Below are 72,089 nucleotides of genomic sequence, written 5' to 3' on the forward strand. Positions count from 1 at the left end.
ACGAGAGTGAGATCTGATAGATATGATAAGATAATATTTTTGATATTTTTATGATAAAGATGCAAAGTAAAGAAAGTAAAATAAAAACGGCGCCAGAAATAGCTTGTTGTCGGGAGATTAATATGATGGAAAATAGACCTGGGGGCCATAGGTTTCACTAGTGGCTTCTCTCAAGAGCATAAGTATTTACGGTGGGTGAACAAATTACTGTTGAGCAATTGACAGAATTGAGCATAGTTATGAGAATATCTAGGTATGATCATGTATATAGGCATCACGTCCGAGGCAAGTAGACCGACTTCTGCCTGCATCTACTACTATTACACCACACATCGAACGCTATCCAGCATGCATCTAGAGTATTAAGTTCATAAGAACAGAGTAACGCTTTAAGCAAGATGACATGATGTAGAGGGATAAACTCATGCAATATGATATAAACCCCATCTTGTTATTCTCGATGGTAACAATACAATACGTGCCTTGCTGCCCTACTGTCACTGGGAAAGGACACCGCAAGATTGAACCCAAAGCTAAGCACTTCTCCCATTGCAAGAAAGATCAATCTAGTAGGCCAAACCAAACTGATAATTCGAAGAGACTTGCAAAGATAATCAATCATACATAAAAGAATTCAGAAGATTCAAATATTGTTCATAGATAAACTTGATCATAAACCCACAATTCATCGGTCTCAACAAACACACCGCAAAAGAAGATTACATCGAATAGATCTCCACGAGAGAGGGGGAGAACATTGTATTGAGATCCAAAAAGAGAGAAGAAGCCATCTAACTAATAACTATGGACCCGAAGGTGTGAGATAAACTACTCACACATCATCGGAGAGGCTATGGTGTTGATGTAGAAGCCCTCCTTGATCGATGCCCCCTCCAGCGGAGCTCCGGAACAGGCCCCAAGATGGGATCTCACGGGTACAGAAGGTTGCGGCGGTGGAATTAGGTTTTTGGCTCCGTATCTGGTAGTTTGGGGGTACGTAGGTATATATAGGAGGAAGAAGTACGTCGGTGGAGCAACAGGGGGCCCACGAGGGTGGAGGGCGCGCCCAGGGGGTAGGCGCGCCCCCCTACCTCGTGGCTTCCAGGTTGAAGTCTTGACGTAGGGTCCAAGTCCTCTGGATCACGTTCGTTCCGAAAATCACGTTCCCGAAGGTTTCATTCCGTTTGGACTCCGTTTGATATTCTTTTTCTACGAAACTCTGAAATAGGCAAAAAACAGAAATTCTGGGCTGGGCCTCCGGTTAATAGGTTAGTCCAAAAATAATATAAAAGTGTATAATAAAGCCCAATAATGTCCAAAATAGAATATAATATAGCATGGAGCAATCAAAAATTATAGATACGTTGGAGACGTATCAAGCATCCCCAAGCTTAATTCCTGCTCGTCCTCGAGTAGGTAAATGATAAAAACAGAATTTTTGATGCGGAATGCTACTTGGCATAATTTCAATGTAATTCTTCTTAATTGTGATATGAATATTCAGATCCAAAAGATTCAAGATAAAAGTTCAATATTGACATAAAAATAATAATATTTCAAGCATACTAACTAAGCAATTATGTCTTCTCAAAATAACATGGCCAAAGAAAGTTCATCCCTACAAAATCATATAGTTTAGTCATGCTCCATTTTTGTCACACAAGAATGCTCTCATCATGCACAACCCCGATGACAAGCCAAGCAATTGTTTCATACTTTAGTAATCTCAAACTTTTTCAACTTTCACGCAATACATGAGCGTGAGCCATGGATATAGCACTATGGGTGGAATAGAATATAATGATGGGGGTTATGTGGAGAAGACAAAAAAGGAGAAAGTCTCACATCAACGAGGCTAATCAATGAGCTATGGAGATGCCCATCGATTGATGTTAATGCAAGGAGTAGGGATTGCCATGCAACGGATGCACTAGAGCTATAAATATATGAAAGCTCAACAAAATAAACTAAGTGGATGTGCATCCAACTTGCTTGCTCACGAAGACCTAGGGCACTTGAGGAGGCCCATTGTTGGAATATACAAGCCAAGTTCTATAATGAAAAATTCCCACTAGTATATGAAAGTGACAAAACAAGAGACTCTCTATCATGAAGATCATGGTGCTACTTTGAAGCAAAAGTGTGGTAAAAGGATAGTAACATTGTTCCTTCTCTCTTTTTCTCTCATTTTTTGGGCCTTCTTCTTTTTTTATGGCCTTTCTCTTTTTTTATTCCTCACTTGGGACAATGCTCTAGAAAATGATGATCATCACACTTCTATTTATTTACAACTCAATGATTACAACTCGATACTAGAACAAAGTATGACTCTATATGAATGCCTCCGGCGGTGTACCGGGATATGCAATGAACCAAGAGTGACATGTATGAAAGAATTATGAACGGTGGCTTTGCCACAAATACTATGTCAACTACATGATCATGCAAAGCAACATGACAATGATGAACGTGTCATGATAAACAGAACGGTGAAAAGTTGCATGGCAATATATCTCGGAATGGCTATGGAAATGCCATAATAGGTAGGTATGGTGGCTGTTTTGAGGAAGATATAAGGAGGTTTATGTGTGAAAGAGCGTATCATATCACGGGGTTTGGATGCACCGGCGAAGTTTGCACCAACTCTCAATGTGAGAAAGGGCAATGCACGGTACCGAAGAGGCTAGCAATGATGGAAAGGTGAGAGTGCGTATAATCCATGGACTCAACATTAGTCATAAAGAACTCAAATACTTATTGCAAAAATCTACAAGTCATCAAAAACAAAGCACTACGCGCATGCTCCTAGGGGGATAGATTGGTAGGAAAAGACCATCGCTCGTCCCCGACCGCCACTCATAAGGAGGACAATCAAAGAACACCTCATGTTTCAAATTTGTTACATAACGTTTACCATACATGCATGCTACGGGACTTGCAAGCTTCAACACAAGTATTTCTCAAATTCACAACTACTCAACTAGCACAACTTTGATATCACTACCTCCATGTCTCAAAACAATCATCAAATATCAAACTTCTCTTAGTATTCAATGCACTCATAAGAAAGTTTTTTACTAGTCTTGAATACCTAGCATATTAGGATTATTTAAGCAAATTACCATGCTATTTAAGACTCTCAAAATAATCTAAGTGAAGCATGAGAGAATAATAGTTTCTATAAAACAAATCCACCACCGTGCTCTAAAAGATATAAGTGAAGTACTAGAGCAAAAACTATATAACTCAAAAGATATAAGTGAAGCACATAGAGTATTCTAATAATTTCCGAATCATGTGTGTCTCTCTCAAAAGGTGTGTACAGCAAGGATGATTGTGGTAAACTAAAAAGCAAAGACTCAAATCATACAAGACGCTCCAAGCAAAGCACATATCATGTGGTGAATAAAAATATAGCTCCAAGTAAAGTTACCGATGTAAATAGACGAAAGAGGGGATGCCTTCCGGGGCATCCCCAAGCTTTGGCTTTTTGGTGTCCTTAGATTATCTTGGGGTGCCATGGGCATCCCCAAGATTAGGCTCTTGCCACTCCTTGTTCCATAATCCATCAAATCTCTCACCCAAAACTTGAAAACTTCACAACACAAAACTTAACAGAAAATCTCGTGAGCTCCGTTAGCGAAAGAAACCAAAACACCACTTCAAGTTACTGTAATGAACTCATTCTTTATTTATATTGGTGTTAAACCTACTGTATTACAACTTCTTTATGGTTTATAAACTATTTTACTAGCCATAGATTCATCAAAATAAGCAAACAACACACGAAAAACAGTATCTGTCAAAAACAGAACAGTCTGGAGTAATCTGTAACTAACGCAAACTTCTGGAACTCCAAAAATTCAGCCAAAATAGGAAGACCTAGACAATTTGTTTATTGATCAGAAGCAATTGGAATCAATATTTTATCACATTCTGGTGATTTTTAACAATTGTTTTCGTGAACAGAAAGTTTCTGGAATTTTCAGCAAGATCAAATAACTATCATCCAAGAAGATCCTATAGGTTTAACTTGGCACAAACACTAATTAAAACAAAAAAAGACATCTAACCAGAGGCTAGAACAAATTTATTCCTAAAAATAAGCACAAAGCAAAAAAAACTAAAAATAAAATTGGTTTGCCTCCCAACAAGCGCTTTCATTTAACGCACCTAGCTAGCCATTGATAATTTAATGATGCTCACATCAAAGACAAGAATTGAAGCGCAAAGAGAGCATTATGAAACACGTGTAAACACATCTAAGTCTAACATAATTCCTATGCATAGGCATTTTATAAGCAAACAAATTATCATAGCAAGCAAAAATTAGCATATGCAAGGAGGAAGAAAGAGACGATAGCAATCTCAACATGAAGAGAGGTAATTTAGTAACATGAAAATTTCTATGACCATATTTTCCTCTCTCATAATAATTACATGTGGGATCATAAGCAAATTCAACAAAATAGCTATCACATAAAATATTTTCAACACGATCCACATGCATGCAAAGTTGACACTCTTCCAAAATAGTGGGATTAACATTAACTAAAGTCATGACCTCTCCAAACCCACTTTTATCAAAAATTTCATAAGATTGAATATTCTCCAAATATGTTGTGACGCCCCCGATTCAATCGTACACTAATCATGCACGCAAATGTGTACGATCAAGATCAGGGACTCACGGGAAGATATCACAACACAACTCTACAACATAAATAAGTCATACAAGCATCATAATACAAGCCAGGGGCCTCGAGGGCTCGAATACAAGTGCTCGATCATAGACGAGTCAACGGAAGCAACAATATCTGAGTACAGACATAAGTTAAACAAGTTTGCCTTAAGAAGGCTAGCACAAAAGTAGCAACGATCGAAAAGGCAAGGCCTCCTGCCTGGGACCTCCTAACTACTCCTCGAAGCCGAACTCCATGTAGAATCATCCTCGGGAGCTCTAGCTCCTGGACTCCAGCATCTGGTTGCGACAACCAGGTATAGAAAGGGGAAAAGAGGGAGAAAAGCAACCGTGAGTACTCATCCAAAGTACTCGCAAGCAAGGAGCTACACTACATATGCATGGGTATATGTGTAAAGGGCCATATCGGTGGACTGAACTGCAGAATGCCAGGATAAGGGGGATAGCTAATCCAGTCGAAGACTACGCTTCTAGCCACCTCCATCTTGCAGCATGTAGAAGAGAGTAGATGGTAAGTTCACCAAGTAGCATCGCATAGCATAATCCTACCCGGCGATCCCCTCCTTGTCGCCCTGTTAGAGAGCGATCACCGGGTTATATCTGGCACTTGGAAGGGTGTGTTTTATTAATTATCCGGTTCTAGTTATCATAAGGTCAAGGTACAACTCCGGGTCGTCCTTTTACCGAGGGACACGGCTATTCGAATAGATAAACTTCCCTGCAGGGTGCACCACATAACCCAACACGCTTGATCCCATTTGGCCGGACACACTTTCCTGGGTCATGCCCGGCCTCGGAAGATCAACACGTCGCAGCCCCACCTAGGCACAACAGAGAGGTCAGCGCGCCGGTCTAAATCCTATGGCGCAGGGGTCTGGGCCCATCGCCCATTGCACACCTGCACGTTGCGAGGGCGGCCGGAAGCAGACCTAGCCTAGCAGGCGTTCCAGTCCAATCCGGCGCGCGCCGCTCCGTCGCTGACGTCAAGAAGGCTTCGGCTGATACCACGACGTCGAGTGCCCATAACTGTTCCCGCGTAGTTGGTTAGTGCGTATAGACCAAATGGCCAGACTCAGATCAAATACCAAGAACTCGTTAAGCGTGTTATTTTAAAGTAACCGCGAACGCCGACCAGGGCGAGGCCCACCTCTCTCCTAGGTGGTCTCAACCTGCCCTGTCGCTCCGCCACAAAGTAATAGTCGGGGGCCATCAGGAACCCAGGCCCGCCTCTACCGGGATGGAGCCACCTGTCCTTTCAGCCCCCTCATCAGAATCACTTGCGGGTACTCAACGAGCTGACCCGACTTTAGTTACCACATGTGTCATGTATATAAAGTATATAGTATATACCCGTGATCACCTCCCGAAGTGATCACGGCCCAGTAGTATAGCATGGCAGACGGACAAGAGTGTAGGGCCACTGATGGAACACTAGCATCCTATACTAAGCAGTAGGATAGCAGGTAAGGGTAACAACTGTAGCAACAATGATAGGCTATGCAGCAGAATAGGATTAACCGAAAGCAGTAACATGCTACACTACTCTAATGCAAGCAGTATAGAGAAGGAATAGGCGATATCTGGTGATCAAGGGGGGGCTTGCCTGGTTGCTCTGGCAAGAAGGACGGGTCGTCAACACCGTAGTCGAACTGGGGGTCGCCGGTAGCCTCGGGGTCTACCGTAAAGAAGTAACGGAGGGGGAACACAATAAATAACAGAGCAATCAAAGTATCACAAAGCGTAACATGGCAACGCGCGGTGCTAGAGATGACCTAACATAGTAGGAGGTGTTACCGGCGAAGGGGAGAAACATCCGGGAAAGTATTCCCGGTATTTCGCGTTTTCGGACAGATGAACCGGAGAGGGAAAGTTGCGTGTTTGCTATGCTAGGGACATGTGGCTGACGAACGGGCTGCTCATTCGGATTCGTCTCGTCGTTCTGAGCAACTTTGATGTACAAAGTTTTTCCATCCGAGTTACGGATTATTTTATATTAATTTTTAAAGTTTTAAATCATTTTCTAGAATTAACAGATTATTTTAATTCGAAATTGCACTTATGACGTCAGCATGACACAGCAGTCAACTCTGACTGTTGACTAGTCAAACTGACATGTGGGTCCAATGGGACCCACCTGTCATAGACTAAACATGTTAAATAGGGTTTAATTGAGCAGGATTGGATATGTTTAATTAAACTAGATTAATTAAGTTAATTTATTTATTAATTAATTAATTAACTACTTAATATTTTTATTTATTATTATCATTTTTTTAAACATTTTTTTTCATTTTCGTTCTCAGGGCGTGGGCCCCGTTTGTCATTGGCCCAGAGGCCATACAGGGCGCGGGCGACGGGTTACGAGCGCGCCCCGTTCAGGCGCACGCCCAGGGCACGCGGGCGTGGGCGCTGGCGGCCACGGCGGGGCACGACGCCGGCCAGGGATGGGCGCAGGGGCGCAACCCGCCCAGTGCGGGGCGGTGTTGTCGGTGACGGGGGAGGCCGCCCAGGAGGGCGCAGCTGTGGTGGCGGGCGCCGAGACTGCGCGGGGGCATGGCACAGCGGCAGGGCCACCGCGGGGCGGAAGCGGGGCGAACGCAGGGCACCGCAGCGGGGGTCGCGGGCACGGCGAGCGCGGCCCCGGAGTGAGGCAGGGCGCGGGAGCGGCGTCGTAGCACGCGACGAGCGGCAACTGCGCGAGGCGGCGGCGAGGCCACGGCTGGGTAGCGCGGCCGCAGATGCGATGCGGGGCGACGGCGTAGGGCAGAGAGGGGAAGAGGGGGCTCACGGCGGGGTCCAGGGATCGGGGCAATGCTGCTCGCGGTGGGGGACGGGGACGACGGCGTCGACGTAGACGGGGAGGAAGACCGGCGATGGCGGCCTCCGGCGAGGTAGCGATCCGGGCGGCGTCGGTGGCGAGCGCCGAGGCGCAGTCGTGGTCGGCACGGCGAGGGGCGTCATCAAGGGAGAGGGGACGGGGGCGCGGGGCAGAGGGCAGGGGCCGGCGAGGCGGCTCCGGGCGACGGCCACGGGGTCAGCCCCGATCCGATCTGGATCGGGGGGAGAGGGAGAGACGAGGGAGTGGGGGGAGTGGGTGCGGGTCAGCGGTTAGGGTTTGGCCGGGTGGGTGGATAAGGGAAGTGGGGGTGGCCGGTTGGGCCAGGTGAGCCGGCCATTGTGGCCTGCTGGGTCGGCTGGTCCAGTTGGGCCAGGGGGTGGGGGTCTATCCTTTTGATTTTTTTGTTTTTCTTTTATCTTTCAATTTCTTTTCTGTTTATTTCATCTTTCAAATTGTTTTAGTTTTGTAAAACATATAGTTAGCTCCTAAATTAGTAATAGTAATTATACCACTACCACAATTAACTTGGCACCTAAATATAATAGTTTGTAATTGTTTATCATTTTAAAAGCATTTAAATAATTGTTCTTGCTACTGTTTTACTCATTTTAGAGTATTGAGACATTTTATAAAAGTGTGGTTTCTCTGCCATAATTACCTATGCATTATTTGGCACAACCCGAACAATTTAGTTTTAATATTTGAAAATCTTTATCGTTTGCTTGATTTTGAATTTAAATTTGAATCGGTTTAGAATCAACGCGAGTTTATCAACAGTAACCGAGGTGACGTGGCATCATTAGCAGAGGTTCACTGTAGCTTAATTATCCGGGCGTCACAATTCTCCTCCACTACAAGAAATCTCGTCCCGAGATTTAAGAGGTGGAGTAAGAGGGAAAGGTCTGGTTACAAATTTCTAACGAATCTTCTCGGTCTTGGTTGCTCTTCTCGAAGAGGTCGTTCCATAGCGTTGATGTCTTCATTCCTATGCATCAATGCATTATGAAGAAGTTGTCGTCCTTCCTTTAGGATCTTCACCGTACTTACGAAAGGATAAGAGGGGAAAACTCTATCAGGACGGATCCTAACAAGATCGGGCATCGGACGGTTAACTCAGGGAAGAAGCATAAGTATCCCTCGAGTTGAAACTTAAGAAGATATCGAGAGCAAGGTAAGAAGGTACCATGAGAATTTTCAAACGGATAGGCGATAGTTCGATGTCTGAAATAGTGCGAAAGGGGGTCCAGATCAACGAGGTTAAGGATTGCGTCTGTTACCAGAATAACTCACTAGGAAGGTGGCTTGTGAATTACATACGAGGTCAAGCTCTAGGAATAACTGTGGCAACAGGGTGTACAGGAGAGTCAGGTTTCGATCCCGTGGAACTGTGGGTTATGGGCCCACCATGTGGTTTAAAGTAGAAAGGGGGCTGACATCTTGCACGGTCATGATAGCAAGGCATGTCAGAGGGTAGCCTGTCAGATATGTCGGCAACAACATCAATACCAAGGGCGAGGGACGAAGAGAACCATTTTCCTGCTCGTTGAACGAGGCAGACCAATAGGCAAGGTTCTCGTCCATCGGTGGTTACCGGAATGTCATCAACAAAAGCAACAGGGTCTTACTGACAGAATTGTACACTTAGGTGTTAACATAAGCAGGGAATTAATACTGCTTAGATCATAATGATCACCAGAAAGGTTAGACAAAACAATGGAAAGGAAAATGTGTTTAAGCACATATTTCAGGTGTATATCCTTCCCAAGGGCAAGCAAAGCATGATATCCATGAAGGGATATAACATAGAAAACCCTTTAGGAAAAGGAAGAGAAATTCCATGCCATTATCCATACAACGGTGTTTGGATAATTGAGCAAGAAACATTTAGCATTGGGCTTCAAATGTTCTTGTTGAAAATCGGAGTACCACAGACAAGCTTCGAGATAGCATTGACATGGTCTTCAAGCAAAGGTCAGACTTTCGATACACAAGGGATCCATCAGGAACAACTTGTAAAGTAAGTCTTACGATTTCCTCATGGAAGAATCGCTAAGCTTGCTAAAAAGAAACTATAACAATAGGTCCTCCGGCCAGGTGTGCTAGGCATGACATAACCTTACCGGGTCATATAAAGACCAACATTATAACTCTTGGAAATATGTTCCAACCATCATATCTGACCGAGATTCAGATGTGATTGGTGTCACGATACCTCAGACTTAGGATGCCTGAGAAGAAAAGGTGCGGCACAATTTGACGAGATGACATTGTAAGATTCTCGGGAAATGAACTATGGGAGCGAGTTCCGAAACAAGAGTTCATCAGTAAACCAACGAGAGGATGAGGAGGTGGCTGATGGAATCAGCGACAATTCATCGAGATTAACAAAAGATGGATTTCCACAACTATGTGAACAAGGGGATAACATTTGTCAGATCAAATGGTATAATGATGTATGCTCGAGGAAAACATACACAATTAAACATTGGTTGAAAGGTGCACCCGAAATATGGGCTGGGTTGCACGACCAACGTCACCATGGGTACGACACAAACTCGAAATCAAGCTTGTTGTTCAAGGTGAAATGATATGACGAGAAAGATCGACGTAAGCTTAGCTCATCGTCGAAAGTTGTGCTTCGGGAATAAGGACCAGGTAGCACAGTTAAAATCGGCACAACAAGGATATAGACAAGCAGGCTAGGAATGACATGATTGAGTTCAAACTCGTAAATAATGAAGGTTACCAAGAGTTGCTTAATCGCGATGCGGACTCGAGTCAGTTATCGGTGTCTTTGAGTGTTTAATAACTCAGAGCCCGTGAAAAATTGGAATCAGTGAGAAGGTAATACTTGATGAAGAACTCATAAGAGGTTCTGCAGTTTCATGATAATCTCGAGATACCAGGGGGTAATGCTCGACGACAGATCAAAGTAGAGGTTGGACTAGGGTATTGCTCTGCAGAAGATAAGTGCTTAAACTTGCAAGAGAAATAGTATTTAAAGGAGAACATGGTCGGAACCACGATTGCAAAAGGCCAGATCCCAGATATAAGATGAACTTATACCAAGGGAATAATTAATTTAAGAAAAGCTTTAATGATAAGATCTACATCGTGTCCATGGGCATGAACGCAAAGTTCAAGGTCGACTCCCACTTCTTCAATGCATAACCTTTCATTCACTTCTCGCGTTTGATGAAGTTGCAGTGTTGAAAATTTTAGCTGGCAAAATACCAGAAGAGTATGACTCATGAAAACTTTCGAGTTCACACATAGTATGAAAGGCATAGGTTCAACCCATCGGGGCATCGTGGAAACATATACCACAAGCTTCAATAGTAAATATCACCAGTTCGAAAGCAGAGCATGGTTGGCCAAATCAAGGAATAGGATTTACCAAAGGCATTATGTATCAGGGAAAGAACTTCCAAAGTGATTGAATATGAAGGACGTTGTCGGATAAAATTCAACAAGGTTCTGATGGTCCATAAAGGATCTGATGTGAGTATCGGCACACAACCAGAGGAAGAATCAATGTAAAGACCTTGGATTATAGAAACAACTAAGTAACTTAGAGCTCAATTGCAAAGGGATTATGATTTACAAAGCGAAGGATCAGAAACAGACGCTCTGATCAAGGATGGATAAGTTCAATAGACATAGGGGCAAAATCGACGACAATTTGATTGGCGAGAACCAGTTCACGTTTCAAATGGCGTCTGAGCCGAAAGGATGAATTCTAGGATCTGATTGGGGGATTGCGAGCATTCGCAACATATTGAATCAATGGACTCAAAATGATAGTGACAAGGGCTGCCAATAAGATTACTATACTTATGGGATTAACCATAATGAAAGCAAGCAAGAATTTCAAGAGCAATAAGTTGCTAAGGATTTTCGGAAGATCAAATAGTATTTCGAAGACCTTAGTGAAACACATAAACAACTGGGGATGGGCGGATACTCGGTATGTGCGAGGAATTATCCGTAGGAGTGTTCATGTGGGTAATGAACTGCAAGACAGTAGGCACAAAGAATTCTCGGAACTATAGAGAGAATTTTCAGGGTATCTTGTAATAACAAGATCCATGGGATTGAAAGGCCAAGTGTATGTAGTTATCCATAATGATATAACAGTGGTAGGGAATTTGCAAAGGCGGTGGGCACAAGTGTCTCGAGAGAACATCGGAGAATATCTTCGGAATCTTCTGGTGCTGCCGGCGATCATCTGGACTGAAGGGACTCTCCGGGAGAAAGTTTTTTCGAGAACCTAAAGTTAGATTTTAGTAAATTCATTAAACCCAAATAGAAGAGAGATAAGAGTCCCAGAGTATAGACGAGGAATAAAAGATCCTAATACCACCCAATGGCGATGTGGGCCCATGGGCTGCACAGCCATGTTGGTAAAAGTTTTTCAATGACTAGACTCGACTTCGGCCAAGGAGTTGGAAAGGGGGATTCCTACAGGCAGTTGGCTCTGATACCAACTTGTGACGACCCTGATTCATTAGTACACTAATCATGCACGCAAATGTGTACGATCAAGATCAGGGACTCACGGGAAGATATCACAACACAACTCTACAACATAAAGGAGTCATACAAGCATCATAATACAAGCCAGGGGCCTCGAGGGCTCGAATACAAGTGCTCGATCATAGCCAAGTCAGCGGAAGCAACAATATCTAAGTACAGACATAAGTTAAACAAGTTTTCCTTAAGAAGGCTAGCACAAAAGTAGCAACGATCGAAAAGGCAAGTCCTCCTGCCTGGGACCTCCTAACTACTCCTCGAAGCCGAACTCCATGTAGAATCATCCTTGGGATCTCTAGCTCCTGGACTCCAGCATCTGGTTGCGACAACCAGGTATAGAAAGGGGAAAAGAGGGAGAAAAGCAACCGTGAGTACTCATCCAAAGTACTCGCAAGCAAGGAGCTACACTACATATGCATGGGTATATGTGTAAAGGGCCATATTGGTGGACTGAACTGCAGAATGCCAGGATAAGGGGGGATAGCTAATCCAGTCGAAGACTACGCTTTTGGCCACCTCCATCTTGCAGCATGTAGAAGAGAGTAGATGGTAAGTTCACCAAGTAGCATCGCATAGCATAATCCTACACGGCGATCCCCTCCTCGTCGCCCTGTTAGAGAGCGATCACCGGGTTATATCTGGCACTTGGAAGGGTGTGTTTTATTAAGTATCCGGTTCTAGTTGTCATAAGGTCAAGGTACAACTCCGGGTCGTCCTTTTACCGAGGGACACGGCTATTCGAATAGATAAACTTCCCTGCAGGGGTGCACCACATAACCCAACACGCTTGATCCCATTTGGCCGGACACACTTTCCTGGGTCATGCCCGGCCTCGGAAGATCAACACGTCGCAGCCCCACCTAGGCACAACAGAGAGGTCAGCATGCCGGTCTAAATCCTATGGCGCAGGGGTCTGGGCCCATCGCCCATTGCACACCTGCACGTTGCGAGGGCGGCCGGAAGAAGACCTAGCCTAGCAGGCATTCCAGTCCAATCCGGCGCGCGCCGCTCCGTCGCTGACGTCAAGAAGGCTTCGGCTGATACCACGACGTTGAGTGCCCATAATTGTTCCCGCGTAGTTGGTTAGTGCGTATAGACCAAATGGCCAGACTCAGATCAAATACCAAGAACTCGTTAAGCGTGTTATTTTAAAGTAACCGCGAACGCCGACCAGGGCCAGGCCCACCTCTCTCCTAGGTGGTCTCAACCTGCCCTGTCGCTCCGCCACAAAGTAACAGTCGGGGGCCGTCAGGAACCCAGGCCCACCTCTACTGGGAGAGCCACCTGTCCTTTCAGCCCCCTCATCAGAATCACTTGCGGGTACTCAACGAGCTGACCCGACTTTAGTCACCACATGTGTCATGTATATAAAGTATATAGTATATACCCGTGATCACCTCCCGAAGTGATCACGGCCCAGTAGTATAGCATGGCAGACGGACAAGAGTGTAGGGCCACTGATGGAACACTAGCATCCTATACTAAGCAGTAGGATAGCAGGTAAGGGTAACAACTGTAGCAACAATGACAGGCTATGCAGCAGAATAGGATTAACCGAAAGCAGTAACATGCTACACTAATCTAATGCAAGCAGTATAGAGAAGGAATAGGCGATATCTGGTGATCAAGGGGGGGGGCTTGCCTGGTTGCTCTGGCAAGAAGGACGAGTCGTCAACACCGTAGTCGAACTGGGGGTCGCCGGCAGCCTCGGGGTCTACCGGAAAGAAGTAACGGAGGGGGAACACAATAAATAACAGAGCAATCAAAGTATCACAAAGCGTAACATGGCAACGCGCGGTTTTAGAGATGACCTAACATAGTAGGAGGTGTTACCGGCGAAGGGGAGAAACATCCGGGAAAGTATTCCCGGTATTTCGCGTTTTCGGACAGATGAACCGGAGAGGGAAGTTGTGTGTTTGCTATGCTAGGGACATGTGGCTGACGAACGGGCTGCTCATTCGGATTCGTCTCGTCGTTCTGAGCAACTTTCATGTACAAAGTTTTTCCATCCGAGTTACGGATTATTTTATATTAATTTTTAAAGTTTTAAATCATTTTCTAGAATTAACAGATTATTTTAATTCAAAATTGCATTTATGACGTCAGCATGACATCAGCAGTCAACTCTGACTGTTGACTGGTCAAACTGACATGTGGGTCCAATGGGACCCACCTGTCATAGACTAAACAGGTTAAATAGGGTTTAATTGAGCAGGATTGGATATGTTTAATTAAACTAGATTAATGAAGTTAATTTATTAATTAATTAATTAATTAACTATTTAATATTTTTATTTATTATTATCATTTTTTAAACCTTTTTTTTCATTTTCGTTCTCAGGGCGTGGGCCCCGTTTGTCATTGGCCCAGAGGCCATACAGGGCGCGGACGACGGGTTACGGGCGCGCCCCGTTCGGGCGCACGCCCAGGGGCACGCGGGCGTGGGCGCTGGCGGCCACGGCGGGGCACGGCGCCGGCCAGGGATGGGCGCAGGGGCGCAACCCGCCCAGTGCGGGGCGAGGTTGCCTGTGACGGGGGAGGCCGCCCAGGAGGGCGCAGCTGTGGTGGCAGGCGCCGGGCGCCGAGACTGCGCGGGGGCATGGCACAACGGCAGGGCCACCGCAGGGCGGAAGCGGGGCGAACGCAGGGCACCGCAGCGGGGGTCGCGGGCACGGCGAGCGCGGCCCCGGAGCGAGGCAGGGCGCGGGAGCGGCGTCGTAGCACGCGACGAGCGGCAACGGCGCGAGGTGGCGGCGAGGCCACGGCTGGGTAGCACGGCCGCAGATGCGATGCGGGGCGACGGCGCAGGGCAGAGAGGGGAAGAGGGGGCTCACGGCGGGGTGCAGGGATCGGGGCAATGGTGCTCGTGGTGGGGGACGGGGACGACGGCGTCGACGTAGACGGGGAGGAAGACCGGCGATGGCGGCCTCCGGCGAGGTAGCGATCCGGGCGGCGTCGGTGGCGAGCGCCGAGGCGCAGTCGTGGTCGGCACGGCGAGGGGCGTCGTCAAGGGAGAGGGGACGGGGGCGCGAGGCAGAGGGCAGGGGCCGGCGTGTTGGAAATATGCCCTAGAGGCAATAATAAAATGGTTATTATTGTATTTCCTTGTTCATGATAATTGTCTATTGTTCATGCTATAATTGTATTAACTGGAAACCGTAATACATGTGTGAATACATAGACCACAACATGTCCCTAGTAAGCCTCTAGTTGACTAGCTCGTTGATCAATAGATGGTTATGGTTTCCTGACCATGGACATTGGATGTCATTGATAACGGGATCACATCATTAGGAGAATGATGTGATGGACAAGACCCAATCCTAAGCATAGGACAAGATCGTGTAGTTCGTTTGCTAAGAGCTTTTCTAATGTCAAGTATCATTTCCTTAGACCATGAGATTGTGCAACTCCCGGATACCGTAGGAATTCTTTGGGTGTACCAAATGTCACAACGTAACTGGGTGGCTATAAAGGTGCACTACAGGTATCTCCGAAAGTGTCTGTTGGGTTGGCACGAATCGAGACTGGGATTTGTCACTCCGTATGACGGAGAGGTATCTCTGGGCCCACTCGGTAATGCATCATCATAATGAGCTCAATGTGACTAATGAGTTAGCCACGGGATCATGCGTTATGGAACGAGTAAAGAGACTTGTCGGTAACAAGATTGAACGAGGTATTGGGATACCGACGATTGAATCTCGGGCAAGTAACATACCGATAGACAAAGGGAATTGTATACGGGATTGATTGAATCCCCGACATCGTGGTTCATCCGATGAGATCATCGTGGAACATGTGGGAGCCAATATGGGTATCCAGATCCCGCTATTGGTTATTGGCCGGAGAGGTGTCTCGGTCATGTCTGCATGGTTCCCGAACCCGTAGGGTTTACACACTTAAGGTTCGGTGACGCTAGAGTTGTTATGGGAAATAGTATGTGGTTACCGAAGGTTGTTCGGAGTCCCGGATGAGATCCCGGACATCACGAGGAGTTCCGGAATGGTCCGGCGGTGAAGATCGATATATTGGACGAAGGGTATTGGAGTCCGGAAGTGTTTCGGGGGTACCAGGCTATGGCCAGCATGACCGAAAGGTGTTTCGGGAGCCCCGGCAAGTGTTGGAGGGCCTCATGGGCCAAAGGGGAAGGGGCAAACCAGCCCACTAAGGGGTGGTGCACCCCCACACCCTTTCCCACGTTACTTGGGGAGGTGGGGCGCCTCCACCTAGCTTGGGAGGCAAGCCTCCACCTGCTTGGCTTGGGGGGCAAGTCTCCCTAGGATTTTCCCTAGGGAGATCCAATCTGCTTGGCCGCCGCCCCTAGGGGAAACCCTAGGGCGCCTCCCCCTCTCCCCTTGCCCCTATATATAGTGGAGGGGTGGGAGGGCAGCCGGACCTCTTCCCTGGCGCAGCCCTCTCCTCCTCCAACTCCTCCTCCTCCTCCGTAGTGCTTAGCGAAGCTCTGCCAGAGAACCACGAGCTCCATTGCCACCACGCCGTCGTGCTGCTGGAGTTCTCCCTCAACTTCTCCTCTCCCCTTGCTGGATCAAGAATGAGGAGACGTCCCCGGGCTGTACGTGTGTTGAAGGCGGAGGCGCCGTCCGTTCGGCGCTAGATCGGATCTTCCGCGATTTGAATCGCCGCGAGTACGACTCCATCAACCGCGTTCTTGTAACGCTTCCGCTTAGCGATCTTCAAGGGTATGAAGATGCACTCCCTCTCTCTCGTTGCTAGCATCTCCTAGATTGATCTTGGTGACACGTAGGAAAATTTTGAATTATTGCTACGTTCCCCAACACAGCGAGGCGGCTCCGGGCGACGGCCACGGGGTCAGCCCCGATCCGATCTGGATCGAGGGGGGGAGAGGAAGAGACGAGGGAGTGGGGGGGGGAGTGGGTGCGGGTCAGCGGTTAGGGTTTGGCCGGGTGGGTGGATAAGGGAAGTGGGGGTGGCCGGGTGGGCCAGTTGGGCCGGCCATTGTGGCCTGCTGGGTCGGCTGGTCTAGTTGGGCCAGGGGTGGGGGTTTATCCTTTTGATTTTTTTGTTTTTCTTTTATCTTTCAATTTCTTTTCTGTTTATTTCATCTTTCAAATTGTTTTATTTTTGTAAAACATATAGTTAGCTCCTAAATTAGTAATAGTAATTATACCACTGCCACAATTAACTTGGCACCTAAATATAATAGTTTGTAATTGTTTATCACTTTAAAAGCATTTAAATAATTGTTCTTGCTACTATTTTACTCATTTTAGAGTATTGAGACATTTTATAAAAGTGTGATTTCTCTGCCATAATTACCTAAGCATTATTTGACACAACCCGAATAATTTAGTTTTAATATTTGAAAAGCTTTATCGTTTGACTTGATTTTGAATTTAAATTTGCATCGGTTTCGAATCAACACGAGTTTATCAACAGTAACCGAGGTGACGTGGCATCATTAGCAGAGGTTCACTCTAGCTTAATTATTCGGGCGTCACATATGTGGGATCTAAAGTTGACACTCTTCCAAACCCACTTCCAATATTATTGCAAACAATATTATCAATCTCATATTCATCATGGGGATTAAATAAATTTTCAAGATCATAAGAAGAATCACCCCAATCATGATCATTGCAACAAGTAGTAGACATAGCAAAACTAGCATCCCCAAGCTTAGGGTTTTGAATATTATTAGCACAATTGTCATCAAGAGAATTTATAGTAAAATCATTGAAATCATGCCTTTCGTCGAGGGAACTATCAAGCATGGGTGCAATAGCAACAATCTCATTTTTAACAGAAGGAACTATAGCAAATTCGTCTTCATAAATATTGGCATCATGGCCACAAGAATAGCAAGCATCATGTTTATCAAGGGATATTTCAACCAAATCATCGGAATCATCATTATCTATAGATTCAAGCATATCATTATTTTCTTCCAAAGCAACGGTCATTCTTTCAATAAATTCTTGGACATAGACATTATGAGCAAAGTTTTCATTGCAATATTCAAGTATGACGGAATTTTCAAATTTGTTGAGAGTAAAATCATACTTTTCAATCAAAGAAGCAACTTCATGAGCACCCTTAAAAATGACAAATTCTTCAATTTGTTCGATATCATAGTAGCTATAAACACCCTTTGCATAAGAAGATAAGATTTCATTATTATTGAACTCACATAGGTAGGGAAGGTGTTTTTTAGGGTTCTTAGAGCAACAAGTAAAATCACAAATTTCACAAAGATTCCAAGCATAGCATAGCAAACTATTTATATGATACCATAAGAGCTTCCGTTTTTCAGACAAACGATGACGCACAAAATGAGCATGCTCATCTAAAGATTTCCCATCAACTAAGCTAGTTGGGGTTTCAGCACGAGCGCATAAGGATCGAAGATGATCCAAGTAGAACACTTTAAGTGGATCCATATCAATAGATTTTCAGCAAGCGAAGATGCAAGCATATAGAAGGCACAAGGAAACACAAACAAAGATACATACGGGAAGAAGGCGAACGAAAAAGAGAGGGCGAATAAAACGGCAAGGGTGAAGTGGGGGAGAGGAAAACGAGAGGCAAATGGCAAATAATGTAATGTGGGAGATAAGGGTTTGTGATGGGTACTTGGTATGTTGACTTTTGCGTAGACTCCCCAGCAACGGCGGCAGAAATCCTTCTTGCTACCTCTTGAGCACTGCGTTGGGTTTCCCTTGAAGAGGAAAGGGTGATGCAGCAAAGTAGCGTAAGTATTTCCCTCAGTTTTTGAGAACCAAGGTATCAATCCAGTAGGAGGCCACGCACGAGTCCCTCGCACCTACACAAACAAAATAATCCTCGCAACCAACGCGATAAGGGGTTGTCAATCCCTACACGGTCACTTACGAGAGTGAGATCTGATAGATATGATAAGATAATATTTTTGGTATTTTTATGATAAAGATGCAAAGTAAAGAAAGTAAAATAAAAACGGCGCCAGAAATAGCTTGTTGTCGGGAGATTAATATGATGGAAAATAGACCCAGGGGCCATAGATTTCACTAGTGGCTTCTCTCAAGAGCATAAGTATTTACGGTGGGTGAACAAATTACTGTTGAGCAATTGATAGAATTGAGCATAGTTATGAGAATATCTAGGTATGATCATGTATATAGGCATCACGTCCGAGACAAGTAGACCGACTCCTGCCTGCATCTACTACTATTACTCCACACATCGACCGCTATCCAACATGCATCTAGAGTATTAAGTTCATAAGAACAGAGTAACGCTTTAAGCAAGATGACATGATGTAGAGGGATAAACTCATGCAATATGATATAAACCCCATCTTGTTATCCTCGATGGCAACAATACAATACGTGCCTTGCTGCCCCTACTGTCACTGGGAAAGGACACCACAAGATTGAACCCAAAGCTAAGCACTTCTCCCATTGTAAGAAAGATCAATCTAGTAGGCCAAACCAAACTGATAATTCGAAGAGACTTGCAAAGATAACCAATCATACATAAAAGAATTCAGAAGGTTCAAATATTGTTCATAGATAAACTTGATCATAAACCCACAATTCATCGGTCTCAACAAACACACCGCAAAAGAAGATTACATCGAATAGATCTCCACGAGAGAGGGGGAGAACATTGTATTGAGATCCAAAAAGAGAGAAGAAGCCATCTAGCTAATAACTGTGGACCCGAAGGTCTGAGATAAACTACTCACACATCATCGGAGAGGCTATGGTGTTGATGTAGAAGCCCTCCGTGATCGATGCCCCCTCCGGCGGAGCTCCGGAACAGGCCCCAAGATGGGATCTCACGGGTATAGAAGGTTGCGGCGGTGGAATTAGGTTTTTGGCTCCGTATCTGGTAGTTTGGGGGTATGTAGGTATATATAGGAGGAAGAAGTACGTCGATGGAGCAACAGGGGGCCCACGAGGGTGGAGGGCGCGCCCAGGGGGGTAGGCACGCCCCCCTACCTCGTGGCTTCTTGGTTGAAGTCTTGACGTAGGGTCCAAGTCCTCTGGATCACGTTCATTCCAAAAATCACGTTCCCGAAGGTTTCATTCCGTTTGGACTCCGTTTGATATTCTTTTTCTGCGAAACTCTGAAATAGGCAAAAAACAGAAATTCTGGGCTGGGCCTCCGGTTAATAGGTTAGTCCCAAAAATAATATAAAAGTGTATAATAAAGCCCAATAATGTCCAAAACAGAATATAATATAGCATGGAGCAATCAAAAATTATAGATACGTTGGAGACGTATCATCAGACGGGTCACGAATGGCACCCCGACCAAGTCAGCACGTGGCAGAAAGTTGTCCCATAGGTTGCACACCTCCTGATCGCTCAGCCTCACTCTTTGAGCACAGATGGCTTCCTCAAGTGGGTCTTCATAGTCATCATCCTCATCAAGTGGTGGTGGCGGCGCCATTTTCCTTATATAAGCATTGATTGGATAAAGTTAATTAAACATCAATATTTGTTCTAATGCAAGCCTTCATCAGATATAGGTAGATTCCACCTAAATCAATGGAGATATATAGCAAAACAAATATCTACAATATTCACACAATAAATCATCACATATGGCTATAAGAAAGACTAAACCTAGGGTTCATCTAGGTTCTAGGGTTCATCATATCAACTAGAGAGGGTTCCTCATATGGATATAAGAAAGACTAAACCTAGAGTTCATCTAGGTTCTAGGGTTCATCATATCAACTAGAGAGGGTTCCTCGTATGGCTATAAGAAAGACTAAACCTAGGGTTCATCAACTAGGTTCATTACATTGCAATCATCTAGGTTCTAGGGTTCATCATATCAACTAGAGAGGGTTCCTCATATGGCTATAAGAAAGCGGATTGATTTGACTCAAACTAATTGGGGGATTGGAGGAGCTTACCTTCCTCTTTTCGTAGCCATCTCGATCCGCAAAATCCGTGAATCAACGAAGAAGATCGGAGTGGGGAAGTGGAGGAGATGAGAAAATGGGCGAGAGGAAGAAGAAGGCGGTTGGGTGGGTGGGGATTAGGGGTTGGGGTGGGGTGGGCGGGCGGTTGGGTTTATAAATGCCCAAACCCTACCGCCATAGGACGCGGCGGTAGGAGACCACACCCTACCGCCATCAGACCCGGCGGCAGGATGCCTCCCCCACGCCCCCTTCTGTGACCAAAAAATCGAGCAGCGCAGCGGTAGAGTTGCACACCCTACCGCCGAGGCCCTAGGTGGTAGGATCCTACCGCCAAGCGCCCTGGCGGTAGGGTGTGCAACCCTACCGCTGCGCTGCTCGATTTTTTGGTCACAGAAGGAGGGCGTGGGGGGAGGCACCCTACCGCCGGGTGTGATGGCGGTAGGATGTACAGACCTACCGCCTTAGTGTGTGGCGGTAGGGTGGCCCAGTGTGCATTTTTTGCACCTTCTAACTTCTTTTGTCTTCAATTTTTGGCAGAAAACATTTAAACAGCATATGTATGACATATGAAGCACACAATGTATGATATATGATGCACACACCACAAATCTATAAATAAGGTAGGTTCGATACATAGCAAATAGACATCCGTAAAGGTTTTCACCAAGTTATACATAGCAAATTAACGAAACAGTTTCACGAGCAAATTCATATGGTTCACGAAGCAAATATGCAAGTTTTTAGTTCAATGACACGGCAGCAACTTCAGTCCTTCCTTCCCCTCTTCGACTTTCGGCCCTCGTTATCCTTGGATCGCTTCTCGGCCGCCGTCTTCTTGCGGGCCGTAGGACGTGCTTTCTGAAACGGGGATGGACTCTTCCAATCCTTCTTCGGCACATTCCTCTTCTCACGCTGGGTTGGCTGAGTTGCTGGAGGTCCATAGTCATCATCGTACTCCTCCTCCTCCTCATCGTCCTCTTCCTCTTCCTCACCATGTTCTTCTTCTGCGACCTCTTCTTCATCTTCCTCTGCATCATCATCGTCGTCGCTCTCCTCCTCGTCATCTTGAACTGCCCTAGACGACGAGGCTGCATGGCTCGATGAAGCGAGGCTACGCATCGGTGCAGGAGGAAAAACATCCTCGGTGTTTGTAGCGCACCCAAGCAGGCCCACAAGCCGGCGTGCTTTGTTGACGTATTTCTGCAATGATAACGAAACAATATGAACTTCTCGAATGTCCAATGATAACGAAAATGAACTCCGTATTACCTTCACCGTTTCCCTCAACTTATTCTCACTAGCTCGAGTCCCAGGGACAGCACTAAGCGCATCAGAGGCATGAAAAATGCTTTTGTTCAGCTCCGAAGGCTGCAAAGTAATAAAATGAGTCAATAGCACGAAAAGTTGATTTCATCCAACCGTCGGTTCAAAAGAGGTAAAAACAACATACCACTCTGTTCATGAGGGGTCCGTACTCCCTAAACCCGCCTTGAAGCTGTCTGATGCTCTCGTTGTAGGCTTCATTCTCTGAGGCGTCATCGAACAGGTCTTCGGCATCTGATGTCGTCCACTGGGGCCTCAGACGCAGACGGTGCTTGATGCCATCATCGTACCACAACATGTGATCCTCGTACTCGTCCCAGTCAATCACTCTCCTCTCCGTGTCTTTGCGTCCTTTCCACTCGTTCCATTCCGTCACGTATCTCGCATGTTCGGCTTCCCAATCCGTGATTGATTGATTCTTCTGCCTGCTCATCCTGCAATGCATAAGAAAGAATGTAAAACACCCTTCTTTTATGAATGTAAAGCATCAAAACAAGAACTTAGAATCGATGAGGACAGCTTGTGGTACTCACAGGTGTAGGTCGTAGCCACCGGTATCGTGGCGGGCTGGTGGTGTGTGTTGCGCCTTACCAAATTGTGCGGCAACGTGCTGTGGCAAGTGGTACTCCACGGCATAGACACAAATCATGGGCACGATGCACCAGAAGAGAAGCCGGTCCTGCTTGCACATGTTGTTCAGCTCGAACCCCCACTCTCGATCATCACTATACAGCCGCCAAGTAACCTATAACCAAACAATGTTAGGCTCAAGTGAAAGTGTTATCGAAACAATGGTAAGCTCAAGTGAAAATGTAGCTCTTATACCTGGAAAGGCGTGAGAGCATCAAGCTCATTGCTGAAGACCTTGTACAAGGCCTTCGATTCGCCCGTGTAGACACGCACCACGTCCCAAGCGTATGCGACGGTCGGGTTCCGATCATCTTCGTCATCTTGGCCATAGTCCGTCCATGCACGCGAGCGCAGCTTCTCCGGACGGCCCACCGGGATTCGCTCCCACATCCAAATGGAGAGGCCCCATACACATCCACACATACCGGACGTGACTTCCGCTCTCTGGGTCACGTCAAGCTACAAACCATGTCCAGATGATAAGATGTCAAAATGTAAAGCAGCACACGTCTTATATATTGCAAGAAAGTGATATTCACTTACCGAACGGTATAGGTAGGAGAGTCCGGCGGCCCCCCCAGCTGTTCCCCGCATCCCAGTCCTTTAGGAAGTCGAGATACATCCATAGGGCAGAGTTCCCGGAGCAGTCCGGAAACACTACCTCCGTGAGAATGTACCACAGGTAGGCCCTGGCGTACTGCTTCACCACTCGGGGCTCGGCATCTTCCGGGCACTTGCTCCGGTGCTCAAGGAGCCATGACAGCGGTATACCGGAAGTCCGGTTGCTCTTAGCGGGGGGGGGGGCAGTTGCTGATGAGGCTGACAACCCTCTCGTGCCAGTTTGCCCTCTCCACTCTTCCTGTGAGAGCACGACCCTCGAGCGGTAGTGCTGTAATCATCGCCCAATCCTCGAGGGTCACGGTCATCTCCCCACATGGAAGATGAAAGTTGTGCGTCTCTGGCCGCCACCGGTCGATCAAAGCCGTGAGAGTTGAGTGAACGAGTGTCGGCGGCTTACGCTTGAACTGCAGGACGAAACCCAATAGTCGGGCTCTCCTGAAGAACGATGCGTACCGATCGTCGTACTCCATCTTAACCGTCGTCTTGTGAGCCCTCATCCGCAGTGGCGACAACATATGTGAAAATCAATAACCAAAGCATAATTAGCATGGACATAATAGTTAGCAACTTGTTTTCGTCAATTCGAAAGATTTGGTTTAAAATGGTAATTACCACTCCATTCTCAATGAAACGGGCACGGTGACGCTTGTCGAACCTAGGGTCAAGCATTGTGTACTTCGTGCCGATGTCGTTCGCAAGAGCCTCCTAAAAGAATTGCATAAGCATATCAAAAGAGTTTTCAACATGAACTAGGGTTCAACATTAACTACGAAACATATCGATGCATAACAAAAATTAATCACATCCAACAGAACCTATGAGTTCAATCTTTGAATAATCATATATCAAGATTATCATGAACATGAACTAAATACAATACATATATCAAGAACTAAATAAAATACTTTTATGAAGATGCAATCACCATGGTTCAAATGCATCATAACACATATTTCTCCAACAACATCCAACATGCATCATCTCATTTTTTGTTAAAAAACAAAAAAATGAACTAGGGTTCATCTTGAGGATTCATACACTACATATAACAAATATATCAAATATTCATCTCCAATATTCATCATACACTACATCCAATACTTGCATCATAGCATAGGAACATGCATCATCTATCATAACAAATACCTCCAACATCCATCATATAAAAAAAACCATTCAAATCAAATATGAACTAGGGTTCATCTTAACACAACCATACCAACTATTCAATATAGTTCATATCTAACACAATATAACATCTAGAATCAACCTAAATCAATCCTAGGGTTAATTTTTTTTCAAATAGGAGTGATTTGAATCGAATAATGCGACGAATCGAAAGGTGTTTGATTAAAACTTATTGGAGGGACTGAAAGAGCTTACTTTTCTTTCTTCGGGGCCATCTCGATCCGCAAAATCCGTCAAGAAACGAAGAAGATCGGAGGGGGGGAGTGGAGGGGATGAGAGAGGGCGAGTTGGAGCAACTGCTCTGTTCTTCGTGATGGGGACGGCTGGGGGGGAGGGAAGAAGGGGGTGGGGGCGACCGGCCCGTGGTTTATATATGTCCACACCCTACCGCCAGAGACTCCGGCGGTAGGTTCAGACATCCTACCGCCGGGAGGAGCGGCGGTAGGGTGTGACGGAGGGGGCATGGAGGCCGTTTATCGTTGCTGACGTGGACAAGTTTGTTACTGCCACAGGTCTCGACAGTAGGCTATATGATCTTACCGCCGTGCCTTGTGGCGGTAGGGGAAAATGGTCAAATCTCGAAAAACTTTCAAACTGGGGTCAGACCTCGATTTTGTTTAACAAAAGGGTCAAAACACGAAATTTTGCCATGGCAGGTGGGCCGGGGCCAGCTCGCGTGGTTGTGCGTGCGGCGCCGTTGACCCGGGCGAAGCAGCGGCACTGGCACGGCGCCTGCGCCTGCACGGGGGAGGCCGGGCTCGGGTTCCGAGACGAGACGCCCTGCCACGCCGTCCGTAACCCGGGCCGGATCCCGCGGGCGGCACGTCCAGAAGCGAGGGATCCCTTCCGCTCCAAACGTTGCACTGCCTCGGCCAGCTGAGCAGCTTGTTTGCCCGATTAACGCTACTCCTAGTAAACCTTATCCTTACGGTCAGAGCAGGGCCCCGAACGAACGAAGATTGACGGTCTGTCCCGCCCCCGCGCCCCCTCCACGTTGCATCCATCGCGCGCCACGCGGGCCTGTCCCCTCCGTTAACCTTCCCGATCAACGCCGCCGTGCCCGCGGCGTGTCACGGCGTTTTAACCGATGCCGTTATACCACCAACTGTTTGTTTAGCTCAGTGGACCGGCATACTTAGTAGTACCAAACAAACAAACGAACTCGTGACACCAGCACCTGCATCGCCGGCGCCCGTTCCGTGCACCGCCACGCCTCACGCGTCCGTCGTGGGCGCCCCGCAGAGTAGCTTGCCGCGCCCGCGCACCCGCCGTCCACCCACGTCACGCCACGCCCCGGCGGCGACGCCCCCGAAAACACACGGCCCGCGTCGCGCTCGCGCCAGCCCCGGGACCGCGCGCGCTGCCCCCAACGGGCCAAGGCAAACCGACAAGCCGCCCGTCGCCGTCGCACGCCACCGGCACCGCGTCGCCGTCGTCTCCGCACCCCCGCCACGCGCCCCGCCCGTGCCTCCTCCCTCCCCCCGCAACTAGCCCAGGCGACCCGCGGGTGATTTTTCTTTCCCTCTCGCTCGGTCCGCCCCTGCCGCTGCCGCGGCGCCAGCGCCAGCCCCACCACGCCGCCCCGCGCGCCGCGCCCCCCATCCCCATTTTTAAAACCCCCCTTGTCTCCCTCCACTGGCCTTCCCCCTCCCCCTCGCTTCCCATCTCGGCCTCTGCTCGTGGCCTGCCTCTTTGCCTCCCTCCTCCCACACCCTGTGTCCTCTGGCCGTCCCGAAGCACCCGCGCCCCCACCTCCGCGCTTTTGCCGGAGCTCCCAAGCGCGCGCCGCCGGGACGACGGCGAGCACCTGGTGCTCGGGGGAGCCAGCAGCGCTAGCCCGGGGCCGCGTGCTGCATGAGCGGAGGCGCCGCGCGCGAGCTGCACGGCGACGGCGCGGCGGGCAGCGACGCGGGCATCTCTCGCTTTACGCGGCGGGCGGGCGCACCGCGGCTCGCTCCTCGCCTGATCGCGGATTTTATACTCGCCGCCGCCGCCTCGTGCGGCCTGCTGTAGCTGGAAAGGCGCGCGGGCGCCTTCCGAGCCAGTGGCAGCGCCTAGCTGATAGAAAGGTGGAGGAGGGACAGGAGGGGAGGTGGATATTCGCGTATCGGAAGGCCAGATTTGGATCGGGATCTCGCCGGGATGAAGGACCAGGGATCGGCCGGCGTCTCGCCCGGCCCGCCGGAGGGTGCGAATCTCCTCTGCCCATGCTTACTCACTCTACTACTTCATTAATTAATACTCCAATTCCCCTCAAGGACCCATTAGTACAAGCTTAAGCATTTCTGCATTTGCTAAGTTCATTCATGGCCATTGCTATTGCTGTACCGTGCACCCAGAGTCAGTCAGCTGTAGCGGTTGGTTGCAACTGATTTCTGTTACATCCTGCACAAGATTTGTACTTTTCTGCATGAACTTCCTATGAATGTTTGCAAGCATGTACTACTGTAAAGTCTGATGGATGCACTGTAAGTAACCACTGGGCGCGCGTTTGCGAAGCAGGGGAGAAGAAGGCCATCAACTCGGAGCTGTGGCATGCCTGTTCCGGGCCTCTGGTGGCGATGCCGCCGGTGGGCAGCCTCGTCGTCTACTTTCCACAGGGCCACAGCGAGCAGGTGCGTCATTTATCTCTCAATAACTGTAGGAAACATGCCAAAAATCATGACTAGTTTCCGAAAATTCCCCATCTCGAACGCCACTGAAAGTTCCCCCTTCTTGGGCAGGTCGCCGCTTCGATGCACAAGGAGGTGGACATCATCCCCAATTACCCTTCCCTTCCTTCTAAGCTGATCTGCAAGCTTCTGAGCCTCACCCTACATGTATGTGTTTATTTTCCCCCCTTTTCTACCGTGGTTGCAATGTGACAGTTTGCCTTTTGTTTCTATTCTATTCCCGTTTTACTGATTGGGCACACATATTTGTTTGCACAGGCAGATTCTGAAACGGACGAAGTTTATGCTCAGATGACGCTTCAGCCTGTTAACAAAGTAAGTTAGCGGATTTCTCTTGATTCCCGTGCTATGTGTTTTCTTTGAAAATTCTCATAACATCTCTGCATATGCATGTCAGTATGATCGGGACGCAATGCTGGCATCTGAACTTGGTCTGAAGCAAAACAAGCAGCCGGTGGAGTTCTTTTGCAAGACGCTGACGGCGAGCGACACAAGTACTCATGGTGGATTCTCGGTGCCACGTCGTGCGGCGGAAAAAATATTCCCACCACTAGTAAGAATAATTATGTACTTCATAACCTTGAAATAACTTAGATCAAAGTATGAATTTATCAGATTTAGTAAATACCTGCCTTACCAGGGTAACATGTTCGATAGGACTTTACGATGCAACCACCCGCTCAAGAGCTGATGGCCAAGGATCTTCATGACATTCCATGGAAATTCCGACACATTTTTCGAGGTATGTATGCATTTAATGCTAAATATAAGTTGATAAGCAGTTCCCTGCCATATTTTTTGTTTGTGGAGCAATTACTTATGTTTAGCCATTTCGCGCTGTAGCCTTCTAGTGCTACAGTTAGTGGGCACAATTTCATTTTGATAACTTCTCTGTTGATTTTCATGGACTTAGTCACCAATTTGCATTTTTGCCAGATATATCCTATTAGCGTTCATTCTTTTTCTTGGAACTTCAAGGCAGTCTTTGCACTGGGATATGTTGGCTGGTCAATCAACAGCATCGTGTACTTATCCCTCTACTTTTGTGCACATGCACATGCAGGTCAACCAAAGAGACACCTTTTGACAACTGGTTGGAGTGTCTTTGTCAGTACAAAAAGGCTTTTAGCTGGTGATTCAGTTCTCTTTATAAGGTAGTGTCATCAAATTCCGAATTTAAATGGCAGAGTTCTTAAACTATTTACAAGGAACATGGATCCTAAACTTCTTTTTCAGGGATGAGAAATCTCAGCTTCTCTTAGGCATACGGCGTGCTACAAGACCTCAGCCAGCTTTATCATCGTCAGTTTTATCGAGCGACAGCATGCACATTGGGATTCTAGCAGCAGCAGCCCACGCTGCCGCAAACAGTAGTCCTTTTACTATTTTCTACAATCCAAGGTAGTGTAGTCGTTTTTTGATATCCGGCATGCAGACACTATTGCTATTCAGCACAATAAACTCATAACATTTGTTTTGGATAGGGCGAGTCCATCAGAATTTGTCATCCCTTTAGCAAAATATAACAAGGCTCTGTATACACAAGTTTCTCTCGGGATGCGGTTCAGGATGCTGTTCGAGACTGAGGATTCGGGGGTCCGAAGGTACATGGGCACGATCACGGGTATTGGTGACTTGGATCCAGTGCGGTGGAAAAATTCTCATTGGCGGAACCTTCAGGTGTGCCACTTGTCTCATTTTCAATTCTGCAGTGTTGTCATATCGATATCACCCAGCTGTGTTTAGTAAGAAATCATCTCCATCAAATAGTCAGCTTACATTTACACAAGTCAACCCTGACACTGAGCAAATATTATAGTAGATACCAATAATCTGAGACAAACGTAAATGATATTTGCATTTCTCCTGACTTAATCTCCTTTTTCCAAGATAGGTTGGCTGGGATGAATCAACTGCATCTGAGAGGCGCACTCGTGTTTCGATATGGGAGATTGAACCAGTTGCCACACCTTTTTATATTTGTCCACCACCATTTTTCAGGCCAAAACTTCCTAAGCAGCCAGGAATGCCAGGTGCAGATACTTCTGCTTATTGAGTTCTATGTATGGTAGTATGGTTTAGGAGCAGTACATATTTTTTTTTTGGTAATCTCAACCTTTCGGCGTTTCGGCCTTTTAATCCTGTTATCATTCTATTTTTGTTGCATTCATAAACTGGCATTTAGGACATTGCAAACTTAAGTTCTATAAATGTGGGAAGGTATTTTCCTGAATATGGTACTTCTTGCATGTGTATAATAAACTCTACTCATGATTTAACAGCAAGAAGTGTGGAGTATTCGTTGAATTATAAATATAAGTTGAATAAACATACTGACTTATATTTCAAGCATATGGTTGCTCTTGCTTGTATGGTCATTATGTGAAGTTCTTGCTTTTAATACATATGCTGAAGTTAACTTCTTGATCAGTTTTAAGCACTTTTCTGAAGATTTGTTTGGTCATTATATAACTTGCAAACTTGATATATTTTGCAGATGATGAAGGCGAGGTTGATAGTGCTTTCAAAAGAGCCATGCCATGGCTTGGTGATGACTTTGCCCTAAAAGATGTCCAAAGTCAATTATTTCCAGGCCTGAGCTTAGTTCAATGGATGGCTATGCAGCAGAATCCTCAGATGCTACCAGCTGGTGCCCCAGCTGTGCAGGCGCCGTACTTGAACTCCAGTGCAATGGCTATGCAGGATGGGATGGGCACTGGCAATGACGACCTGATGAGAAGATTCAATATGCAAGGCCAAAATATTGGTTTACCTAACTCACAGGTTGGCTCAAAAATGGACCACCCCGCAATGGCTCAACATCAACAGCAGTCCCACCAACTACAACAACAGCAGCAGGTCCAGCAATCACAGCAAAGTTCTGCGGTTCAGCAACAGCAAGCCCAATTGCTACAGCAGAATGCCATTCATCTCCAGCAGCAGCAAGAACATCTCCAACGTCAGCAGTCACTGCCACAGCAGCAGCAAGAACATCTCCAGAGGCAGCAGTCACAGCCACAGCAGCAGTTGAAGACCGCTGCAAGTATGCCGTCAATGGAGCAGCATAAGCTGAGAGAACAACAGCCCCAAGGTGGACAGGCTGTTTCGCAAGCACAAATGTTGAGCCAGATTTTCCAGCCATCTTCCTCTCAGCTACAACAGTTGGGTTTACCAAAGTCGCCTACCCAGCGCCCAGGATTTCCAGGTTTACCAACTGCGTCTTCTTTGCAGCAGCCAGCTCTAGGCCAGGCACCACAGGTCCAGCAAGCAGCAGAATATCAGCAGGCCCTTTTACAGAGCCAGCAACAGCAGTTACAACAACTGTCACAACCAGAAATGCAGCTCCAGCTGCTTCAAAAGATCCAGCAGCAAAATATGTTATCTCAACTGAACCCGCAGCATCAGTCGCAATTGATGCAACAGTTATCTCAGAAAAATCAGGAATATCTCCAGCAACAGATTTTGCAACACCAGCTGAGCGGCTCTGATGCTATGGTCCAGTTCAAACAATCACATCAAACACCTTCAAACAACATCACAGGATCTCTGACGCCCCAGCAGCTTGTAAGGTCTCACTCAGCACTTGCCGAGAGCGAGGATCCATCAAGCTCAACTGCTCCATCTGCCAGTCGTCTTTCTCCAATGAATTCATTGAGCAGAACACACCAAGGGAGCAGAAACTTAACTGACATGACAACATCGCCACATATTGACAACTTGCTTCAGGAAATTCAAAGCAAGCCAGATAACCGAAACAAGAATGATATGCAGAGTAGCAAAGAAGCGATCCCTGTACCAAATCGATACCCAGTTTCAGATCAACTGGATGCGTCATCTGCCACGTCCTTTTGTTTAGATGAGAGCCCACGAGAAGGCTTTTCCTTTCCCCCAGTTTGTTTGGACAGCAATGCTCAAGTCGACCCAAGGGATAACTTTCTTATTGCGGAAAATGTGGATTCACTGATGCCGGATGCCCTGTTGTCAAGAGGGATGGGTTCCGGAAAGGATATTTGCAATCTTCCTTCTGGGCAAAGGGATCACAGGGAGGTTGATAATGAGCTATCCTCTGCTGCATTCAGTTCCCAGTCATTTGGTGTGCCTGACATATCCTTCAAGCCTGGATGTTCAGGTGATATTGCTGTTAATGATGGTGGAATGCCAAGCCAAGGATTGTGGAATAATCAAACACAGCGGATGAGAACTTTCACAAAGGTTGGTACTGTTTACTTTTAAGAGAGTGTTTATCACGGATACCTACACGTGCACTCTCAAAATTGTGAAGTACCCTGTGAAGTATATTTAGTACACACTGCACTAGCCACAACTGATCCTACATGCCTCTTAACTTGAATATGTGTACTTGATTCTGGATTGGGGAATTATGCTTAGAAATACTTGAAGTTTTTCTTTAACTAATAGTTGGTTTGTATATAGCCCTGCAAATTCATAAAACATGTTGTTTTTCAACTCCTTTGCAAATCCTTTAACCCTGCAAATTAGTAGAACCATTTCTTTTAGCATTGGGTATTGAAATCTATTTAAATAGGGCCAGGGAGGCTGTTATGTAGCCTAAATACCCAATGGTCAATTGGTACAAACTAATAATCTGAATTTGAAGCATTCCATGGAGGTTGTGTTTGTAACGTTTTCTCCATATCCATGTCTATTTTGATCATGAGTTATCCTGTTTTGCTAGGACTAAATATTATCCTTATGTCCTGGAGCATCACTAACTCCTGTTCCAAAGTCACATGTGTACAAGTCCTAACCTAACAATCGAAGCGTCCTTAGATCATTATTTACACCCAAGTTATTCTTAATTCCGTATTCGAGTAGCATTAATTTTTGTTATGTGCCAAACTTTCTTGATTTGAAGGTTCAAAAGCGTGGATCTGTGGGGAGATCAATCGACATCACACGGTATACAAATTATGATGAACTTCGGCATGATCTTGCATGCATGTTTGGTATTCAAGGCCAGCTTGAAGATCCGTACAGAATGGACTGGAAGCTAGTCTATGTTGATCATGAAAACGACATCCTCCTTGTTGGGGATGACCCATGGGAGTAAGTTCTTCCCTTCCACTATCATCTATCCAGTATTATCCGCAACGCTTTCTTAAACCGCCCACCTCAATCCCTCATGATTCGGAAAACTTTGTCAACAGGGAGTTTGTGAGCTGTGTGAAGAGCATCAAAATATTATCATCTGTTGAAGTGCAACAGATGAGTTTGGATGGCGACCTTGGCGGTATCCCTTCACAAACACAAGCCTGTAGTGCTTCCGATGATGCAAATGCATGGAGAGGATCCTGATGTACATACTAAATTGATGTGCTTCTTACCATTGTTTAAAGGATACCCAGAGGTTTAAGGACCCAACACACAGCTAGTATTATTCTGAGGTTAGACCTAGAGCCAACTCACTGACAAAATTGATCAAATGCTTCTGGTGAAAGGTGTTCAGCGAACCGCCTTATTGCGGAGCTGTTGCGTCTTGTTCCCACTAAAATACGCTTATCTATCTTCATGATCAGATTAGTTTCGTTTTTGGCATACAGAACTGCTCCGAATTTCATAAGCTACATGTGTTTACCTGGGACTTGCAGCCATTGTAATGTTACAAGTTGATCAACTATCTGAATGTATATATGTGCGATTTATGTACCTTCCGATGTAGTAATAGTTCCACTACTTATACTGAAGTAAAAAGTTGTATTGGCCAGAGAAATCCTGCTCCAGTGTCTAAAGAATTACTACAACACTTGTGTTTTGTTCTCTCCATAGTGTAGATGAGCCAGCACCAACTCACAATTGTGAATGTTTGCCTTTCATGCCGTTCCTAGTTTTCACTTTGGGATACGTGTGGTGGTTGGACCCACCAGTGCTTTTGTTGTATCGAGGGAGAGAAAAACATTGGGAGTCTTCTGCGTTTTCTTGAAAAAAAAAAACATTGGGAGTCCCTAATGTCAGACTTGGGTAAATACCACCGGTGCTCTTATTTACTGCTTTTGTTGGAGTAGGGCGTTTTGGTGACGGGGCTCCATGAAGGCCCATTTTTTTGAAAAAATAATAATCAAAATCCAGACTTTTCGGTTTAATAAAAATCTGAAACAAATATGCATGTGTATAAGGATGAAATATGTAAGATGTGTGTGTGTGTGTGTGTGTGTGTGTGTGTGTGTGTGTGAATATACAAGATGAAATGCCTTGAATTGCGATTTGTACAAAAATAAATAATTTCATGGACTTTGAGGATGAATAGTAATATAGTATCACGTGCTGAAAATAATAATACTCCTACTCAACCATTGGGCTTGCTGGTTAAATTCCGTTTAGTGACACTGCAACAAAATTGAGGTGTTACTACCGTACCCATTCTTTTGGTGACAAGTCATTTAACTTACATTGTTCCCGGCTTGCATGTTATTATATCGAGTGGCTCACCATCTGGCCAAGCACTCTTATGATACTCAATCTAATTTTTGTGTTTGGATATACTCAATCTAATTTTGATTGGAATGAAGATCCTTCCAATTTCATTATGCTTTTTTGTAATAAATGATGTAACTGTGTTGGCTGAGAAACAAAATACCCAGAGGCTTTCCCTTCAAAAAAAAAAATGTTGATTCCGGCTTGCCGGTTAAACTATGCATTAAAGTTACGCTCCATATCACGGTTGGCCACTCTTTTCCTTTTGTGCACTCCCTTTTTATTTTCTTCTAATTTGGTGTTTATTGTGGTTTGATGGCTTTGATGCCGTCCACCGCTGTGATCGTCTCGTCGCAAATGCCCAACAACTGCCATAGTTGTGCGGGTCACCGCACCCGATCCTACCGAAGTGGTTGAGGGCGAGCTTGTAGGGTGCCCCGTTTTAGTCGAACTCCGGATGAGACATGCATTCTCCCTGAACGCGGTTTCTATTAACAATGAAACTAGGTTTTAGAGCTACCAGATGAGGAACCCCAAAAATATTTGAAACTGCAAATATTATTACAAACTAGAGTAAGAATGCAATATGGTAACTCTGTGTTTGCGCATAAGCATAACCACCATGGCTTTCATCCATATGGAGCGCAGTCCACTCAGCTATAGTTGCAGTAACTGGACTTTTGTGAGACTGGTCTTTCTCCTATGCACGGGAGATACCGTGCATGGCATCACCATTAACTTCATTATAAGCACATGGGCTCCACCCTATCCCCTAACCAAGATTCTTTCTCTCCCTTCAATCCATCCATGCATTTTAAGCTCAGTCTCTAATTGGAAACTATCCTAGTTTTTAAACATAAAATTTGATTCATGATCATCTTACATGTTTGTGTTCCTGGCAACGAGATCTTTTCAACAAGACTAATCCTGAATATTATTTGATCATTTTTGAAACATGAATTTTAAAACTTCATGAAACTACAAAAACTATGATTGTTAGACTTTTTTTTTTTGTCAATTTGCACAAGTTATTTTCCGTTGTTATTAATAAACTTACTAATGTGTGCAAGAACACAACGTGGGTATATATCCACGCAAAAACCATCATGTATTATTCCATACATGCATGTTTCACTATGTTTCGTAAACTCAAAATTTAAAATTTCAAACATATTAAATGTTGAACTTGTTTCAAAGATATCATCGAAAGAAAGACTCGCGTTCATACAAATTATTTACCCTGTATTTATTTTAAGGAGAAAAGTGTATTTTTCGTCCCTCAACTCTGAACGAAGTCTAGATTTCGTCCCTCAACTATGAAACCGGACAACTTGCACCTCCAACTCTTGAAACAGGGCAAACTAAGTCCCTCTCCCGATTGCAAGCGGTTTCTAAATGACATGGCGTGGTTTTGACCGGGTCTGCGTCCACGTGGCAATTCCTGATGGGTCTTCTTCTTCTTCCTTCTCGTCCTAACTCAGCTCGGCATTTTGTCGAGCAGTTCCAGTGCGTCGAGCAATATGAGGAGAATGTGGGCGCGGAAGCCTCCGGCGAAGTGGCATTGGTCCCTGACGACCTCCGCAAGGCAGCTCTGGTGCGGTGTCCCCCAGCGTGCCGCTCGCGCCATCGAAAACGAGCTCGGCTGCTTGAGCAGGACGACGGCAGCAACGCGTGTCGCTGGAGCGGGAGCTCATGGCCACGCGTGCACCACCACACACCGGCTTGCCGGTCACCCTCCGTTGGCTGCATGCACCGCTGAGAGCCACCGCTCGAGCTGCCGCACAGTTGTTGTCCGCCCCGCGTTGCTCGTCAACACCCCATCCGCGCCTTGAGTCCTTGACCAAGCTCGCCGTGCCGAGACATTGTTGGCCCTGCTGGCCCTCGCCACCGGATCCGTCCCTTGTCCAAGCTCGCTGTGCCGAACCATCCTCGTCCTTACTGGCCACGCCGATGTGTGTAGGGGAAGCCGGAGGTGTCGGAGCCTCGGAGGAGATCCATCGTTTATGGTCAGGAGAGCAGCATGGCCATGCGAGCGCACGCACACCACCTGTTCGATGTTTTGCCTCAATGGAGTTCACATGAGCGCTACGTGCGTTTTCGTTTTCTTTTCTTCTTTGTACCTAAAAGCTTGGTCACGTGTCACTTTGGACTGGTAAAAACCACGTTGAGTCAGCATGATACTGCTCGAGGGATAAAACTTGTCCGGTTTCAAGAGTTGGGGTGCAAATTATCCGATTTCGTAGTTGAGGGATGAAATTTAGACTTTGTCAAAAGTTGAGGGATAAAAAATATACTTTTCTCTATTTTAAAATATATGGTTGTTTGAAGTTTAAGATTCAATATAAAATCCACGTCCACATATACTAGTGTGTAGGAGAGAGAACTAGTAGATGCAGCCTTGCTCCATAAAGTTGTCAAATGGATTTAGATAGAGTGTCTACACTTGGCAAGAAAATTCAATTTGGTGCCGAAATTTGAGGCATACGGATATGTGGTGACAAAACTTCGCTTCGTCGTGTAAATACGGTCAAAATCACGTTTGGATACGAACAGGGTGCTGACGAGGCCCGCCAGCGTGGTGCGGGACTCACTGTCAGTGGCTGGACCGTGCGGGCGCGCGCGTGTGGCCCTGGTTTTCGCAAAAAGCCCCTGGAATTTATTTACTTCTCACAAAAAAGCCCCCTAAAAAACACACATTCAGAAGCTAAGAACACACATGCAAACTGTCAGAAACGGTTGTCAGAAACACGCATGCAAAACTTGACTTTGTCAAATGGTTGTTTGAAGTTTAAGATTTAATATAAAATCGACGTCCACATATACTAGTGTGTAGGAGAGAGAACTAGTAGGTGCAGCCTTGCTCCATAAAGTTGTCAGGTGGATTTAGATATGAGTGCATGCATCTCTAACAAGATGGACGGTTTAGCCATGCACGGGATAACATATGCATGGTAGAATCACTTTTCTCCGTCTTTTGCCCACTGTTTGTTTTTCACATGTGCGAACGTCATGTCACTGATAATTACTCCCTCTGTTCCATATTACTTGTCCTTTATTTAGTACAACTTGCATATATATCATGAAAAATATTTTTTCCCTTTTCCTTTCTTCGGTTGTGGGTAGATCTTCTTTGTTGTATTATGGGACACTGCACCTAACCTAATTAAACCCGCAGGCTCTGGTGTACTTCTCGATATGTTTCCAAGTAATATATGTAACCTTACATACATATACCTACCATAATGCATATTGTTTTCATTGTCGACATAATCACATATATAGCCACTCGTCCGGCACCGCTTTGGGTACGCGATTTATATGGACAAACAGATCATCGTCACGTCGTCGTAAAATTGTGTTTCCAGTACGTTCTCGGCCATGACGACCACGGCGTACGTCCCGCCGTCGCTCTCCGCCTCGAGCGTGGCCATCGTGCTGGCCACCGGGTCTCACGTGCTAAGGATCGACTACTTCTCGCAGGCGGCTGCGATGCTCGCCAACGGCGAGTGTCTCAAGTCGCCCAAGTTCCAGGCGGGAGGGCACACCTGGCGTATCCGCTGCTACCCCAACGGATCGGCGCAAAAGTACGACGGCTACGTCTCCCTCGTGCTGGAGCTCGCCAGCCACGTCGTCAAGGACGTCCGCGCTGAGTTCCGGTTCACCCTGGTCCCGCTCCGGCGACAGGGCTGGCCGGCGCCGGCGCCGTACGAGCACGCCGACGTGGTCACGTTCGAGGAGAAGGGCCGGCAGTTCGGCTTTAAGAACTTCGTCAGCAGGGATTGGCTGGAGAAGTCGGAGAAGCTACTCGACGGCGCCCTCGCCGTGAGGTGCGACGTGACCGTCCTGACCAAGCAGCCGGCGCCGGTGCCTGTCGTCGAGGAGCAAGAGCTGGAGCGGCTGGGGCTGGTGTGCGCCTGCAAGGACGACGCGTGCAAGCGCATCCACGCGGGTACCGTGGAGGCCGCCATGGCCTTAGGGACGATGCCCCGTCGATGCCGCCGGGTGAAGGAGGCGTGTCTCAGGCTCCTCGGGCGTCTTCGTGTGGAATAAGTTGCCACCTTTTGTTTGTGTGTGATCATCATCTATCAATTTGGTTAGGATCGTCAGATAAAATTTGCCGCAACTTCTTTAGAGAAACAGATGTTCTGAACATTATTGCTTGTCTGCCCTTCTACAGTTATGTTTCCTGGCCTTTTGTGTTAGCCTAATCTTGTCACGATGTGTCAGCATGTAATTTTGAGTTTTGCATGTAGCTAGTTGTACTCGATCGGTGCCGGCAAGATGTACGTGTGATATGTACGTAGACAGCGAGTGGTCAGCCCAGAGATCGTGCGTGGTGAGATGCTACTGCCGTGTGAGGCGGCGGAGATGCGAGATGCAAGTGCCGTGTGAGGCGGACACCACACGAGAACTCAAGCCGACGGCCAGCAAAGAGTGTCAGCCGAGTGATTTGGTATAGTGCATGCAAGTCATTTAGCCGTGCATGTACAAGTGGTGGCCGGGTCATGTGTTCGTGTACGCATGAGTTGTTAGTAGTACTAGTTGTCAACCCGTGCACTTGCACGGGCTAGCAATTAATAAACATAAAATAATTATGGATAACAAATTTAATGCATAACCAAGATCACATTACTTTTAATCTAAAAAATACCACATTACTTTTTCCACCTTTATTATATGCTTGATTGGGCACTAACTGGGTCTTTATTCATATATGCACAGTATCTCTCTCTCTCTCTCTCTCTCTCTCTCTCTCTCTCTCTCTTTCTCTCTCTCACACACACCCGTGTATGTGTGAAATCCCATAATCATGTTATTTCTCTTAGTTTTTGTGGGAAATCAAATAAAAAATTTGTGTGACAACTCTATTTTTTCTATAATGAAATCACTTCAACTGAAAAAATAATACTTAATCACTTTGGTGAACAATAAAAGACGTCTCCATTTATGTTGTCTATGGGAATGGAATAGTTATTATTGTTTCATCATGTCATGATCAACCTAAGTTGAATGTCCACAAATGTTATACTGAATGCCATTCTTTCTAATTATGTTTATGTTCATCGTGTGCAAAGAAATTTTCCGTGAACAAAGGCAATGCATGATCTGGTTATATATGTGCACATGAAATTCATAAAGTTTGAAAGCAACACCTGAACTATAACTTATTCATAAATAATTGAGATGAGCTGCTGCACTGTTTTAAAATAAAAATGAAGTACACATAGAGTAAGACCTGTATCTCTATTGACAAAAAAAAAGCATGGACCAGACCATTTCTAGAAGACTAACACTTATTGAATCATATACCGGAGCTTCCATTTTTGTCTTGCGATACTCTCTGATGCTTGACATGTATCCGAAATTTATGCCATGCAGTGAAAGGCATATGAAAATAGGTATTTCCCTAGTATTTACAATATGTTATGGACAACATGCTGCTACATTAGTGATTAAGCCAAAAGAAAACAAAAAATAGTGTATAAGAGTTATTCCCCGCAAAAAAATGATACTATTCATATATAAAGATGAAATGCTTTGTAGATTATCATTGATATCAATGCTGCAAATCACTGATTAAATATGAAATAAAAATGGTGTATCATGCTAAGGGTAGCATCTAAAGGCTATAGTGACAATGAAGATCGAGTTACAAAAATGGCTCCACCTGACCTAACTATTGATATGTCTTAACTGCACAACACATGTAAATTTCCATGAAATGCCTTGAGTAATTTTTTTAATAACAAAATATTTGAACAATAATTTAAGTAGCTTCTATTTGTTGAATCTACCAAATAATTGCATGGAAATAATTGTAGGTTAATTTGAAATATAATTCTAGATGGAGAATAGTCGCAGTCGAAATGTCTTCCTTCATATTATGTTGTTGGCATGTGGAAATAGCAATAACGAAAAGAAATGATAGTTTCTTTCACTGACGAAAGAGAACAATTATTGGCATTTTGAGAAAAAAATACGTGAAACATTATCAATCTATTTCATTATTTATGATTCTACTCCGTGTATTGATTAGCCATGGTGAAAAACTACCAGTGGGGTAACAGGGTTGATGGATATACATAAAATATATAATGAACGCTTAATAACTATCAAACCTTTTTTATCTATCAAGACTTATGCCCTTGAAAAATCAATGAGTAAGAATACATGGATGTAGATGAAAAATATGAATTGCTAGGTTCAAGTTGGAACGACTGTTCTTTGTTTAGCTCTAATTTTAATGAAAAATAGTGTAAATAAGCAATACATGTTTTTGAAATCAATTGTTAATTAAGTAGAATTTGTTTTCTTCGAGTCATTACTATTGATAAATTTCACGTGACACCTTATATGATATCAGATCCATGAAAATAATAATTGAACTGACCATATGAAGATTTTAGCGCTTCAGATTTAGCCAAAAGTGTGCAAAAGATGGTAGTGCATAACAATTAGTCCAGGTAAGAAAGAAGAGGATGGTATATATTGACATCATGTTCAACTGAACCTTGTAGAAATCATGTCACCCTCTGGTTCTTTTAACAAAAGAAACTTATTTTATATTAGTCCAACAAAATCGTTCATTTTGCAGGAAAATAGAGACACATTGTTTGTCACGCGGACAAATCAAATCAATAAAGTACATTTTTGTTACTATTTTTATGAAACTAAAGTTGTCATCTATTATCCAACAAAATCATTAACAGCCGTAAGAATATTTATCCCTTGTTCACCTGAAGGATGTACGTAGGCTGAATCTGAGTGTGCAAAAATCTCTGAGGCCAAAACAATCGTGGTACCAAAGCTAAGCTTCCACTGAGCATATATACTATTCTAGAATAATATCTCTGAAAGATACTGTTTCCTTACGGAAGAATATGGTATTTTTGTGTGCATATAAATGAATCACCGAAAACATTCTTTTACAGTAATGTGAGAAGTAGATGCAGGATGACGTGCAGGTAGAAATAGATTAGCAGAAAGATTTTGCACACTCACCTTGAACGTTTGGAATAGTTCTGCAGTTAACTCAGCCCAGCCATTAATAGGATCTTGAGTATTAAGACCAACCATCAAAGTTAGCTACAGTAGTCCTGGGATCTACCTCTTTCCTTTCACTCAATACCAGAAGTGAGTAATTTCAACTCTGCGATTCAACTTATGAAGGGATTAATTAAGGCAGACATACCTATGAAAATCAATGGTGTCTCGCTCTCGCTATTTGTTTGGATATGGCTTCATCGAGCATGTTACATGAACCATTGATATAACCGTCGCGCAGTGAGCCCACCAGCTACATGTAGACATACCGATGAGAAGTTGAGTACCAATAGTGTCTCACTATTTGTTATTTGTTGGAATGTGGCTTCATCGAGCATGTTACCTGGATCATTGATATATATAACGCCAACTACAGGGATCAAATTACACTTGGCCCTTGCTAGATCGTGCACGTTGTCGTAGTTTGGTGTATCTAAGCATAGCCTTGGCCCACCACCATGAACACCAGGAACCTGGATCCATCTGCTCGGTGTTCGCCGTGCGCCATGGCATATAGAAAATGATGGACGTGCTCGCATAGATTCTGCTTTAATTTCACGGAGAGGGGCAGTTGAGTTGCCGCGTACTCTCCAGCAAGAATACAAACCCTAGCTCGCCAGAAGCAATCTCCACATACGAAGCTAGCTTCCGCAAGCTGGTTAATCGACCAGCAAGTAACATATATGGAGTACCACACGCCCAAATCAATCTATGGCCAAAGGCACATAAAGCTCTGTACGTGCATGCATGGCCATACCTGGTGAGAAATCAATCGGTCATACTCTCACCTAGTATATCTTACCTAATTACACGGCCACCTTGATCGCTAGTTAAACCAAACTAACTAACACATCACTCTAATTCAAGATTATGCTAACATATCTTACCTTCGAGTTAATTCACTTCCGTACGTGCGTGATCGTCGAAAAGAACCAATAAAGCTCGCCAGAACCAATCTCCACATATGAAGCTAGCTTCCGTAAGCTGATCGATGGACCTGCCAATAACACATACAAAATATGACACACCTGAATTGATCTATGGCCAAAGGCCCATAAAGCTCTGTGTAAACGTGCTTGCATGGCCGTACGCCTGTACCCGGTGAGAAATCAATCAGCTAGCTGATGTATACCAGCACATCTTACCGTGCCCGGACAGCTCTAAAAGTAGCAAAGTTCTAGTAGCTTCTGTCGTGCGTGACCGTCTGAAAGAATCTTGTCTCGCCTCGGAAAGGTTGGACTGTGGCAGTAGCACGGCCGATCGAGTCCATGGATCTCTACTTCTAGAACTCTTCCTCCCTTTAAATCAATGGCAAGAGGAATCGACTTGCTACGTCCTGGAGAGCTCATTGTTTTTGCTCAAAATATGAGATGACTGGTGTTTGATGATTTAGGTTACGGGAAGAGGCAGGGTTGTGAGGGAGAAAGAGAAGCCATGGCTTTGTCGTGGCGGCGACATGTGGGGAATATGATCGAGGATAGGAAATCTGTTAGACCGGGAGATTAGGGTAATGGAACTAAGGGATGACTCCGCCTCTAATCTTGGTGATCCAATGGTTTAGATGTTCAGATGGATTATAAATTGTAGTATTAATTATAACTAAGTTTTTTTTATGGGGGATTTTACGAATCGATCTATTCCGTAATAATTCGGCTCCACCAGATTAACGGTTCATAAAATCTAATTAATGTTAGAATTTAGTTTTTTATGGAGGATTTCATGAATTGATCTACACCGTAATAATTCGGCCCCACCAGATTAACGGTTCATAAAACCTAATTAATGTCAGAATTTAGTTTTTTATGGAGGATTTCATAAATCGATCTACACCGTAATATTTCGGCCCCACCAGATTAACGGCTCGTAAAATCTAATTAACGTGAGAATTTATTGAGAGTCGGTAATTAGTATAGATATATATAGATATAGATATAGATATAGATAGAGGTATAGATATAGACTAGTCTTTGGAAGCCTGGAGTGAGTCTAGGAGGTTAGCTGGATAGAGGCAGTTGTGTTAGAGCATCTACAGCCGGACTTAACAAATTCAGTTCCTCAAAACGCTCGCGGACGCAGCCGCGCGCTTCGGCGGTACTGACCGATCACACCTCATACTTGGTGCTATGCATCCGAGTATCTCATATTTCATCTTCTAGGTCCATACAAATCATGGAAAAGAAATCCTACGTACTATGCACATCACGCTAGTCTAAATACGCCTTGTCGTCAAAGATGCCCATGACGTCGGTGCCGTGCGTCGGGTAAATGGGCGCGGTGGAGGTCTCCGGCTCCTCCTCCTCATCCATATACGCGGGCATCTCGTCGACGTCCGCGACGTGCTCCTGCTTCGCCTCCTGCAGACGACGACGCTTGGCGTCCGCCGCCGATTCCGATAGAAGGGAATCGAGGATCGTCCGTTGCTTCGTTGCAGATCCTCCTCCAGCTCCTCCCCCCGCTCCGCGTCCTCCCCGTCCTCGTCCACCTCCACCTCCTCCACCAAGTCCTCCTCCGGATCCACTGCGTCTGGAGGTAGCCCCGCGGTGATCCTTGCTTCGCGCCTTGCCCGGATCTGCTCAAGGAGCTGTAGCAGCGCTCCGGCATTAGATATGCGTAGCTCCTTACCCGGTGGCGCGGGGGCATGGCTACTAGTGGTGGCGAGTCGAAATTGGTGGCGGTGGCGGACAGGATGGAGGAAATATGGACGGGTAGGGTTTTGGTGCCGATGGTCGGCTTAAATAGCCGGGCTAGGGCACTACGCGGCCCGCCGGAGTGGCGGCATGCGGCGACGGAGGAGACGAGTTTCGGACCGCCGGGTTTCAGAGTGTTTTCTTATGGGACCCGGCTATCAATCTGATGTGGCGGACGCGCCCAGGCCTCCCTATATCCGCCCTCATATTTGGGCCGGATATGAGGGGTGCCGGTCAGCCCATGCATTTGAGGCCCGTTTAAGAAGCCTATCTAAATCGTTTTTTTGACCGGTCATTGACTAGGCCGTTTCCGCCTGGGCGTATGAGGGGGGTTTAGGGTGCCCGGCCGTAGATGCTCTTAGTGGATGGTAGAAGTGGTCATGATGTAGTGGGGTAGTGGCGGGAGTGCATGACACAAGTGCCCGGGTCCTATGTATATCTGTATATATATGTTGCATTGGAGTAATTAATGAAAAGGAGCCGTGATGGTAAAGTGTGTGTGCGTGTGAGTTCCCGGGCATACAAATGCTTCGAATTTCATAAGCTACCTGTGTTTACGTGGTATTTGCAGCTATTGTAAGCTTACAAGTTGATCAACTAGCTGGTGTATATATGTGCGATTTATATACCTGCTGATGTAATAGTTCCATTAATGTAGTTCCACTACTGAAGTAAAAAGTTGTATTGGCCAGTGAAAACTTGTTCCCATGTCTAAAGAATTACCACATTGTTGAGGATATAACCCCAAGGTATGACCCGCCCAGGAGGGGCCAGGTCAGACAGTTGGCGACTTAATATGACAAAGGCCCAAGAAGGTGAAGTGTGAAGACGGCGGCTCACAAAGGTGGGCCTGGTGGAGGCCCAAGACCTGAACGTGTAAACCGCCATATGCTAGCTTGCCTGTTAAGGCAAGTGACTTAGAAACCAGGCCGGTCACGTTGTGTGATCCGGCTCGGACTCTTGTAAGCCGTCGGGCTTCGACCTGTGTATATAAAGGCGAGACCCGGTGGCGGGTTAACTTAGGAGACAATTGATCGATAGCTAGGTCAAGCGTATTCGCTCCCTTGTAATCGAAACTCAAGCAGTACAACTAGAAGCAGGAAGTAGGCTTTTACCTCGTAGCGAGGGGCCGAACCTGGGTAAATCCCTTGTGTCATTTGTCTCGTTCAACCCCTTCAAGCTAACCTACGTCGCGATGGCTCCACACCTAAGTCCTTTCACTAGGGCATCTGCCGTGACAAAACCACGACAATTGGCGCCCACCATGGGGTCAGAGCACGGTGGTTTCGAGTCCTTGAAGGGAAATTTCTCAGGGATCGAAGGATACGCCATGGGCAGGATGACCAAGAGTCGCCGCGGCAAGATCTACATCGACGACGCTGGCTGGGGCCCCGAAGCCGACTCAATCGAGTACGGGTACCGGGCAGGCGTACGAGTACCTTTGGCGGAATTCACGTCTTCATCGGCAAAATCGGCGAATTGGAGCCTGAGCCGGACGCCTGCACCGGCATCATTGAAACGGCTCAGCGTGCGCAACCCGCCAGGGTCAACCCGGCCGGAAGCGCGTCTTTGTGGGCTTTGTTCATGGGGCGGATCTTGAGGAAGGATCTGTATCTGATGGAGAGACGACCATCTATTCAGGTGATGAGTCCTCGACTAGATAAACTGAATCAATCTATCGGCTTCAAAACAACAGGCTTGGGGGTTATTCCGATGGTGACAGTATTCTGGATTCCTATGAGCCGCCGAGCAGGGCTGCTGTTTTCATGGCTGGTACACAGCCGATGCTAAATTCGTTAACAGCCGCGGCTATGACGTCCGGCTCAACTGCTGCTGCGACAGCTGGGGCGAGCGACTCAACACGGCCGCCGGCTCAAGTCTTATCTAAGCTCTTGGATGCTTTTGCAACTCTGTTAGCTGCAGAGGTAACTCCGGCGAATCAAGCACAACATAATACAGAAGTTGCCCGAGGAGATCTTAACACAGAGAACGCCAGGATGGCAAGTAAGTGGACTTCGTTGGAGGCCGAGTCACATCGGATAAGAGCAGAAGCTTTTCATCTGAGTCCGGATCAGAACGCGTCCAATGATGTTCTTCAAAGGAGGCATCAGAGCCATTTACCTTCACAATTTGAGGGGCAAAATCTTTTCAACACACCTAGGGCAGGAACGAGCAACCCGCCCGGCGTGACCCGGGCTGTTGAGGCGCCAGGAACCGGAGCGGCGGCTCAACCTCGTGTGCCAGACCCGTCCCGTAGGGATTTGACCCCACCTCAACGGTTTTCAACACCTTCTCGACATTATTCTAACCCGGTGGATAACATGATAGTAGCAGCCACACGACTAGCAGCTATCCCGATCGAAGGCGAGTCTCCAGTGGCGATAGAGACCCAGAACGCGGTGGAGCTTCTTCAGACGGCTGTAGCACAGCAGGCGGCTTATTCGTACAGTCGCGAGCGTGTCCATTCAACTCCCCGCCCAAGTCGAAGCTACAGCCGGCGCATTGAGTCGCCGGCGGTTTCCAGTAGCGAGCGGCACCATGACCTGCCTCGTAATGATGACCCACCCCATAGTTGAGAATGTTTGGTTCTTATGCTGTGTTGTTCCTCTATGGATACGTGTGCTGGGACCCACTAGTGCTTTTGTTGTATTCGTTTCTCTGGTTATATTGAGGGAGAGAAAAACATTGGAACTCACCTTTGTCTCTGTTGTCTTCTTTGGGAAAATTACACTTATATACTGTCTTGAGACACAAAGCGTTCTCCAACCCTAGCCGCTACATGACTTCTCCTCTTTGCCACCGCAGCGGTCTCTCCCCTCTCCCGTCTGGCAGGAGTGAGGACCCACTCTCAATTAATCATAGTTCTACCGTTCTAGGTATTTTCTCCACTTAGGTTTTGGTTCCTGGCGGAATCAACAAGGTAGTGGCGATCATAGTTGCCAAGTTCCGGGGTTGATTGGGCCGAGGGACGGGAACGAGGGTCGAGGATCGTTGGTGGCTAATAACAAGGAACACCGGGGATATACTTCTTTCGAATAACCCATCGATAAGTGGAACACATCCCAAATTGTTTGGGAACAATGATAATTGATCCGGAAATGATAAGATGGTTCACGAAACGAAGGTGCATAAGATGTATAAATCACCATGACAACAAAAAATGATTAAATTGATTGATTCCATTATACGGGTAGCGGATCGCTAATTGCATGGTGTGATTGTAGGTAACCCTGTTATCTATGTTGCCTATACATGGCTGTTGTTTTTCACACTCGAGGGAAGTGCAAAACATCGAAATACAATAGAGGAAGGAATATGATTCTATTCAGTCAACCATACGAGTCTTGCGCTGGGTCACACGCCGGACATTGGATCCTTCTCGATCCAAAGCACATCGTTGTGCCACGTCTTCCCGACCCCCCCACTGGGTGTTTCCAGGTGTCGTTGTTCACGAGATTTGTTGCAACCATTTCCCGGGGGGGGGGGGGGCTGTCATCCATTTACCAATTAGGGAGAGGAGCGGGGGCGACCGCAGGGTGATGGCTTCGGTGGCGGCATCCCGGGAGAGAACTTAGTTGCCCGACGACTAATGTCACCCTCGGAAGGTAAACTGCATGCCCCCCCGCCATTTCCATGTTCCTTTGTGCTCCCGTAGTGGGGGTCGCCATGGGGGCAGGGGGCGTCTGTGTTCCCCAACTGGTATTTTGGGAGGGGAGAAAATAGGGGGTGCCAAATCTAGCGATGGGTAGGAGTATGCTTTGGAGATGTTTTGAAGTTGTTGTGTTGTTCGTGAGGGTCAAATAGATGCAGTATTGTGTGATGAATTTAGGGTTCAATTTTGTTACTGGGATGATATAGGTGTCAAATCGATGCAGTATTGTGTTGATACATGTTTTTTTGCTTATATAGGGGGTCAATTTCCTGCAGTATTGTGGTGATTTAGATGGAATATCTTAGGGGGTCAATTTCCTGTGATTGATAGGTTCATTATCTTATTGCATACCGTGGTGATATAGGGTTCATTTTTGTTGTTAGGATGACATAGTTAAATTAGCTGCAGTAATGTGAACCATATAGAGGGGTGCCAAAATTTCTGTGATGATAAGTTCACTTTTGCTGCATATATCCTGTCATGACAGGTTCATATTGTGTGTGTGTGTGGGGGGGGGGGGGGGGGTCTAAAATGAGTTTTGCTGTAATAATGTGTATTGATAAGGTTTTGATGCAATTAATTTGTTTTTGATAGGTTTTTTCAGCTTTGTTCATATGATTTATGGTCATACATATTTTGCCCTTTTTCTTCATATGCTCCTTGTTAGTTGTGTCACACAATATTAATGTTCATTTGATTTTTGTGTGTGTTTGTTGGCTGTTCATGGGGAAGAGCAATGTAAATAGTTATTTGGGGGGTAGATAGTTAATGGTGTGGATCAATGTTTTTACATTACAATGCAATGTGTTTTTGCTTCAACTCTTCCCCTTTGTTGCTGCAGGCACTACAAGAGAGAATAATAATAAGAAGAAGGCTCTAGGGAATATTTGCGGGTTCAAATAAGGGCTTAAACTGAGAATTTTTTCCTTTGGTCATTTTGGCATTGATAAAAAAAGAATGGTGATGGACAAGAACCCTAATGGCGTAGAGCTAGTAGAGCGTTGTTCATGCCCTCGGACTCCTCGTGGAGGGATGTTGAGTGCCGCTCGATGCTGTGCCGCTGTATCATGTTCCTCATGTTGTCGCCGAAGTAGTCGGCCATGACGTCCACCACTGCCAGGACCTTGTCGTTGCCCGCAAACGTGTACTGGTCTAGATCTAGAAGGCCCTGCATGATCTGCCCCCTGCCCGCCAGGAAGAAACACATTGAAAGTGATGTTTATTAGAATGCGTTATTGTTTATGATGTGGTATTGTTTATAAGTATGTGTCCCTGCTATGGTATGTTGTTGTGTATAAATTATGATTATATATTTTTATTTATGATTATGTGTTGATCAAACTGATGCTTTGCAAACGTGGGTATTTCTCCGCGAGTGCCCGTTTTGTTGGGAACGTAGTAATTTCAAAAAATTTCCTATGCACACGCAAGATCATGGCGATGCATAGCAACGAGAGGGGAGAGTATTGTCCACGTACCCTCGTAGACCGTAAGCGGAAGCGTTATGACAGCGCGGTTGATGTAGTCGTACGTCTTCATGATCGACCGATCCTAGCACCGAAGGTACGGCACCTCCGCGATCTGCACACGTTCGGCTCGGTGACGTCCCACGAACTCACGTTCCAGTAGAGTGTCGGGGAAGAGCTTTGTTAGCACGACGGCGTGATGACGGTGATGATGAAGCTACCGGCACAGGGCTTCGCCTAAGCACAACAACGATATGACCGAGGTGGATTATGGTGGAGGGGGCACCGCACACGGCTAAAAGATCAATGATCAACTTGTGTGTCTATGGGGTGCCCCCTCTCCCGTATATAAAGGAGTGGAGGAGGGGGAGGGCCGGCCCTCCTATGGCGCGCCCCATGGGGAGTCCTATTCCCACCGGGAGTAGGATTCCCCCCTTCCATGTAGTAGGAGTAGGAGAGAAGGAAGGAGGAAAGAGGGAGAAGGAAAGGGGGGCGCCGCCCCCCTTTCCTAGTCCAATTCAGACCAGAGGGGAAGGGGGCACGTGGCCTGCCCTGGCCGCCCCTCTCTCTTTCCACTAAGGCCCATAAGGCCCATTAAACTCCCCGGGGGGTTCCGGTAACCCCCGGTACTCCGGTATATGCCCGAACTCACTCGAAACCCTTCCGATGTCCAAACATAGTCATCCAATATATCGACCTCTATGTCTTGACCATTTCGAGACTCCTCGTCATGTTCGTGATCATATCCGGGACTCCGAACTACCTTCGGTACATCAAAACACTTAAACTCATAATACCGATCGTCACCGAACGTTAAGCGTGCGGACCCTACAGGTTCGAGAACTATGTAGACATGACCGAGACACGTCTCCGGTCAATAACCAATAGCGGAACCTGGATGCTCATGCTGGCTCCTACATACTCTACGAAGATCTTTATCGGTCAAACCGCATAACAACATACATTGTTCCCTTTGTCATCGGTATGTTACTTTACTGAGATTCGATGTCGGTATCTCAATACCTAGTTCAATCTCATTACCGACAAGTCTCTTTACTCGTTCCGTAATGCACCATCCTGCAACTAACTCATTAGTCACATTGCTTGCAAGGCTTATAGTGATATGCATTACCGAGAGGGCCCAGAGATACCTCTCCGACAATCGGAGTGACAAATCCTAATCTCGATCTATGCCAACTCAACAAGTACCATCGGAGACACCTGTAGAGCGCCTTTATAATCACCCAGTTACGTTGTGACGTTTGGTAGCACACAAAGTGTTCCTCCGGTATTCGGGAGTTGCATAATCTCATAGTTAGAGGAACATGTATAAGTCATGAAGAAAGCAATAGCAATATACTAAACGATCAAGTGCTAAGCTAATGGAATGGGTCAAGTCAATCACATCATTCTCTAATGATGTGATCCCGTTAATCAAATGACTACTCATGTCTATGGCTAGGAAACTTAACCATCTTTGATTCAACGAGCTAGTCAAGTAGAGGCATACTAGTGACACCCTGTTTTGTCTATGTATATATGTACTAAGTTTCCGGTTAATACAATTCTAGCATGAATAATAAACATTTATCATGAAATAAGGAAATAAATAATAACTTTATTATTGCCTCTAGGGCATATTTCCTTCAATCTCCCACTTGCACTAGAATCAATAATCTAGTACAGATCGCCAGGTGATTTAACACCAATAGTTCACATCACGATGTGATTAACCCATAGTTCACATCGCCATGTGATCAACACTCAAAGGGTTTACTAGAGTCAGTAATCTTAGTTCACATCGCCATGTGATTAACACCCAAAGAGTAATAAGGTGTGATCATGTTTTGCTTGTGAGAGAAGTTTAGTCAATGGGTCTGCCATATTCAGATCCGTATGTATTTTGCAAATTTCTATGTCAACAATGCTATGCACGGAGCTACTCTAGCTAATTGCTCCCACTTTCAATATGTATCCAGATTGAGACTTAGAGTCATCTGGATCAGTGTCAAAACTTGCATCGACGTAACCCTTTACGACGAACCTTTTGTCACCTCCATAATCGAGAAACATATCCTTATTCCACTAAGGATAATTTTGACCGTTGTCCAGTGATCTACTCCTAGATCACTATTGTACTCCCTTGCCAAACTCAGTGTAGGGTATACAATAGATCTGGTACACAGCATGGCATACTTTATAGAACCTATGGCTGAGGCATAAGGAACGACTTTCATTCTCTTTCTATCTTCTGTCGTGGTCAGGCTTTGAGTCTTACTCAATTTCACACCTTGCAATACAGGCAAGAACTCCTTCTTTGACTGTTCCATTTTGAACTACTTCAAAAATTTGTCAAGGTATGTACTCATTGAAAAAAACTTATCAAGCGTCTTGATCTATCTCTATAGATGTTGATGCTCAATATGTAAGCAGCTTCCTCGAGGTCTTTCTTTGAAAAAACTTCTTTCAAACACTCCTTTATGCTTTCCAGAAAATTCTACATCCTTTCCTATCAACAATATGTCACTCACATATACTTATCAGAAAGGCTGTAGTGCTCCCACTCACTTTCTTGTAAATACAGGCTTCACTGCAAGTCTGTATAAAACTATATGCTTTGATCAACTCATCAAAGCATATATTACAACTCCGAGATGCTTGCACCAGTCCATCGATGGATCGCTGGAGCCTGCACATTTTGTTAGCACCTTTAGGATTGACCAAACCTTCTTGTTGTATCATATACAACTCTTTTTTTAAGAAATCCATTAAGGAATGCAGTTTTGACATCCATTTGCCAGATTTCATAAAATGTGGCAATTGCTAACATGATTCAGACAGACTTAAGCATTGCTACGAGTGAGAAAATCTCATCGTAGTCAACACCTTGAACTTGTCGAAAACCTTTTTGTGACAATTCGAGCTTTGTAGATAGTAACACTACTATCAGCGTCCTCTTCCTCTTGAAGATCCATTTATTCTTAATGGCTTGCCGATCATCGGGCAAGTCAACCAAAGTCCATACTTTGTTCTCATTCATGGATCCCACCTCAGATTTCATGGCCTCAAGCCATTTTGCGGAACCTGGGCTCATCATCGCTTCCTCATAGTTCGTAGGTTCGTCATGGTCTAGTAACATGACTTCCAGAACCGGATTACCGTACCACTCTGGTGCGGAACGTACTCTGGTTGACCTACGAGATTCGGTAGTAACTTGATCTGAAGTTTCATGATCATCATCATTAACTTCCTCACTAATTGGTGTAGATATCACTTGAACTGATTTCAGTGAAGAAATACTTTCCAATTCGGGAGAAGGTACAATTACCTCATCAAGTTCTACCTTCCTCCCACTCACTTCTTTCGAGAGAAACTCCTTCTCCAGAAATGATCCATTCTTAGCAACAAAGATCTTGCCTTCGGATCTGTGATAGAAGGTGTACCCAACAGTCTCTTTTGGGTATCCTATGAAGACACATTTCTCCGATTTGGGTTCGAGCTTATCAGGTTGAAGCTTTTTCACATAAGCATCGCAGCCTCAAACTTTAAGAAATGACAACTTTGGTTTCTTGCCAAACCACAGTTCATAAGGTGTCATCTCAACGGATTTCGATGGTGCCCTATTTAACGTGAATGCAGCTGTCTCTAATGCATAACCCCAAAATGATAGTGGTAAATCAGTAAGAGACATCATAGATTGCACTATATCCAATAAAGTACGGTTATGACGTTCGGACACACCATTATGCTGTGGTGTTCCAGGTGGCATGAGTTTGTGAAACTATTCCACATTGTTTTAATTGAAGGCCAAACTCATAACTCAAATATTTGCCTCTACGATCAGATCGTAGAAACTTTATTTTCTTGTTACGATGATTCTCTACCGCACTATGAAAATCTTTGAACTTTTCAAGTGTTTCAGACTTGTGTTTCATCAAGTAGATATACACATATCTGCTCAAATCATCTGTGAAGGTCAGAAAACAATGATACCTGCCGCGAGCCTCAACACTCATCGAACCGCATACATCAGTATGTATTATTTCCAATAAGTCAGTTGCTCGCTCCATTGTTTCGGAGAACGGAGTCTTAGTCATCTTGCCCATGAGGCATGGTTCGCAAGCATCAAGTGATTCATAATCAAGTGATTCCAAAAACCCATCAGCATGGAGTTTCTTCATGCGCTTTACACCAATATGACCTAAACGGCAGTGCCACAAATAAGTTGCACTATCATTATTAACTTTGCATCTTTTGGCTTCAATATTATGAATATGTGTATCACTAAGATCGAGATCCAACAAACCATTTTCATTGGGTGTATGACCATAGAAGGTTTTATTCATGTAAACAGAACAACAATTATTCTCTAACTTAAATGAATAACCGTATTGCAATAAACATCATATTCATGCTCAACGCAAACACCAAATAACATTTATTTAGGTTCAACACTAATCCCAAAAGTATAGGGAGTGTGCGATGATGATCTTATCAACCTTGGAATCATTTCCAACACACATCGTCACCTCGCCCTTAACTAGTCTCTGTTTATTTTGCAACTCCCGTTTTGAGTTACTACTCTTAGCAACTGAACTAGTATCAAATACCGAGGGGTTTGCTATAAACACTAGTAAAGTACACATCAATAACATGTATATAAAGTATACCTTTGTTCATTTTGCCATCCTTCTTATCCGCCAAGTATCTAGGGGAAGTTCCACTTCCAGTGACCATTTCCTTTGCAGTAGAAGCACTCAGTTTCAGGCTTGAGTCTAGCTTTGGGTTTCTTCACGGGAGTGACAACTTGTTTGTCATTCTTCTTGAATTTCCCTTTCTATTCTTTAGCCCTTTTTCTTGAAACTAGTGGGCTTGTAAACCATCAACACTTGATGCTCTTTCTTGATTTATTCCTTCGCCAATTTCAACATCGCGAAGAGCTCGGGAATTACTTTCGTCATCCCTTGCATATTATAGTTCATCACGAAGTTCTAGTAACTTGGTGATAGTGACTAGAGAACTTTGTCAATTGCTATCTTATCTGGAAGATTAACTCCCACTTGATTCAAGAAATTGTAGTACCCAGACAATCTGAGCACATACTCACTGGTTGAGCCATTCTCCTCCATTTTGTAGGCAAAGTACTGTTAGAGGTCTCATACCTCTTGACACGGGCATGAGTACGAAATACCAATTTCAACTCTTGGAACATCTTATATGCTCCGTGGAATTCAAAACATTTTTGAAGTCCCGGTTCTAAGCCATAAAGCATGGTGCACTAAACTATCAAGTAGTCATCATACCGAGCTTTGCCAAACGTTCATAACGTCTGCATATGCTCCTGCAATAGGTCCGTCACCTAGCGGTGCATCAAGGACATAATTCTTCTGTGCAACAATGAGGATAATCCTCAGATCACGGATCCAATCCGCATCATTGCTACTAACATCTTTCAACTTATTTTTCTCTAGGAACATATCATAAATAAAACGGGGAAGCTATTTGCGAGCTATTGATCTACAACATAGATATGCAAATACTATCAGGACTAAGTTTATGATAAATTTAAGTTCAATTAATCATATTACTTAAGAACTCCCACTTAGATAGACATCCCTCAAGTCATCTAAATGATCACGTGATCCATATCAACTAAACCATGTCCGATCATCACGTGAGATGGAGTAGTTTTCAATGGTGAACATCACTATGTTGATCATATCTACTATATGATTCACGCTCGACCTTTCGGTCTCCGTGCTCCGAGGCCATATCTGCATATGCTAGGCTCGTCAAGTTTAACCCGAGTATTCTGCGTGTGCAAAACTGGCTTGCACCCGTTGTATGTGAACGCAGAGCTTATCACACCCGATCATCACGTGGTGTCTCGGCACGACGAACTTTCGCAACGGTGCATACTCAGGGAGAACATTTATACCTTGAAATTTAGTGAGAGATCAACTTATAATGCTACCGTCGAACTACGCAAAATAAGATGCATAAAGGATAAACATCACATGCAATCAATATAAGTGATATGATATGGACATCATCATCTTGTGCCTTCGATCTCCATCTCCAAAGCACCATCATGATCACCATCGTCACCGGCACGACACCTTGATCTCCATCGTAGCATCGTTGTCGTCTCGCCAACTATTGCTTCTACGGCTATCGCTACCGCTTAGTGATAAAGTAAAGCAATTACATGGCGATTGCATTTCATACAATAAAGCGACAACCATATGGCTCCCGCCAGTTGCCGATAACTCCGTTACAAAACATGATCATCTCATACAATAAAATTTAGCATCATGTCTTGACCATAACACATCACAACATGCCCTGCAAAAACAAGTTAGACGTCCTCTACTTTGTTGTTGCAAGTTTTACGTGGCTGCTACGGGCTGAGCAAGAACCGTTCTTGCCTATGCATCAAAACCACAACGATTTTTCGTCAAGTATGTGCTGTTTTAACCTTCAACAAGGACCGGGCGTAGCCACACTCGATTCAACTAAAGTTGGAGAAACTGACACCCGCCAGCCACCTGCGTGCGACGCACGTCGGTAGAACCAGTCTCGCGTAAGCGTACGCGTAATGTCGGTCCGGGCCGCTTCATCCAACAATACCGTCGAATCAAAGTATGACATGCTGGTAAGCAGTATGACTATTATCGCCCACAACTCTTTGTGTTCTACTCGTGCATATAACATCTACGCATAAACCTGGCTTGGATGCCACCGTTGGGGAACGTAGTAATTTCAAAAAAATTCCTACGCACACGCAAGATCATGGTGATGCATATCAACGAGAGGGGAGATTATTGTCCACGTACCCTCGTAGACCGTAAGCGGAAGCGTTATGACAACGCGGTTGATGTAGTCGTACGTCTTCACGATCAACCGATCCTAGCACCGAAGGTACGGCACCTCCGCGATCTGCACACGTTCGGCTCGGTGACGTCCCACGAACTCACATTCCAGTAGAGTGTCGGGGAAGAGCTTTGTCAGCAAGACGGCGTGATGACGGTGATGATGAAGCTACCGGCGCAGGGCTTCGCCTAAGCACTACGACGATATGACCGAGGTGGATTATGGTGGAGGGGGGAACCGCACATGGCTAAAAGATCAATGATCAACTTGTGTGTCTATGGGGTGCCCCCCCTCCCCCGTATATAAAGGAGTGGAGGAGGGGAAGGGCCGGCCCTCCTTTGGCGCGCCCCATGGGGAGTCCTACTCCAACCGGGAGTAGGATTCCCCCTTCCATGTAGTAGGAGTAGGAGAGAAGGAAGGAGGAAAGAGGGAGAAGGAAAGGGGTGCGCCGCCTAACGATGACATGTACCTAGGGTAGGACAATAGACCTGATCTAAGTACCCTACCCAAGGACACTTCCCTACGGTTAAGAACATTCAAGAGGCAATGGATTCTACTGACTGAAATCATTACATGGTCCAACCCACTTGACTGAGGGTTCCACTCGGACAACCCAGTTCCATTCGACAAGAGTATGCTCACTCGACCATATCAGAAACCACTAGGAGTATAAGAAGACCTAAAGTCACTCTTAATGGCAACGGTCAGGCGTTCACTCCGTAGTTTTAATGATCATTGATATGACTTTAATGCTGGCGTTACCAGTAACGTCCTATCTTTATGTACATTGAACCCTGTGTAAATAAGGGCCGGAGGGGTCTGGCGAACTCTATATAAGCCACCCCCCTCCTCAGGCACAAGGGTTCGCACCCCTGTAACTTCACGCATAATCCAATCGACCGAGCTCCCGAGCACCGAGACGTAGGGCTGTTACTTCCACCGAGAAGGGCCTGAACTCGTAAATCTTGCGTGCACAACTTCATCACAGCTAGGATCTTGCCTCCCCATACCTACCCCTCATTCTACTGTCAGGCTTAGAACCACGACAGTTGGCGCCCACCGTGGGCAGGTGTCTTAGCGACTTTCTGGTGAAGTTGCAGTTTTTCCGATTCCCATCATCATGGTTTCGGGCAGTGGATTGGCAGAGGGCCGCGAGATCCGTCTCGGCGCGCTCGTCTTTGTCGCCGATGACTCCGCCTGGCTCCAGGAGGCCCACCTCGACGTCGAGACACTCCCCGTCCGCGGGGCGACACACTTCCGCGCGTGCGTTCGCGGCGTCCTTCTACGGTAGCCGTAGACTCAATAACGATCGGCTCCTGCAGTTTCTTCGCTTCCCGCTCGCGGCTCCAACGGTGGGTGAAACACACGGTGGCACGCCAGTCGGCCACGCCCCAAGTCGTGGCAATTGAGCCCGACGAATAACTCTACGGCTTGTTCGATCTGTCGACTGGCTCCGTCGAGACCTTATCCGAGTGCGGCAGCAGCGATCCTGCGGCAGAAGTCCTGATGGTCGGCACGCCGCGCAACCCGCCTGGTTTCCGTCGCAACGGTGGTGGTGATGGCGGCAGCGATCCGTCGCGCGTTCACAAAGAGTACCACCCCGAAACTCTCTCTTCACAGCAGAGGGAGGAGCTTCACCGCCGCAACATGGAGGCGCTCCACACACCCATCGTAGGAGAGACCTCTAAGGCTCGGGCCTTGGAGAAGGCGTGCCCGGCCAATCTGGCTGAGCGCACCCGACTGGAGAACCTTCAGCATGCACTCGACGAGCGTGCTCGGCAGCGGATCCCTGAGTCCAGTCGATGGCCGCGACAACTTTTCCCGCCACAACCTTAGGTATACCGCACTCCGATTCAGAATCTTACAGCTGCAGCCCGTATAGCAGAGTCCATTCATCCCTCCTAGTTGGAGGCTGGAAGAGGTTTGATGCAGATCCGGGCTTTGCTCCGGGAAGCAGGAGAGCAGAACACAGCGGTGTCTCAGTCGCGAGACAGAATCCATAGCAAATCCGTGATGGCTGATACAGTCCAGTCGGCTCACAGCCCAAGATCGCCTCAGAGGCGTGAGGGACGTGGGCATCGTCAAGAGCAATACTTGGGTCAGAATCATGAACAGTTTGATAATTGTTTCAGTCGCGATGACCGCCGTCGAGTGCCTACGCCCCCTCCGAGGGGCGGGTCATATGTGCCCCGTCATCATGATGACAGCCGCCCATACAGCGATGAGCGGAGATTGCCAGTCGACCCAGGGGAGCCTGGGTTTGATGCCAGGTCAATTTTGGTGCAAGGTGTGGTCGCTAGGAACCGGGCACACAGAGAAGGGCGAGACAGAGACCGCCCGAGTGGAAGCAGAGTTCACGTTTCAGGCCTCGAGTGCTTTAGCAGAGCCATCAGAGCCGCTGAGATCCCTCTCAACTTCAGGTTGGCGACTGGAGTTAGTAAGTTTACCGGTGTGTAGAAGCCTGACACTTGGCTCGAAGATTACTGAGTGGCTGTACAGATCGGTGGTGAAAATGATGAAGTAGCTATGAAACATCTTCCTCTGATGTTTGAGGGTTCAGCCAGGGCATGGCTGAATCAGTTGGCTCCTGGCAGTATTTTCAGCTGGGAAGAGCTGGCCCGAGTGTTTGTCAGAACTTTCGAGGGTACTTGCAAATGACCAGCAGGGTTGGCAGAGTTGCAACATTGTGTACAGAAGCCGAATGAGACCTTGAGAGATTACATTCAGAGGTGGACCACTTTGCATCACACAGTGGAAAATGTATCCCAGCATCAAGCAGTTTGCGCCTTCAAGGAGGGCGTTCGGTATCGAGAGCTTAATCTGAAATTCGGTCGGGTAGGAGACATGACTCTGGCCAAAATGATGGAGATAGCCACTCGGTATGCCAACGAAGAAGAAGAGGATCGACTCCACAGTGGAAAGGGCAAACCAGTCGCCCAAGACACCGGAGGAGATCGGAAACAAAAACGCAAAGCCGAGCCAGCAGGGCCTGGCGAAACTGCAGCAGTTGTGACTCAAGGGAAGTTTAAGGGGAAGCCCAAAGGGCCTTGGATCCCCAAGAAGGTGAAAGATCAAGCAGGAAATGATGTTTTGGATTTACCATGTCACATTCACACCAAGAAGGATGAAGAGGGCTGATTTATCCTAAACAGCCCAGTGTCGGCTCCTGATCCAACAGTTCCGAGAGAAACAACCTAGTGAGTAGGAAAAGGAGTCGGACAAAGATGAGGATAAGGAAGAAGGCAATGATGGTTTCCCCAATGTCAACTCCACTTTGGTGATTTTTGCTGACGTTGAAAGCAAAAGTCGATTGAAGGTCATCAATAGAGAAGTAAACATGGTTGCTCCGACAACACCAACATATTTGAAGTGGTCCAAGACTCCCATCACATTCGACTAGTCCGACCATCCTCCGCGTGTTGCCACCCCTGGGAGGCAAGTGTTGGTGGTCGACCCGGTTGTTGGGGGCACCCGACTGACTAAAGTCTTGATGGATGGAGGCAGTGGCCTCAATATTCTGTACGCTGAGACCATCCGAGGGATGGGCATTCCGATGTCCAAACTCAGCGAAAGCAACATGCGATTCCATGGAGTCATTCCTGGGAAGAAAGCCGATTCACTCGGCCAGATAACTCTTGATGTGGTTTTCGGTGATTCGACCAATTACCGTAAGGAAAAGTTGACAGTTGAAGTTGTGGATTTTCATAGTGCCTATCATGCTATCCTGGGCAGGACCGCATATGCTCCTTTCATGGCTCGACCATGTTACGTGTACCTCAAGCTGAAGATGCCTGGCCCTAGGAGCGTGATCACAGTCACCGGCAATCGGCAGCGAGTAGAAGAGTGCCTCCAGAAGGGCTCAAAAATTGCTGATGAACAGATGGCAGCAGTTGAAATGCAGGAATATCAGAAGAATGCTGATCCGAGTGATTTGCTGCGGGCTAAGAAACCTGCCTCAGAGTCCGCATTTGAGTCGTCTGGTGAGACAAACTCGGTTCATATTCACCCGACCGATCCCAATGCTGCTCCGACTCATATTTCAACGATGCTCGACAGCAAATAGGAAGAAGCGCTCATCCAGTTCCTCCGTGAGAACTGGGACATCTTTGCATGGAAACCTTCTGACATGCCAGGTGTGCCCAGGGAACTAGCTGAGCACCGCTTGCGAGTCGACCCAAAGGTAAAACCAGTCAAAGAGCATCTTTGATGGTCCGCCGTACAGAAGAGAAAGGCAATTGGCGAGGAAGTGGCTCGGCTTCTGGCAGCTGAGTTCATCCGAGAGATTTACCACTCCGAGTGGCTCGCCAATGTCGTCATGGTTCCTAAGAAAGATGATTCACTCCGCATGTGTATCGACTTCAAGCATATCAATCGGGCCTGCCCGAAGGATCACTTCCCTCTTCCTCGCATCGATCAGATAGTCAACTCGACTGCGGGGTGTGAGCGGTTGTCTTTCCTGGATGCATATTTCGGGTACCATCAGATCCGACTGTATGGACCCGATGAAATAAAAACAGCTTTGATCACCCCATTCGGGTGCTTTTGTTATGTCACCATGCCTTTTGGTCTCAAGAATGCTGGTGCCACATTCATGCGCATGATACAGAAGTGCCTGCTCACTCATATCAGTCGGAATGTGGAGGCATATATGGATGACATCGTGGTTAAGTCACGCAAAGGTTCCGACCTGCTGACTGATCTCGCTGAAACCTTTGCCAATTAAGGAGATATGATATCAATCTCAATCCATCGAAGTGTACGTTTGGAGTTCCAGGTGGCAAGTTACTCAGTTCCCTCGTTTCCGAACGTGGGATCGATGCAAACCCAGAGAAGGTTGGTGCAATCCTCCGAATGAAACGCCCCGTGCGTGTACACGATGTTCAGAAGCTTACTGGTTGTTTGGCCGCGTTGAGTCGATTCATCTCTCGTCTTGGTGAAAAGGCGTTACCTCTTTACCGACTGATGAAGAAATCTGACAAGTTCGAGTGGACTCCTGAAGCTGACGCAGCGTTTGCAGAACTAAAAACCCTGCTTTCCACCCAGCCGGTGCTTGCTGCCCCAATCAGCAAAGAGCCTTTACTGCTTTATATTGCAGCCACTGGACAGGTTGTCAGTACAGTACTCACGGTCGAGCGGGAAGAAGAAGGCAAGGCCTACAAGGTTCAGCGCCCAGTATACTACATTTCTGAAGTTTTAACCCCATCCAAGCAAAGATACCCGCATTATCGGAAGCTTGTCTATGGGATTTACTTGACCACAAAGAAGGTTGCACATTACTTCTCAGATCATTCAATTACAGTAGTCAGCGACGCTCCATTGTCAGAAATATTGAATAACAGGGATGCAACTGGTCGAGTGGCTAAATGGGTGATTGAACTCCTTCCGCTGGATATCAAGTTTGAGGCAAAGAAAGCAATCAAATCCCAGGCAATAGCAGATTTTCTCGTCGAATGGATTGAACAACAACTGCTGTCGGGTGGTAGGTGCGACATATGCCAACGGGTGGCTTATCATTGTGGGAGCCAGTAAGACATCGCCGGTGCCTGGAAACGGGATAAGGCGAAGACATGCACGCCGACGAATCTTACCCAGGTTCGGGGCTCTCCGTGGAGATAACACCCCTAGTCCTGCTCTGCGGGGTCTCTGCATGATCACTAGATCAACACAAGTGGCTACAAGTGGCTCCTTGAGCTGTTTGGCTAGAGGAGGAAGAAGGGCAAGGATAGCTCTCCTCTTCTCTCTATGTGGTGTCTAAAACTCTAAGAGATCAACCCTTTGCATGGGTGCCCCGGGGGGTTTATATAGGCCTACCCCCAGGGGTACAATGGTAATCCGGCTGGACGCGGGTCCTAGCCGTCAGTGTCTGTATTCGCCGGCTTCTCCGCTGGCCGCTGGGGCCCGCCGACTGGTGGGTCCCGCCGGCTGCCGGCCTCTCTGCCGACAAGCCGGCCCCACCGCCTGGGGATCTTGCCGGCGGCTGGTTACTGTAGCCTCACCCCTGATGACGAGGGCTTTGCGAGGTAAGCATGGCTACAGCGCCGCCGTCTGGCGGGCTCTCACTGTAGCCTTACCTCGTCTTGTCTCCTTAATGATGCACATACTTCGAGGGAGTGAGGTAGCCGGCTATTGGGAGCCGGCTACACACCAGGCCGACTGGGGGAGGCTTGCCGTCTTCGAGCATCTCTCTGGCTGAAGGGGCCCGCTGCCCATGGGCCGTACCGACAGCCTGTCGTGGGTGGCGTCATGGTCAACATGGCAACAGTGCCGTGCCGGACGGGGGATGGCCGACCCGCACGGCACACTGTGGCCATGCGTGCTCCGGGATTCGGGGGTGGCAGGCTTTACTGTAGCCACGCCCCGTCTCGTCACCGTTATGTGGGTGCAGTCCTTGAGGATGCAATCTTGGCCGCTTGCCGGGAGCCGGCCCTCTTGTGGCCGGCATCGTGGAGCCGGTCTTCTTGTGGCCGGCTTCTGGGAGTCGGTCCTCTTGTGGCCAGCTTCTTGGAGTCGGCCTTCTTTTGGCTCTCTTCGTGAGGGTTTTTAGGGCCGGGCCGCCTTCCAGTAGTCGGCCTATGAGATAGCCGGCCAGGGGAAGGCGGCCCTGTGCTTTGGGTGCTTGAAGGCTCGATCGGCCCGATAATTTTTTTGAAGAGCCAGGGGGAGTCGGTTAGGCTACCCGTGGTCATTTACTGCGACAGTAGTCCCCGAAGCTGGTTGGGCTTCGTGGCTGAAAGGAGAACGAGAAGCTTAATCAGCTTCCTATCTTGAAGAGCCAGCAGCTAGGAGCCGGCTTTGATCGGGTGCGCCGTCTTGGTGAGGCTTTGAAGTCTGAAGGCGGGAACCAGCTCGCGCGCACGCCAGGTTGTGGGCCGGCCGCTTGCCGCCCGCGCGCCACATGGCGCCCTCCGGCTGGAAGAGCCTGCCAACCCATGCACGTGACGGGACGCCGCCGCAGGCCGGGGCCCGCCACTTCCACGCCTAGGCCTAGGTGTGGATCTTCTGTGGCCCATAACGGGCCATTCGCCTTCCAATGGCAGTTTCCGCACGCCGTTAGGGCGCAATAATCGCGGGACATGGGGGAGTGGGCGCAGTTAATCCCAGGTCCCCCCTACGCCTCGCCTCCTCGGCTTCGCCGCACGAGGCTATAAATAGGAGGAGGAGGTGGAGCGGCAAACGCTCGCACGCTCGCCCTCGCTCCGCCATCTTCTTCTTCTTCCTCTCCATCGCTGTTGCCCCTCGCCGCCGCGCCGTCCCTCCAGTCATCGCACTACCCCGTAGCTTCACCGCCGCGGGGCCGTGCTTTCGCCGTCGCCGCGCCTTTTTCATCGGCTTCTTGCCCTCGTGTCGCGCGGCGGAGACTGGGACGGCTCCAACGTCCACGCGGACCACATCGACTTCCTCCGCAAGACGCGGCGGTTGCCCAGCAGGGATCATGTGCGGGTCCGTCTCGCGCCGGAGAGGGAGATCTCGCCGGCGCCGGAGGAGGGCGAGCGGGTAATCTTCCGCTCGCACTGCCTGCGGGGCCTCGGCCTGCCTGCGAGCGGCTTCTTCCGTTCCTTCCTCGAGTTCTACCAGCTCCAGCCGCACCACCTCACTCCAAACACGGTGGTGCTGCTGTCTGCCTTCGTCACTTTGTGCGAGGGCTTCCTCGGCGTCCTCCCCACCCTCGAGCTCTGGGGGGAATTCTTCCAGACCAAGCTCGGCACCGCCATGAGGGGTGTGCCGGCTCAGAGCGACGCCTTCATCGCGATGCGGAGGTCGTTGGCCGACAATCCCTTTCGTCCCATCACGCTGATCCAGTCGGTGAAGCTCTGGCAGCAGTCCTATTTCTATGTGAAGAACGTCGCTTCGCAAGGCGACTTCGTCAACTTGCCGGCTGGGAGGCGGCCCCAATGGTCCTATTGGGCCAAAACGCCGACGCCTGCTGGAGCCGCCGCTGTGGCGCGACTCCGGGTAATGGTCCAGTCAGAGGGCCTGACCGGGACCGACCTGCTGGCCACCTTCGTGGCACGCCGGGTGCTCCCGCTCCAAGGCCGCCCTCATATGATTTGTCAAATGAGCGGCCAACTCGATCCGAGTCGGCTGTGTACCAAGGAGATGCCTCATGCAGAGGTAGCTCACATGGTGAACTACCTTGCGAACTGCAAGCTCACCAACGAGTGGCAGTTTGGCAAGGAGCCGTACTCCCATGCCAATCCCCCGCCTATGGTAAGCTTTCTTTTTCTTCTCTTCTTTAATTTTGTCACCAAGTTTCTCTTGGCCGACTCTGATCAGTCGGTTTGTCTTGACAGAGCCCCCTCCTTCGACCGGCAGCCGGGGCAGCGGGGGTGGAGCTCCAATATCTTCCCGACCGGACGGCGCACGAATTGGATGACCCCGAATTGGGGGCGGCCGCTCTGGACGTCGACAACGTGGGGGGAGGCGGCGAGGCAGGCGGCTCCGGGCTTGGAGCCAGCTTCGACGACTGGCCGGATGATGACGAGGCGGAAGTCGTCCCGCGCCGCCAGCCGACATCCGATCATCATGGCGCGGGTTCATCTGCCGCGCCGGCTGTCCGAGGCGGTGCGCAGAAGCGCCGGGCCGCGCGGAGCCTATTCGGCAGTCGGCCGAAGAAGCCCAAGAGCGCGGCGGCGGCGACCAAGCGGGACGAGGTAGCCGCGAAGGCTGCCCGCTTTCGCAAGGTGGTGAAGCAGCCACAAATGGTTTCGGCGTAAGTGTCAATTCTCTCACGTATTCCTTCTTCTTTTTTGTTGATATTCTTCTGAGTCCTTGTCTTGACTTAAAAAACAGGGCTCCGTTTTCTCTTGAGCGGACCGCTGCCGCCTCCGTGGTTGGAGCGGCGGGAGGATCTGCAAGCGCCCGCCACGTGGACCCCCGTGCCGAGCTTCAAGCGGCGACGGAGCGGAATGCGCGGGAGGCGCGGGAGGAGCGGGAGGCGGAGGAGCTGAGGGCGGCCGCTGCCAAGGCGGCGCAGGAGACGACGGAGGCACAAGCCGACGCAGTGGCCAAGGCTCAGGCGGAGGCTGTAGCCGTAGAGAGGGCGGCGGAGGCCCTGTGTAACTGGCCTCCGTAGCTTGTCGTCCCCCTGCGCGCTGTGGCGCCCGAGATCCCGGAGTCCCCGCCGGAGGAAGCCGGTGGCGACCAGCCGGGAATGGAGAGGGAGGAGGACAACGTCGTCGTCCGAGAGAGGGAGGCGGCACCGCCATCGCCAACTGGGGCGGACCAAGGCAGCCGGCTGCGAGGGCAGACCTTGTGGTCCGGTCTCCATCGCGCCATCGCGCAGGGAAGGCGACTTCGGCGCCGGACCCGCAGAAGGCCGCGGGCTCTAGCTCGTCGGCCCAGGATCTGGAGACGGCCAGCGCCAGCTCGGGGTGGACGCCGGGTGGTGGAACGGCCGTGCTGAACGTGGCGGCGCAAGAAGTCCGGAACCGGCTTCAATCCCAGGCCACCGTGCTGAAGCAGTATACTCCAGAGTTCCTCGCGACGCGGACGGCCATTCGGGTGAGTCTTCCCGCTTTTTGTTTCTTGTTCTTGATTTCTTCCGTGGGGGCGCGTCAGCGCACCCACTCGGTGTAGTCCCCGAGTTCTGAGTCGGCTGCTGAGCAGGCGGCTTGGAACTTCTTAGTAGACTTCGATTGCTATCTTGTTCTTATTCGCTCCTCTGTCCTATTTGCAGGACTATCACAACCTCCGCGCGGCTACCTTCAACTCCCAGGCCCGGGAGCTGAACCAGAAGACCATTGATCTGACTGAGAGCCGGAGTAAGTGCTTCATCTTTTATCTCACGTGGGGGCGCGTCAGCGCACCCACTGCTGTAGTCCCCGAGATTCGGGCCGACTGCTGAGCAGTCGGGCCGGATCTTTCCTGGCGACTTCTTTTTTATTGCTTTTTTCTTCTTTACCATATCTGCAGAGGCCAATGCCGACCTGAGGGAGCAGTTGGGTGGGGCCCAGACCGCCCTTCGCGCCAAGGAAGCCGAGTACAACGCCTTGGCTCAGGAGCGTGACCGCTTGGTCAAGAAGCTGGCCGACCAGGAGGAGAGCCATAAGGCGGCCCTGAAGGCGGCGCAGGACAGCGAGGCCGCCCTCCAAGCCGAATACGAGACCGAGGCGGCGAGCTGGGCTGAGGCAAGGCAATCGCTGAGCGACGGCTACGGCCAGATCGAAGATTTGGTTGACGGTAGGCCGCCTTCTTCTTCGTTCCTTTGCTTGCCGCCTGCCATTTGGTCCATTTTCTGACTTTGTGTTTTTTCTCTTCCTTTCTTACTTGTGCAGAGTACTTCCCTGGTTACTCCGTTGCCGCCAGCCAAGTCATCGAGGCCCACCGCGAGGCGCAAAGGCAGGCTGGAGCTGAGATCGCGCCGGATGCTCGCCGGTCGCTTGAGGAGCAGCTTCTGGCGATCCAAGCCCGCCTCCAGCCGGCTCACCGCATGCTCCGCCGTCTTCAGCGCGTTGGGGCGCAAGTGCTGGCCGCCCTCTGGCCCGGCGAGGTGGTTCCCCGTACCCCCAGTCGGACTGCCGACTGGCTGGAGGTAGCGGTTGGCCGCTTCGAGGCCTGGAAGGCTTCTGCAGCTCGGTCAGGCGCCAGGCGGGCGCTGGAGTTCGTCCGAGCTTGGTATCCTGGGCTGGATTTGGACCAGCTGGCCACCTGGCGGCAGGAGGCCGACGAGGAGCTGGAGGCGGTGCGGCCGGCTATCATCCAGCGCGCCTCGGCGATCGCCGACTACACCGACACCAGTGCCTTTGCCCCTGAGGTGGATGATGACGGCGTTGCTCAGCCGGAGGAGTGGTTTGGGCTGAACCCAGCGGATGGTGAGGACTCGGCGGAGGAGATCGACTCCAGCGACGAGGGCGAAGAGGAGGAGGGAGAGGATGGTGAAGACGCCGTGCCAGACGGTGGAGCAACCGGCCAGCCTCAGCTTGATCGTGCCTCCAGCAACGAGGCGCGTGCGAGCGCGCCGCCTGCAGCCGGTGATGATCAAGCCGAGACTCGCCAGCCGGCCACTCCTCCAGCCAGCACTGCCGTCTCCACTGACCTGCCTGGCTCGCCTGTTGCAGCTTTGGCCTGATCTGCCACCTTTGCTTTCCTGTTTATTACTCTTTGAATAGTATTTGTTAAGTTTGCGCAGTTCCACCCACTGGGGGTGTATTCAAACTATGTTGAATGCCGGCCTTTCGAAGGCCTTTTGTGTAAATATAATCATGCATGTGCTTGGCTTCCGATTGTATTTGCTTTTCATCCTTTTGGCTGTTTCCTTTGCCGCCCTCCCTTGGTCGCCGCCTTCCCAGCCGGACAGCTGCTCTGCAGTCTGTGGCTGGGGAAGGGCTTGGCCGTTTGGGAGGGCAAGTACTCTAGCTTTCTTAGATGGTAGCAAGGTGAATGGGAAGCCGACCAGCCGGCTGTTCTGACAGCCGGTTAGCGGGGTGGGAGGCCGGCTTGTGTTATATAAGTTCGTTAGTCCTTAGCCGTTTTTCGTGTGGGCATCCTTTCCTGCCTTTGACTCTTGCCAGTCGGACAGTCGATTCTTCGAGCTGCGACTTTCAACAAGAGAGGGCTTGGGTGCCGGCACACTACTTGTCTGACTGCAGGTAGAACTTTTAATATAACTCAAGGCGGCAAGTCCCCGGGCCGACTGATCGAACCCGGTGCCGGACAGGAAAAACAAATGTAGTAATACATTCATAGGTATGACACTCGTCATACATAGATAAAAGAGGGTAGTCCCCGAGTGCTCCTCGGGGGGCCCGTTGTCTTGTACTTAATACAAAAGGTAGCGTGGTACATACTGCTTTTAACTGTAAAATCTTCGGAGGAGATTGGCGTTCCATGGTCGTTCCGACTCCTTGCCGGAATCATCTCTCTTGCGTGCCTTCGGCTTCTGTGCGTCGATCAGGTAGTAGGAGTCGTTGCCTAGGGCCTTGCTGATGACGAAGGGGCCTTCCCAAGGGGCCGAGAGCTTGTGTTGGCCGGCTGTTCGCTGGATCAGCCGGAGCACAAGATCGCCTTCTTGGAAGGATCTTGGCTTGACCTTCCGGTTGTGGTAACGGCGCAAACCCTGCTGGTAGATGGCGGACCGGCTGAGTGCTAACAGCCGGCCCTCTTCCAGCAGGTCAACGCCGTCTTCTCGCGCTTCCTTGGCCTCCGCCTCCATGTACATGGTGACCCGAGGTGAGTCAAACTCGTCAGTTGGGATGACAGCCTCGACACCATATACAAGGAAGAAAGGGGTGAAGCCGGTTGACTTGTTCGGGGTAGTACGCAGACTCCAGAGGACGGCCGGCAGCTCGTCGAGCCAGCAGCCGGCCGAACGCTCCAGTGGTACGACCAGTCGGGGCTTGATGCCGGAGAGGATGAGGCCGTTTGCTCGCTCGACTTGGCCGTTTGACTGCGGGTGGGCAACGGACGCTAAGTCCAGTCGGATGCCCTGTGTCGCATAGAAATGTGCCAGTGCTTCTTTGGCAAAATTCGTGCCATTGTCGGTGATGATGCTGTGTGGTACGCCATACCGGGTGGTGATATCTGCGATGAATGTCACGGCAGTCGGCCCGTTCAGCTTCTTGATTGGCTTCGCTTCAATCCACTTGGTGAATTTGTCCACGGCGACAAGCAGATGTGTCATGCCGCCGCGCGCCGTCTTGAATGGGCCCACCATGTCCAGTCCCCAGACGGCAAAGGGCCAGGTGAGGGGGATGGTCTTGAGTGCAGAAGCCGGCAGGTGTTGCTTGGAGCTGAAGACTTGGCACCCTTTGCAGTATTTGACTAATTCCTTGGCGTCTTCCAAAGCAGTCGGCCAGAAGAACCCATGGCGGAAAGCTTTGGCGACAGTGATCTTGAGGCCGCGTGGTGGCCGCATTCGCCTTGGTGGATGTCCTTGAGGATTGCTATGCCCTTCTCTGGCTCGACGCAACGCTGGAAGATTCCAGTGACGCTGCGCCTAACGAGTTCTCTGTTCACTATTGTGTATGCTCCGGCTCGGTGTTGAACTTGTCTTGCCGAGATCTCGTCAGTCGGCAGCTCTCTGTTTACCAGGAAGTTGAGGATGGGTTGGGCCCATGATGGAGCTGTGACTTCTTCTATTGCCAATACGGCTACTGTGACCAGGGTGGGTGGGTTGGGTGGTGAAGAGTTGGAGTCGGCCACCGCCTGTTGTGTCGCTGCAGTCCCCGGGCCGACTGCAGCAGTCCCTGGGCCGGGTTCTGAAGTCCCTGAGCCGGGTGTGACTACGGCAGTCCCCGGGCCGCCTGTTAAAGTCCCCGAGCCGCCTGCTGGGTTCCCCAAGTCGGATCCGACTGCATCAGGGTCAGGCGGTACGAAGATGGAGTCTGATTCTGGAGACGGCTTGACAGACGGTTTGAGGAGGCGTTGGAGAGAGACGCCGGTTGGTATAGCTTGTCGGGTGGAGCCGATTTGTGCCAGGGCATCTGCTTGCTCGTTGTCGGCCCGTGGCACGTGGAGGAACTCGCATCCTTCAAAGTATCCGCTGATTTGCTGAACGAGGAATTAGTAGCTCACCATGTTTGCGTCCTTGGCGTCCCAGTCGCCAGATGATTGTTGGACTACCGAATCCGAGTCGCCATAGCACAGGATCCGGCGGATGCGAGCTCTTTGGCTAGCCGGAGCCCATGTATGAGCGCCTCGTACTCGGCCACGTTGTTGGAGGCGGCAAAATGAATTTGCAATGTCTATCTGAGTTTGTCGCCCTTGGGAGAGGTGAGGACGATGCCGGCTCCCAAGCTGGTGCACATCTTGGATCCATCGAAGTGCATCCGCCGATGAGTGGAGTCGGGAGCCGGCGGTAGGTACTGGGTCTCGGCCCAGTCGACAAGGAAGTCAGCCAATGCTTGGGACTTGATGGCGGTGCGAGGCTGGTAGAAGATCGTGTAAGGAGCCAGCGCAATGGCCCACTTGGCCACCCGACCGGATGCATCCCGGCTGCCTATGATCTCGGCAAGCGGAGCAGTACATACGACCGTGATGGGATGCTCTTGAAAGTAGGGCTTTAGCTTCTTGGCGGCGAAGTATACTCCATAGCACATCTTCTGGTAGTGCGGGTAGTTTTGCTTCGAGGTGGACAATACTTTGCTCAAATAATACACCGGCCTCTGGACTAACTGAGCCCGGCCTTCTTCTGGGCGTTGGACCACAATAACAGTGCTGACCACTCTGCTAGTCGCGGCAATGTAAAGGAGCATGGGCTCTTTCTTATTTGGCGCCGCCAAGACAGGTGGCGTGGTCACCATCTTCTTCAACTCGTGAAAAGCTTGGTCGCTTGGTCGTTCCACTCGAAATGGGTGGAATTTTTCATGAGTCGGTACAGGGGGAGAGCCTTCTCTCCTAGCCGGCTAATGAAGTGGTTCAGGGAGGCCAGGCACCTGGTAAACTTTTGGACGTCTCGCAGCTTGGTAGGAATCTCCATTCTCTCTATGGCCTTGATCTTCACTGTGTTGCACTCGATGCCGCGTTCGGAGACCAAGAAGCCTAGAAGCTGGCCTGCTGGTACGCCGAACACGAGGGACTCGGCCAGCCGGCTGCTAGCTGCAGCACACTCAGAGGATTTCTTGTAGTCTCCGGCTATGGTGATGATCCCCTTTGAACTTGGCATCTTCATCTTGAGGTCGGCGTAGTGGGGCACGGCCATGAACTTGGCCAGGGCAGGTCGGCCAAGCAGCGCGTGGTAAGGGCTTTCTAGATCCACCACTTCAAACCAGACTGCTTCTCGACGGAAGTGATCCTTGTCACCGAAGAGAACATCTATCTTGATCTTGCCGATTGGTGAGCAGGACAGGCCGGGTACGATGCCATGGAACACAGTCCGGCTTGGCATGAGTTGCTTCGTCTAGATGTTCAGCTTCTCCATGGTGTCACGGTACAGTATGTTGATGCTGCTCCCACCGTCAATCAGTACACGGGAGAAACAGGCAGCTCGCCTTTCTGTCGCGAGGGTGGCGTCCAACACCAATGCATAGGAGCCAAGAGACAACATCACCTCTGGGTGATCGGCCCGGCTCCAGCTGATAGGCTTCTCAGCCAATGCATAAACTCTGGGTTGTTAGAGGCGACCGCGTTGACTTCTTGGTGGTGTCGGCGCCGGCTGCGTCTGTCTTCAGTTTGGCTTGTAAAGACGATGTAGGCGGCATGCTCGTCCGGGAACTCGTCTTGAATGGCTCCGACTGCTACTCGAGCAGCCGGCTGCTGAGGGGCTGGAGGTGGCTGGCCAGTAGGTGGAGGCGGCACCAGCCCTTCGCCTTTGGAGATCCGCGTGAGCCAATGACACTTCCGAGTCATGTGGTTGGACGGCTTCGCGCCGCTGTGGAACTTGCAGGGGGCATCAAGGGTTTGCTCGTAGGAGAAAGTCGGCTGCCAAGCCGTCCTGCCGCCCTTCTGCTTCTTGGGCATGGGCCGCTCTTCAGGTTGTTCGTCTTCGATTGTGGCTACTTGCCGACTGGTGGAAGACAGCATAGGGGCCTTGCACTTGTTGTCGTTTGGGTATGGGCGTTGATTGGAGTCACCAGCCGGCGTCTTGGGAGCCAGAGCGAGCACCTTTCCAGAGGCGTCCACTCGAAGCTCAGTCTTCATTGAAGAGTCGGCCGTGGCGTACTTGTCTGCTATGATCAGCAGCTCGTCGAGGGTAGTCGGCTCATCGCAGAGGAGCCGATGCTTGAGGAGGGTGCCCTCTCGGCACCCGGCGGTGAAGTACTCTATGGCTTGAACCTCGTGCACCCCTTCGCAGGAGTTGCGGAGCTCAACCCAACGCGTGAGGTAGTCACGAGTTGACTCGCTGGGCGCTTGAACGCACAAGGAAAGCTGGCGGGGCTTGGGAGGCCGCTTGTATGTGCTGGTGAAATTGCGGATGAAGACTTCCGTGAAGTCTAGCCAGTTGTTGATGCTATAGGGCTTGAGGCTGTTCAACCAAGTGCGTGTCGTTCCTAGAAGCATGAGCGGGACGTACTTCACGGCAACGCGCCTGTTGCCGTTTGCTATGCGGACTGCGGTTGAGTAATCGATCAACCAGTCTTCCGGCTTCACGGAGCCGTTGTATTTTGGCGTGTCTCTCGGGAGTGAGAACCCTTTGGGGAAGGGCTCGTTGCGGATGCGGGGGCCAAAGCAAGGCGGGCTGACATCATCTTCTTCTTCTACCGCCAGGGATCACGCTAGGCGGTCGACACGGTGGCAAGCGTCATTCTCGCCGACTCCTTCGCGGTGGCCTAGTCAGCCGCCAAGAGTCGGATGCGTAACAGGCAGCGGGGTGGGATATCTTTCCCCACGAGGCGGGGGAGGAGGCGGATCGCCTCGTCGTTCCACAGCTCGGGGGCGGCCTTCTGCGTCGCGCTCGATGGTGAGCCGAGTCCGACTGCGGCTAGCAGCCGGCTCCTTGTCTTTTCTCGCGCGGGCGCCGTCTACAGTCGGCGTCCAGGATGTCGCGCCGTGCTCTCGGCGTGGGGGACGACTTTCAGCGCGGGTGCTGGCTTCATGCCGCTCTGCGGCCGCATCGATCAGCTGCTGGATGCGTCTAGTCATGTAGGGGAGC

General features: G+C 48.3%; 1 protein-coding gene across 1 annotated transcript; it reads left to right on the forward strand.

The window, feature by feature from the left end:
- Nucleotides 1-26,075: 26,075 nt before the first annotated feature.
- LOC123163801 (auxin response factor 16) lies at nt 26,076-33,090 on the forward strand. Its single transcript, XM_044581186.1, has 13 exons — nt 26,076-26,923; nt 27,238-27,350; nt 27,459-27,554; nt 27,666-27,722; nt 27,805-27,960; nt 28,065-28,149; nt 28,471-28,561; nt 28,644-28,808; nt 28,892-29,087; nt 29,302-29,440; nt 29,905-31,619; nt 32,284-32,474; nt 32,576-33,090. Exons 1-13 carry the CDS (start codon nt 26,878-26,880, stop codon nt 32,721-32,723), a joined length of 3,198 nt encoding a protein of 1,065 aa, XP_044437121.1. The 5' UTR covers nt 26,076-26,877; the 3' UTR covers nt 32,724-33,090.
- The last annotated feature ends 38,999 nt before the right edge of the window (nt 33,091-72,089 follow it).

This window comes from Triticum aestivum, chromosome 7D (genome assembly GCF_018294505.1).
Source record: "Triticum aestivum cultivar Chinese Spring chromosome 7D, IWGSC CS RefSeq v2.1, whole genome shotgun sequence".
Taxonomy (NCBI): Eukaryota; Viridiplantae; Streptophyta; class Magnoliopsida; order Poales; family Poaceae; genus Triticum; species Triticum aestivum.

What these genes read in the sequence shown, in the direction of transcription:
- LOC123163801 (XM_044581186.1), top strand. Translation starts at nt 26,878, where the DNA reads ATGAAGGACCAGGGATCGGCCGGCGTCTCGCCCGGCCCGCCGGAGG. An exon ending in GATTCAGTTCTCTTTATAAG is followed by an intron (nt 28,562 to 28,643) that starts GTAGTGTCATCA and finishes CTTCTTTTTCAG; the next exon opens with GGATGAGAAATCTCAGCTTC. An exon ending in TAAGCAGCCAGGAATGCCAG is followed by an intron (nt 29,441 to 29,904) that starts GTGCAGATACTT and finishes TATATTTTGCAG; the next exon opens with ATGATGAAGGCGAGGTTGAT.